At 31.9% G+C, this 52,146-nt stretch overlaps 3 protein-coding genes and 2 long non-coding RNA genes across 8 annotated transcripts; 4 read left to right on the top strand and 1 right to left on the bottom strand.

The window, feature by feature from the left end:
* Nucleotides 1-2,814: 2,814 nt before the first annotated feature.
* On the top strand, nucleotides 2,815-8,114 carry LOC114377122 (vacuolar fusion protein MON1 homolog). Its single transcript, XM_028335522.1, has 14 exons — nucleotides 2,815-3,362; nucleotides 4,173-4,252; nucleotides 4,362-4,433; nucleotides 4,569-4,608; nucleotides 4,687-4,788; nucleotides 4,975-5,096; nucleotides 5,322-5,454; nucleotides 5,527-5,618; nucleotides 5,873-5,954; nucleotides 6,044-6,108; nucleotides 6,292-6,579; nucleotides 6,666-6,757; nucleotides 7,132-7,196; nucleotides 7,492-8,114. The coding sequence occupies exons 1-14, from the start codon at nucleotides 3,045-3,047 to the stop codon at nucleotides 7,585-7,587; spliced, it is 1,647 nt and encodes a 548-aa protein (XP_028191323.1). The 5' UTR covers nucleotides 2,815-3,044; the 3' UTR covers nucleotides 7,588-8,114.
* Nucleotides 8,115-20,477: 12,363 nt separating this feature from the next.
* LOC114372867 (double-stranded RNA-binding protein 2-like) lies at nucleotides 20,478-23,404 on the top strand. Its single transcript, XM_028330417.1, has 3 exons — nucleotides 20,478-20,962; nucleotides 21,446-21,665; nucleotides 22,339-23,404. The coding sequence occupies exons 1-3, from the start codon at nucleotides 20,717-20,719 to the stop codon at nucleotides 23,052-23,054; spliced, it is 1,182 nt and encodes a 393-aa protein (XP_028186218.1). The 5' UTR covers nucleotides 20,478-20,716; the 3' UTR covers nucleotides 23,055-23,404.
* Nucleotides 23,405-26,602: 3,198 nt separating this feature from the next.
* On the top strand, nucleotides 26,603-29,642 carry LOC114375530. Its single transcript, XR_003658780.1, has 5 exons — nucleotides 26,603-27,424; nucleotides 27,503-28,589; nucleotides 28,673-28,765; nucleotides 28,927-29,070; nucleotides 29,267-29,642. It is a non-coding gene; the product is annotated as an uncharacterized LOC114375530 (long non-coding RNA).
* A 36-nt stretch (nucleotides 29,643-29,678) lies between these two features.
* Nucleotides 29,679-31,403, bottom strand: LOC114375531. Of its 2 annotated transcripts, XR_003658782.1 has the most exons (4): nucleotides 30,768-31,403; nucleotides 30,145-30,497; nucleotides 29,935-30,055; nucleotides 29,679-29,855 (listed from the first exon to the last, which is right to left on the bottom strand). It is a non-coding gene; the product is annotated as an uncharacterized LOC114375531 (long non-coding RNA). The 2 variants fall into 2 exon arrangements; XR_003658781.1 differs by having other exon boundaries at nucleotides 30,145-31,403.
* Nucleotides 31,404-33,673: 2,270 nt separating this feature from the next.
* On the top strand, nucleotides 33,674-42,557 carry LOC114374821 (serine/threonine-protein phosphatase 6 regulatory subunit 3-B-like). 3 transcript variants are annotated; one of them, XM_028332519.1, is made up of 19 exons: nucleotides 33,674-33,866; nucleotides 34,734-34,837; nucleotides 35,045-35,131; nucleotides 35,226-35,301; nucleotides 35,391-35,465; nucleotides 35,559-35,612; nucleotides 35,842-35,901; nucleotides 35,991-36,107; nucleotides 36,524-36,618; nucleotides 36,696-36,904; nucleotides 37,736-37,833; nucleotides 38,598-38,701; nucleotides 38,844-39,009; nucleotides 39,234-39,356; nucleotides 39,575-39,657; nucleotides 40,023-40,164; nucleotides 40,274-40,303; nucleotides 40,434-40,504; nucleotides 41,377-42,557. In XM_028332519.1, the coding sequence occupies exons 1-19, from the start codon at nucleotides 33,828-33,830 to the stop codon at nucleotides 42,194-42,196; spliced, it is 2,553 nt and encodes an 850-aa protein (XP_028188320.1). In that variant the 5' UTR covers nucleotides 33,674-33,827; the 3' UTR covers nucleotides 42,197-42,557. The 3 variants fall into 3 exon arrangements, with proteins under 3 accessions (XP_028188320.1, XP_028188319.1, XP_028188321.1); XM_028332518.1 differs by having other exon boundaries at nucleotides 33,675-33,866; nucleotides 41,374-42,557; XM_028332520.1 differs by lacking the exon at nucleotides 33,674-33,866 and adding an exon at nucleotides 33,883-34,618 and having other exon boundaries at nucleotides 41,374-42,557.
* Nucleotides 42,558-52,146: the final 9,589 nt, after the last annotated feature.

Genomic DNA, 52,146 nt, shown 5'->3' with positions numbered 1-52,146 from the left:
GTAGCCAATTGCTGTAAAAAAAAATAGACAATTTTTACTAGCAGAGATTGACTTTAGTTAAAAGAAATAGTATCTTATAATACAGTGAATTAAGATTGGAAGTCTTGTCCGAAGGAGTTACGCAATGACTTGAATTAGGATTTTTAAGGATTTTTTTTTTTACATAAAAAAGTTCTTTTGATTTTAAAATATTTTATAGGAATATAATAATTTTTAACATTTTTTTAAAGACTTTTGTAATTAAAATTTTGTAATCTATATTTTAATGAATTTATAAAAATATAAATTTATAAGATTTAAAATAATTTTATAGATTTATAAAATTTTAAAGGATTCCATGAATCATCAAATATTATAACAATATGTATGATAGAAAGTGAATCCTGACAATAATCATATTCAGGGCCGATTCAAAATTAATTTGATTTAGTGTTGAAATACTCTACTGTTGAAGGTTGAAGTTGAATGACCTGAATATATTTTTTGTTTGGTGGAGTTTGGTGCTTAACGTGTCTGAATAATATGGGTGGGGTCAATGGTTATGATAAAGGGTGGTTTATTATGGGAATATTATGTTTGTGGAAGATTAGTGTGGTTACAGAATTGTCACGAGCAGGTGGTGGACATTGTAGTGCAGTTACAAGCAGAATCAGATTTAAAATTTCACGATAAGGTATGTTTTATTCATAAGTTGCAAGTGGAAGCTTGGGCTCTGTTAAAGCAATGGAGATTTCGCAGAAGCATTGCAGTCCCTTTCCACAACAGCTCGGAAGTGCCTTCGAGGAAGACATAAATAATGTCATGAAAAAAAAAAAAAAGTCAGAATAGAAGAATAGAGAAGTCTCATCAGTTTTGGTGAAATTATTTAATGGGTGTGATATTTATATATACAAACAGAAAGTCATACCAAATTCATTAAAATCCAATCAATAAAATAGTCAATTGAATTGAATATCATATATTTTTTAATTGTAGAAAATTTCAATTAAATACCATTAGATTTCATTGCACTAAAAAAACTTGGATAGTCTTGATTAAATATTATAAGATTTTTTTTAATATTTTAAAATCTTGATGAAATATTACAAGACTTTTTTATATTAAAAAATTTCTATTAGAATATAATTAAATACATCTCCCAGGAAAGTGTATTTGATTAAAATTTTAAAAGATTTTATAGAAATGCAATAACTTTAAAGATTTTTATGATTAGAATTTTATAGTTTAATTTTTAATGGATTTACAATGAGTTTATAAGATTTAAAAAGACTTTATAAATTTATAAGATTTTAAAGGATTTTATGATTAAAAAAAAACATTCAAATTTTAACAAATAAATGATAAGTTTTGAATTTTTACAAACAAGTTACGGGCATGTTTGAATGAAGAAGTTATGAAGACATTTATAAACTGTTGAAGAAAAAAATTCAGTACGCGCAAACTGTCACAATAAAAAGAGAAAAGAAGGAGAAACTTATGACTTTAAAATGATAGAGTTGTCACAAATTTATTCGCTCTATGTTAGTTTTGTTTAGAAGCTTGATGTTTTGTGTCCAAGCTAGAAGGCATCAAGCTCTATGTTAATCTCTTCACTTCTCAAGCAATGGGACCTTGTTTTTCAAACAGGTACCTTTTTTCTTTCTTTTGGTGGCAAATAAGGATGGGGGTGCACATTTATTTGAGAGATTACTAATAAGAGATGAATTTGAGAAATATGGGCAAGGAAAAAGAGGGACAAAGAAAAAGAGGAAGAAATTAATAGAAAAAAAGTCTGAAAATCTTAAGAATTCGGATGAAATTGTTTGATGGATGTAATGTTTATATTTTTTTACTAAAAAATCTTATGAAATTCAATAAAAATCTATTTTAGAAAAAGTTTATTGAAATTTGTGGACTTTTAAATAATAAGAAATTTTTATAAGTTATAAAAAATCTTAATTAAATACTTCTTTGAAAAGTCCTAATAGTCTTGATTAAATATCAAATAACTTATTTTTATTATTTAAAAATATTAATTAAATAGCACAAGATTTTTTATATAAAAAAATCTTTTAATACACCCTCTTAGTCTCAAACATAATTATCTTCAAATGATAAGTCTTTTGAAAAACCTATAAAAAAAAAGAAAAAAGTGAACAATATTTATCAATGTATATTATTGTAATTTTAATTCATCTTTAACATAATTAATATAATTTTATTATTGTTTAATCAGTACTTTAAAAATATTAGTTAACCAAGATTTTTTTTTGGTGGATATTATTATTTATTTACCCTTATAAGAGATATCAATGTATAATGTATAGCTAGATATATCAATGATCGCCACATAATTATTTAATAAATTGTTATCTTGTTATACACAATGGTAACATTGATTTATAAGAATAAAAGATAATGTCAAAAGGAATTTACAATAATTCATACACTTTGTTTTACTAATTAGAGACAAATCTATCAACTTATTAAAGGGGGATTGAATTTTTTTTCCTTCCTTCATAATTATTTAAATGTCTAATTTTTAATAAGTAATAACTTTTAAAAAAGTATTTACTATTTTTATACATGGAATTAAAACTAATTTTTATTTTAAATGATAATAGTCCTAACCGTTATCATAAAAATAATAAACACACAATTAATTTTATACAATTTTAACAACTAGGATCGGCTTAGTGGTGGAAATTTGAGGTAGTATGCATGAGATGATGGGTTGAAACCCATAAGAGATTAAATGCTAAACCTCAGTTTGCTAAGGTCATTTGGGATCCTTAACTAACAATGTCAATGGTATCAGAGGGAAGCCAAGATTGGAGGTGCATGAAGCAGTTACCCAGATGTAGGAGTGGCTAATTGCAGGCTTGGGCCTTGGGGAACATGTTAGGCCGCCGGCCCACAGATGGCAGTGCGTGGCGGGATGCACCCTGGACGCATGTACTCAGACTCGACTCCGCCAAAGCAAGCAAAGCACCAGCGTCCAGCGACTCAAATCTCTCTCTCTCTCTCTTCATTATCTTCACAATCGAAGAATTGCAGTGAGTGAGATGAGTTCAGCGGATCATGACTCCGACCCTCCCATCCGACTCGACTTGCCTCCGCTCTCACCGAGCCTCTTCGATTCCGAACCATCATCGGAGCTCCAACAACAATCCAACGGATCCGCCGCCCGACCCTCCTCCTACCCCTCCAGCCCCACTAGTAGCGGTTACGCCGCCGAAAGGGGCAGTAGCAGCACCGCCTCAAGCATCTCCCAGGTCGATGACGTCCTCCACCACGAAATTCAAGAGATCACCATCCACGATTCCCAACCTCAACCTCCCTCTCACTCCTCCTGGCTTCCCGGAAAACGACACGCCGATGAGGTATTGATATATATATATATATATATATATATATATATATATATATATATATATATATATATATATATATATATATATATATATACGCTTCTCGCAATATTCCTCGCTATTTCGTGTTAGTGCCGTTCCCTCACTGTTATGAACGAAACAACTGATAATTGATCTAATGATTAGATTTGATCTCGTGATAATGCAAATACGGCTTGCCTAATGAGTAATTAGGAAACCTACATTTGGACATTTGTTCGTGCTCTGCTTCCCTTGCTATCATCCACTATTATGATGAAGTAGACGCAAACCTGGAACAAAGAGACTGATGAATTTGAAACTGCTTTCTTTGCGTTTTCAGTTGCTCCTTAGATTTCATCGGTGAAGATTAAATGCTCCTGTATAGGGTTTATTCCGTAGACTGTTCCGTTATTAACTTTACACTCATTCAACTTTTTGTGCCAAGTCTATGATGATCAAGATTGAGTTTATTACATAAGTAGAACCTGTGCTGAGATAAGCTGCGGTGTAGAATCATAAGTGTGCAGTTTCGCTAGTCACAATTAAATGCATGAAAATGATAAGAATTTGCATGGAAAAATGGGAAACAAAAGTGAACAAATATTGTTTTGTTTTCAAGCATTAACTTTTGAAATCCAACAAACTGTTGTTATAGATATTATGAGATATTTGGAAATTCCAGTTAAGTACTTTATTTTTTCTGATACAGACGTTTATTTTTTAAATTCAAGCAATAAGAGGGCATTACACTGAATATATGCTGTAATATCATATTCTGTTTGATTAATGAATAAAGTGCAGGATGATGCTTCCATTTCATGGAGGAAAAGGAAGAAGCATTTTTTTGTTCTGAGTAATTCTGGCAAACCAATATATTCTAGGTTAGTTTTTATCAACTGCTCACACAAACTCCCCTTGATTGCTGTTCATATCTCTTTCTCGGATTGCTGCCTAAAACAACATGACTCATTCCTCTATTTCTTGTTTCAGGTATGGAGACGAACACAAGCTTGCTGGTTTTTCAGCAACTTTGCAAGCAATCATTTCCTTTGTGGAGAATGGGTATTGTAGCTGTCTTCCTTCTGGTTAATTATAGCCTGATAGTTTCTAACTACAGCAATATTCCTAATTGCATTTGATTCTTTATCTGACTATAATTTGAGTAAATTTTAAAATGGTTATCTTTTATGTTTTCAGGGGTGACCATGTCAAATTAGTGAGGGCTGGAAAGCATCAGGTCTGATCGCACACCTTTCCCTTGTAAAAGGTTTTTTTTTTTCATGAAGACATTGTTTCATTTAAAGTTATGCTACAGGTGGTTTTTCTTGTAAAAGGACCAATTTACTTGGTCTGCATCAGCTGCACAGAAGAGCCTTATGAGTCACTAAGGGGGCAGTTGGAGCTTATTTATGGCCAGGTATAATTGGGTTGGATGCTTGTATGTCCCAATAAAAAAAATGGATTTGCTGTTTGCTTGCTCGCTATTCCTGTTTCTTCAACTTGTGTTTCTCAACTTGCTATTGTGTCTTTTTTTTGTCATTCAGATGAACTAGTTATGTTGCAGCAGTGTTATGATACATCCCTGTTGTTGGTATGTATGCAGATGATTGTTATACTAACAAAGTCAGTAAACAGATGTTTTGAGAAGAATCCAAAGTTTGATATGACACCCTTGCTTGGTGGAACAGACATTGTCTTCTCTTCACTAATCCACTCTTTTAGTTGGTTTGTTTCTCTGCTCTGAGCACATTTTGTCTTTTAGTTTCAAAGTAGAAATACTAAAACGTTTTCTGTAAGATAAAGGGTGCTTTTTACTGTAATCTTCTGTGCATTTCTTTGGTGGGTTGGGGTTGGGGACCGATGGTCGGTTGTATGTTTAATGTCCCTTATTTCCCAATATCTTATGTTATATTTGGGTGATAAATGTTGTTATTTTTCTGATTGTATCAGGAATCCAGCTACATTTCTTCATGCCTATACTTGTCTACCTCTTGCATATGCAACCAGGCAAGCTGCCGGTGCTATCTTGCAGGACGTTGCTGATTCTGGTGTTCTGTTTGCTATTCTGATGTGCAGACACAAGGTTTAACACTGAATTTGTCTAGTTACATGCTAATATAAAATGATAAAATAATTCATTAAAGATTGAAGGCAGGTTATCAGTCTAGTTGGTGCTCAGAAAGCCTCTCTTCATCCAGATGATATGCTGCTCCTGGCCAACTTTGTTATGTCATCAGAATCCTTTAGGCAAGCAGAACTGACACTATTTTATCTTTCAGATAGCTTCTCAGAGATGGTTTAATAGTACAACTTACTTTTCATTCAGTCTAGACTTCTAGTTGATGTTTGATGGTATAGTTTTCTATATATTCAGTCTGCTTGACACAAGCAGTAAAACTTTTTAAATGCAGTGCATTGGCAAATCATTTGGACTTTGGATTTCTTTGCTTTATGGTACATTTTTGCATTTTCTTACTCCTTCTTGGGATTTGACTATGCAGGACTTCAGAAGCATTTTCTCCCGTGTGCTTGCCAAGATACAATGGTTTGGCATTTTTGTATGCTTATATCCACTTTTTTGATGTGAGTCGGAGTTGATTGCACTGAAATTTGCTACATGATTTACATTTTATAAACGAGAGAGGTCACAGAGCTTTACATATGTGTGGCAGGATGACACATACTTGATGTTGCTGACCACTAGTTCTGATGCATTTTACCATCTTAAGGATTGCAGGTAAATGATGGTTTAATAATCTGACTGCTGTTATTGTTGGGTTCATGATGTTTTATTTGGGAGAAAAGAAGAAAATTAAAAAGGGGAGAGAACATAATGATTCATAGCAAAGAGATCCTCAGTCTCTACGTAGCAATATCTTTCTTGGCTGCTTGGTTCAGAATCTTGTTTGCCAATTCACAGGATTCGTATTGAAACGGTACTTTTGAAGTCAAATGTCCTTAGTGAAGTTCAGAGATCCTTGCTAGATGGTGGGATGCATGTTGAGGATGTACCGCCCTTACCTAGTTCTGGATCATCTCCTCATTTGAGCCAGCATAGGCTTCCATCAGATTCTCCTGAAAGGGAACCTAATTGTCACATTGGTGGTGTTGCTGGGTTGTGGCATTTCATATATCGCAGCATTTATCTGGATCAATATATATCTTCAGAGTTCTCATCACCGATTAACACTCCTAAGCAGCAGAAAAGGTAGTGATTTTGTGGATTATGTTGCTGTAACTTTTTTTATGCATTTTTGTTATTGTCAGCAATATAACCTGTCTCCGTTGTTACAGACTGTATAGAGCTTACCAGAAACTTTTTGCATCCATGCATGATAAAGGAATTGGGCCACACAAAACCCAGTTTAGAAGGGATGAAAACTACGGTAACAAATATTGTGATTCTTGTTTTGTAGTTATAATACATCCAAGAGATTGATTTGTGATATTCTGAGTATGTAGTTATGACCTGAATTGCCTGATGCATTTATTTATGTTGAATCTATGAATTACGGTTTTCTTCTTATGGGGAAAAAGTGGAGGTGGTAATAGTCCTTTTTTGCAGTTTTAGTCCTGGATCTGGATGTTTCAGAAGGAATGATTCTATCAATAAGCAAACCCCTTATTTTCTGTGAGATGCATTTAGAGATTCATACCAATAATAGACAAGCCAATCTATACATGTGGGATATAGTTGCACTATTATATTTTGGATGCTTTGATGAACTCTGATCAGACTTGTAATAATTTTATTTGGCAGTTCTGCTCTGTTGGGTAACACAGGATTTTGAGCTTTATGCTGCATTTGATCCCCTTGCAGACAAGGTATTTTTTTTGCTTGCCTTCATTATTTCTCAAATCTCAATTATTTTATCTTGCACAAAAACGTTAAATGTCCTATAGGCTATGACTACTATATTTTCTATCACTAGCCAACTGTATATTCATAATTAACATTCAATGAAAATCTGAATAAAAATTTGTTAAGTTTGAAATCTAGCACTGGGTATCTTGTTGTTAGCCTTTCTTCATTAAGATTACCGCAGTTGGTAAAAAAAATTCTTTAGTCCATTTGTTTGGGGAATGATAGTAAAAGAGTTGCATTTATTTTTGTATGCAGGCCTTGGCAATAAAGACGTGCAATCGGGTGTGTCAGTGGGTAAAAGATGTGGAAAATGAAATATTTTTGCTGGGAGCTAGCCCCTTTTCATGGTGATTTTCAATCAATTACTGTAAACATGCGAGAGTGTTTATTTAATAAATTTTCTATAGAATTTAATCTTTCCTGTTTTTTTTCCTCGTTATGTTCTATTAAGAAAGTATCTGATGGAAAATCTTTGTATTAGTGTTTACAGCAGAACTGCAGTTTGCTTGTAACTATTCAAATACTATTAGTGCTGTAGTTTATAGGTCATGTTTGGATAAATTTATCCATACGTAACTTATAGGAGAAGAAAATAAGAAAGCCAAATAATACTTCTTGGATAAGTTAAAATAAACTTGATACACTTGATTTTTTAGAAGTTTTTTTTCATTTAACTTCTATAAAAGTTAGAGTGCATAAGTTGTTAATTTCAATATATTTTACTTTCTTATTTTCTTCTCTTATAAATATTTATGAAGTTTATCCAAACAAGGCCATAGACTGGTTGGTTGGTGTGGTGGCTCCAGTGGGCTATTTTTGAGGGATGATGTTTCATCTAAAGCTCATTATGTTAAAAAAATTATATCTGATTCCATTGATAGATGAGAGAGCTTGGAGGGACGATACATACATTCATCTTTGCTTGGTTTTGTGTCTAAATATCGATTGAAGATTTGAGTGTAAATGCGGTTGAGGCCCCATGCTTAGCTTCTCATTCACAGAGGTGTAGGCATTAGGTTTGGTTCTAGTTCTGGTTTGGGCCGAATTTGAGCTGCAATCTGGGAAGTGGGGATGGAATGTGAATTTGAAGTAAGTGACAGAGTCTAGCATAACATTTACTCTCCATGAAATAATAATGTTTACTCCAATTCATAGAGGCCACGAAATTGGGAATGGTTATAGGGGTATTTGCGGGCTGATTTGGGTCGAGTTTGGTCAGATTTAGGATCTAACTCAGTCAAATTTGATGGGTTTGGTTTGGTTTTTATCACATTTTTTTAACCCAACCCAATTCATTCATGAACAGTTTGGTACGGTTCAGATCAACGGGTTACTCATTTAAATTTAATTTGTTTTCTTAAAATTACTATTTTATATCATGATTCATTCAAATATTCAATACAATTAATATAATGCTATCAAATATCTGAAAGTAGTAAAAGTGATTATTTAATATTATCAACATAGTATTTTAAAATAGATTAATACAAATTAAAATAAAATATTCTTTAATGAGATTTACTATAATAATATAAATCACAATTATTTCTTACAAACTCATTTCTTATCATAAGTTTTGTTACAACTTGATTTGTTAAAACAGATGAACTAAATATGATTTATTAATATTATAAACATGACAAAAAAAATTATGAAAAAAGGTGATGTATATGAAAGTAATATATTAAGAAGTTTCAACACTAGTAGTCTCAATGCGAGTCCCAATATCAACCATATTTAAAGCCAAATCAAAAACAACTGTAAAAAATTTGATTGATTTTGATCTATTCTGTTCGGTATTGATCGGATTTATAAATCTAAACTCGTGACTCAAATCCATACATGAATGATTTTGATCGGTTCAATTCGATTTTGACTTAAACACATGAATGATCGAACCCAAACTATTTGAATCGATCTGGATCAATTTAAATTCACAAGTGATTCATATCGTCAACAACCCTAAATGGATAAACCATTCACCTAAAGGATGTCGTGTTTAACTTTTTTTTTTCTGTTATGTTATGGCATGTGGGCTTGCTCCTTTAAGAGGACCTTTTCCAAGGATAGGAAAACAAAACATTTACTAGGTCATATCACATGGTAGACAAATAAAGGCTGAAGTTTCCTTCAATCCATATAGTATTTTAATTTCTCCATTCTTTTTTTTCCTGCATTTTTATTTTGATATATAAGGAAAGGTATTTAACATCGTCAGTACTTTATTATTTTACTTGCAGAAAGTGATGAGAGTGTTTACACATTAAAAATGTGATTTTGAGACTTGAGTTGGAACCGAGATGCAGCTTAATACTTTGTACCTAAAATTATTTAAAAGTATTTGAAAGACTTTTATAAAGTGAATTTGCATGTGAATGTAAGTAAAGATGTATTTAACTTTAAATGTTAATGAGTTAAGGTTATGATATATTCAAATAATTTACATTCAAAATATTTTTAACTTCCTAATATAATATTCACTATTATTTCTCCAAATTATAATAAATGTGTACAATATTTAAGAATCAGTTAAAGATAAAAATATGCTTGAGAATATAATAACTAATAGTATCTTCAACTTTTTTAAATGGAAAAATATATAGGAACAATACTTTTTATATGAAAGTGGGAAGATAAAAAAAAGAGGCTATAAACTATCTTATTTGGATACCTGAGAATATCGTTATTTTTCAGTTTCTATATTCCCTTTTTACCCGTCTCAGATTTTTTTATCTGTTTATTTAATTTTTTTTAAAAAAATACTTTTTAATTACCCTATTGTCTTTATCTAATTCTTAAATACTTTACAGATTTTTCATAAATGAGAAAGAAATAAAGAATTTATAGGAAAATAATAACCATTTTAGTTTTAATATAAATAGAGGAATTTGTTTTAGCTACGTTAAACAGAGATATTCAATGTTATATCCAGAGCGGATATACATAAAATGAAACAAAACAAATTAATTTCATAAGTAAATTTGTTTTATTTATAAGTTGGGCTTTTATTATGTGTCCATTGGTATCGGGGTGATAATAGGTCACATTAGGTTTTTGGTTAAATAAATTAGATTAAGAATTTTATAAAAAAACTAGCAGAGAAATATAGGTCTTGTCGTCTTGTGTATTCACATTTCTACTGTGTTATATTATTTTTATATTTATCATTTTTTTAATTGATATGTATATTAATTTTAGTTCAATATATTTTTTAATACATATTCATTTATACGATTTTTTATATTTCTTATATTATTTTTTGTGCATTACACATAGTCTATCCTATTTTAGTAGTACTAAAAAATATCAAGTTTAATAGTCAGTGAAATAAATAGTTACCTTAATTTTTTTATAAAAAAAAATTCTATAAAATAACATGAAGAAGAAGAGCATAAGGTAAAAAAAAAAAACCTATAAAGTGTAAGAGTTTTTTTTTTTCGTGCTTGCTTGACAATTTCTTTGTTCTATTTTGAGAATTTTCTTTTCAATTTTCTAAAACTCTTAAACTATCGACATTAACCACTTACGTTCCTTTAATGCTTGTCTCATTCTTTCTGTAAAGTAACTCATAAGTGAACATGATAATCAGTTTTTATCTTGTTAACTATTCGTGGATTCAATCTTCATAAATAAAGCGCTTGGGAACATTTAGGTGGGAGGATAATGTCAGAATCATAATCATCCACATATGATATCTCTTCATAGTTGTCAAAACCGGTATTGCAAACTGTCACCTACCATGTAGTAATGTAGTAAGCCATACATTATTCTTCTATACCCAAGCCAAATATTTCAAAAAATATATAAAATTGCAAACTTCTCAAGACCTTGGCATTGAGACCACCCTAGTTAGAAAATCAAATAAGAGTCTTACTCATGTTTCTATGTCATATATAACAACTATGCAAGAGCTCTTCTTGTGAAACTTCTAGTACCCTTTTTCTATAAGAAAATATGTAATCAAATGGCCTACAATATGGATACGTAGAGAAAGAGAGAGAAAGAAACAAATTGCATATATCAGTAAATAGCAGTCACCTGTAGTGGAGAGTATGCATTTCTTTCTATATGCATACTAGGTAACCTGGTATGGGAATTTTAACATTTCTAGCTTAGCTGCTAGGAGTCCCCTATAATAGAATTCAAAGTTTTCCAGACATCGTCCTAAAAAACTTTAGCATTTAAAGGAATAAACATAATGATTGAGCTTTACTTGCAACTTAAAAGAAAATTCCTTTGCCAATTAAAATGGCCAATTTGATTACCATTTACCATCTCTTCCAACCATTTCATCTAATAAAAATAAACTTCTTCTTATTCTTATAATTACAATCTTGATGTGAGATAACCATATATTAAAATACTCAAAATTATCCTTCAATAGTAAACAAAAACAAACCTTCATGTTGCTTGTGGTATACACTTAAAGAACTATTGGGATTCTATTATGAACTTTGTCTAATGCATCATTGCTTAATGGATAATAACACGAGGCAGTGTTTCATTAACCTTTATTGTAGGTTCAAGACTGTAAAACCAAATAATAGCATGTTTTATAGCAAATGGGATGAAGAATAAAGGACTACAACAAATTAAAAGTCATTGCTTCATTAACAACCCTCCAGCTTAGGTTGGAAATAGTTGTCCAACATGACATACACACCACAAACTGTCCAGATGTTGGACTACGCATCCTAGGATAAGCAACATCAACTGCCTCAAACATTGATTAATTGAATCATATTCCTCGATCCTTATTCTTCGTGTATATCCAAGCATTTGATTGAGAAACATATAGGAAAAAGAATTTGTATCAAGAACTCAGTCAAAATGTAAATCACACTTTGGGGTATAATTCTACAAGCTCTTATTGGTTTTCACCTCATAGCTTCTGAAAAGCAATCTCCCCATTAGATGAGTCCATTTGATATAGCTGACTACTATTTAACACTCAACTTATTAAAATGCAGTTGCTCAAGCAAAAACCCAAAAATTAAGGAAATAAATATTCATTATAGTATACTATGATGAAATTAAAAGTGAATTGAAATATAAGGCTTGTTGGAAAAAAAACAGGAAATGGGAAAGAAAATGGTATATGCGAAAGTTTAAATATTGGCTTATCTTAAGAATCGATTAATCAACTGATAAGTTATTGCAATCAATTAACCGGTGCTCTATGTCCAATATTAGAATAAAGACTTGGGCACATCAAAAAATGTTTTAGCAGGAGCAAAAAAATAACTTCCAAGGATCATAAAGCATGAACATTTTCGTATCTTTTCTGAAACACACACACACAAAAAAAAAAACATTTTATATGCAAACTATTAAGCAACAAATTGTAATACCCAGAAATTGATAACAAAATTGAGCCAAAAAATAATCTGAAATTGAATAGATAACAGGAGGACCATTTAGCAAGAGAAAAAAAAGAATAGAATGAGAGATTGAAAAGAGGGGTTAAAAGAATTTAGAAACAAGGAGCATACAATATAACCTGGAGTTCAGTTTTGGCCTAGGCTCATCAACAAACAATGAAACCCCTTTCCTTTTCTCAAGTGTAGGCTCAACTTTCCTTCCCAAATTCTCAAAGAAACCAAATTTAAAATCTATATTTAGCCCTTCACATGCTTCAGTGAGTGAGGATAAAAAAATAAATAAATCACAAAGATAGAAAAAGAGAAATAAAAAACAATCATTCGATTCAATTACAGAAAAAGAAAAATCAAAATCAAAGAATTATCTCTACAAACACATTCATACTGAGATTTCATTCTCCGACCAAGATATGAGGATTCCATGTATTTAACCCGAACAAGATTTGAATGAATCGACAGAGTAAACATGCATCATCTTCCACGAACCTGTTCCCAAGAATCCAAAATAGATTAAATTTTTATGAAAGTAAAAGATGATAAACAAACAAAGAAAAACATACGCAACATCATGCATGTACGAAAGAGAAATCATTAGAATGCAAATGCCAAATAGAAGAAAGAAACTAAGAAAAGGTGTGAATTCTAGAATCATCATCATTTTTGCACCATATAACTGCGACCCATCATGAATGAGAATGATTGGATGTTGAGAACAAAAAAATAGTGACAATATGAATGAGAGATAAAAGTATAGCATAATTGAAAAGATAAAATGGTGGAGAGATAGGAATATATGGGGAGTTGAATGGAAAAAATGTTTCCAACACTCTCTGTTGGGAAGAATACAAAAAAGAAGAGTGAGTGTTAGTTTTGTATGTATCAATTTATTTAACATTCCCTAGCATGATTTCAAAAGAGAGAAGATGATTTCAAAACAAACGTGTACTTTCCTTGAATTTGTATAATTTTTAAAAATATTTAAGGGTATAATTGTCTTAAAAATATAGTAACCAAAAAGTGGTTAACAAAAGGGATATCTTTTTTTTTTTTTTATCTATTATTATAGATGTATTTGGTCAAAAAAGCTATATTTAGGTCATTAAAAAATCTTTAGATATAACAATATCATATGTAAATAATAATAATAATAATAGTAATAATAATAAACTATCAGAACATAAACAAATAAGAATATATTTTTAAAATGGACAAATAAAAAGAGTCTAATGTAGTATTTATGTTCTCTTTCATTTATAAGCTTCAAAGGAAAAAAATTCTCATCTTTTTAAGAATTAAAATAACAATAATAATTGTTTTTTAATTATGTAGTTACCATTATTTAATTTTAAAATATTTAATACATTTATGGTAAATGAAAGAATTTCATAATAAGAAAACTAATATAAATATATTAAGAGAAAAAAAGACTATACATTGATAGTATAAAATATAGTCATTCAATCGTAATTTATTATATATGATAAGTTTGATTTTTAAAATAATTATTTCAAAATAATTAAAATGATGATTTATAATTTAATAACAATGTAAAATTATTTTATACCGATAGTGTATAGACATTAAACTTATATATTAATTGTATTCAATGTACCAAAATATTAATAGAAATGCTGACAAATATATATCAAACCATGATTTTTGTCCAAACAAATTTTGCATTTTGTTAATTACAATAATATTTATGTTACAAAATTGATATAGCATTGATACTCTTTTTACTAATCAATATATTATCTTTTGCAATCTGGTTAGGTTAAATGTGTTTGTATTTATGATTGGATATTAGATTTCCAAAAATATTATTTTTAGGAATAATATTTTTAAAAATCTTTTATATTTATGTTTAGTATTTTTATATAGTTGAAAATACATGTCCAGTAATACTTGATGATGATAAATAAGATAAAATAGAATGATGAATGAATGTTTAGGAATAAGATTTCTCTAACAATAATATTTTTTACAATAAAATATAAGTTTGGTTTCCTATTTTGTTAATTTGTAATTTTGATTCTTATCTATGTAAAATTTTATTGGGTCAAGTTACAAATTGCAAGTAAAATTAGTCTCTCACCAAGTAAGTTAAAACCTATGCTCTCTGATTCAGGAAAAAAAATTATTATTTTGATTTTCTTATTTTAAGATATAGACATTCGGTCCTCCAGTTTTTGAAAAGAAAAAAAAAGTATTTTTGGTCCAATCCTAATTTTTTATTTACATTTATTTCTTTATTTCTTAAATAAATATGTTAAGACTAAGGTTCAATTATATCAAAATAAAATATATAAAATTTAAATTAAAAAAATTACATATTTTTTAAAAAATTAGGGACTAAATATTTCTATTTTAAAACTTAAGTTTAATTATTCATTTAGTTCCTATAATTTCCCAACTTATCCCTTTTAGTCTTAGTCTTTGTAGTTAATAGGTAGATTTTTTAGGTCTTGGAGTTTACATTTAAATTCCTAAAAAGTTTGTCGTCATTAGTTAAAGAATTTTAACCGCAAAATCCTTTTGAAAATTAAAATGTAAACTTCACTTATTAAAACTATATGGACCAAATGAGTAATTAAATCCAAAACTTAGAATGGGAAACAAAAATTGCAAATTGGGTAACATGGGAGACCATTTTTTATTTTAGCTTATTTTAAAACTTGAATAAATTGTTTGAAGATTTTAATGGTCACTATTGATATAATAGTTAGATTGTTGGTTATCATAAAAGTTATTTGTTGTATCAATAGAATGCTAAGAAACTCTCACATATCCTTTTGTCTCTGGTGCTAAAAAAATGAAAATAGAACAAAAAATAATAAAGAATGATCTAATTTTGCTATTTGTAATGACCTAAAAGTACCTTTGGTAATAGCACACCACAATGTGTTTTTTTTTTTATTTTTAAAATCGGCGTTGGTAGCAATAGGATGTTAGCCTCGGATGAACAAGCATGTTTGTTCGCTATCACACACAACAAGAACAAATAATTTCTTCATGGGCTAGATTTGACTATTCAAATTATCTAAGCAGTGTTATAACCATTAAGTTTAAATGGAGGTTGAGAATGGAAATGCAAATTTTGGATTAAAATAAAATTATGGATTTTCAAAAATTAAGGACTAAATGTTTCTACTTTAAAATAAAAAAAGAAAATTATCTATTTGACAAAATATGAGACAAAAAGTTATATTTTAACTTATTTTAAAACTTAAATAAATTATTTTAAGATTTTTATACTACCATCAAATTATAAATAATTGTTGATATAACATTTAAAATAATTATCATAAAAATCAATAAATTAATCATGTTGAACTGCAATTAGAGAATAATATAAAATTATTTTACAATTCATAACCTATTTTTTTATTTAAAACATACACCTCTGTAATAACATTTTATTTCTTTCAAAAATAAATAAGAAAAATAATATAATTAATCTGCAAAGACATTTAAATTGTGATTGGTATGTTATATTTATTTCTTGTTTAGATCGCATTAGTGCATTACAAACTTGGATTGAAGTCCGTTCCACCGGGGTGAAAAATAAAATAAAACTGAAGTACACGGTCCACGCAATAAAATATGCAATGTGTTAGACGCACTTCACCTACTTTTTATGCTTTGTTTACCCATTTTAATTACCGAGACAAAATAACCATTACTCATAGAATGATAGAGTTTGGATTATTAATTAGTACACACAAAATTAGACAAGTGTAAGTGTAAGAATAATATTATTTTTATTTCATATTTATAATTTTTTTAATTTTCTCTATAGTCTATTGCTCTATCATATATTTTTTGTCACTTCTCCTTATATTTCTCTTTTTGTTATAAAAATGCTGTAAAAGAATGAGAATAATGTTTCTCTTCTTCTATTGATGCTACTATATTACATATTTTTTTTTTAAAAAACTTTTATCGCTCAAACTGACACATTTCAGCACACTAAAATAAAGACTTATAAATAATAGTATTTAAAACACTTAATGAGTCGACACTTGTCGATATATATATCCTTAATTATGCAAAAATGATAGGAAGTTCATGTGTTTGTTCATTCCATTAATCATATGTTTGTCATGGTCTCGATCGAGTAAAGTTGCATGTTTTGCGAATCAACAAATACATAAAACAAAATGAGAGAAAAAAAAAAAGAACTTGTAGTTAGACATTGTTGTTAAGAAATGGATAATTGACTATAATTATTTACATTGAATGAGATTGGCTAGGACCTTTATTTTTTTTTTAAAAAAAAAAAGATTGACTAAGACCTTTTGCTTAAAAAAACACTCAAATGTTAGTGTTTTAACATTAATTGAAAACTCTCGTCCCAATATCCCATCCTCCTCAAACCATGGATAAAAAAGATAAATGTTATCTGTAAAACAAATTAGCAAATTATACAAATAAAAAAGAATGAAGTAAGAAATATAATAAATGATATATATATATATAAAAGTAGTGTTGTATAAATTGTTATAAAACTAAATAATACATCAATTATCACTGGCGTGTTTAAATCCTCGAAACACAGTTTTCACACCAGGAGTTGCAAGTTAGTTATAAACATGAGATTCTAACAGAATTACGTAACTCTTGCAGAGAATTCATGAGTTGAAGGATTCTTTTCTTCTCATCTTGAGACTTGAAGTTCAGGGCTAGGGGAACTAAGATTTGAAGCACCAAATTTACGATGGATTAATCAGTTATGCCTGTTGTTTTGTTTTCTCCATATTTATAAGGTAGACTTATAATTCTGTGCTAGTGGACGAGAAATCCTAACTTAAATTCTTTATAAACTGAATTTTCATTCTTAACTAAGTTATAATCTTGTATTTAATTATTTGTTTCTAACCATAATGTCTTTATAAATTAGCAACTCAATTATTTTTTCACCTTTTCTTACAGTTGAAAAATTGGAATAATAGTAATTAAAACTGAAGCAAAATATATAGCATAACTAATGATGTTATAGGGATCGAGATTAAAAAAATTACGAGACACTTGAATTCTCAAATCTACACTTGCTCTACTTATTTTTTTAAAAGAATTTAAAGTTTCTAATCAGGAAAAATGGTTAAACTATCTAGAAATTAAATTTCAACCATTATTGTAAATTTAATCTTCATTTGCGTTTTAGAACTTGAATGAGAATATCATTTTAGTTGCTTGAATCGAGGGTCTCAAATATTCATAAAAAAACGAGGGTCTCAAAGCATCATTACCATGATGCCACTTACATAATAAGTTATGGCCCATTGTAGTTTAGATCTAGTTTTACTTGATTATCCTTTCACTATCACTTTAATTTTAACTTTTATACTCAAAGCCCTCATATTCAAGGCTTAACTAAAATAGCCATAATTTTGAAATTTTTTTATCTAATTTCCAATTTCGAGACAATATTTTTTAGGGGTCTTCTAAGGTTGAATTTAGTTGGATTTAATTAAATTGGCTAATTTTTTTTTGAAGTAAATTGAGTTTGTGCAAAAAAAAAAATCCCATCTCAACCCAACCATAAACCGATTGTTAATCAGGTCTCAATGTTTACAAATTATTTTTTATTTTGTAAAAGTTAAATCTTTTTAGAATAATAATTTATTTTTACCTAAAGATTTATCAGCATGTAATGAATAAATATATTAAAAAAACAAATTATGATAATATTTGACTAATATAATTAATTATTTTAATGTTAATATGATATTTTGTTGTATATAATGTGTTTTGTATTCAATAATTAATTTTTATATAATAATAAATCTAATTATATGATATGAATTGTGTCGGATTGAGTGAAGTTTTTAAATAATAAAATTCATTATCCAATCTGTATGTAATAAAACCTTAATTAAATTGCATAAAATTTGATTTGAATACTTAAAAAATTCAGTTTAATATAATTAAATCGTGTTAAGTCACGAATTAACCGTCACCCATAAATATCCTAATATTTTTACCAACTTTGTATTACTTGTTATGAGTAAAGTACTTTGTTGAGTAATACATAAAACAATTTTAGTACAGTGTATTACATTTATTTTCTTGAAAGATTACATATTATTTTCCCATATAATTTTAAACACTTATTTTTATATAATCAGGAGGTGGAGGTGTAATTTTTAAAAATACACTTTTTTCTTGCAAGAGATTCAATATGTTACAGTACAATCAAATTAATGCGAACAAATCTCTTGAATGTGATAAGCAATTAGGATCCTATTAGGATTGTTTTTTTCATAAATATTTATAGAGAAGAAATTGAAAATGTAAAATAAATTAAATCTTTCTCATAAGTTATAATCAATTTATCCTCTTAAACTTTTATAGAGACTTTTTCATTTATCTTCTCTAAAAATTAAAATGTATAAGTTGATCTTAATTTATAAAAGATTTTTTTTTATTTTACATTTTATTCTCTTATCCTATATAAATACTTATTTAAAAATTTATCCAAAGAGAACGAGTGTCTTCAAAGTTATTTATCTTTTATATAAAAATTTAATATCATTATGAATTTGAAAGATTAAGTGAAAATTTAAATATTATCATTATCAATTTTGAAATATTGTTTAGAATTTTCATTTTATTTTTAAAATTGTAAAATTAATAATAGTAGCTCATAACTAGTTGATGTTTAGCTTTTCAGGGTAATATTAATTATTTTTTTCATTTATATCTCTTATAAAATTAATGATGAACAATAAAATTTATAAATAAATTAATGATAATATAAGATTAATTTTGTAAAATTATTTCTTTTTTTCATCTATTTATTATTTTTTCTTTGTATATATAAAATAATATAGGACTAGTATTATTTTGGAACAGAAGGAATAATAATTTATATATTTAAACATATCGAAACATAATACAGATAGTAATAATACATTTAAAAATACATATTTTTAATTAGAAGAAAAACAATGCAATTTAAATACATATAAAAAAGAGACTGTAATTTACTGAACAATTTAACCAACATATTTATTGTCTCTTAATTAAGTACAAAAGTTTATTTAGTTTTGTAAGATGACTGTTGGGCGCAAAAAAGAATATCTAATTTCCTTTTTCGTTTTTTCTGGGTTGATTATACGCCTTTAGACGTTTATAACCTGCTTTCAAATTCTTAAAACAATCCGAAGCACATGTAAATTGATACAAACATTATTTAACTCTCGAATAATAAAAAAACATCGAATGCGGTCCAAAACTTCACACTATTAATTTGTTTTTAAAATGCAATACTTTATGAGAGAAAAATATAATTTGACCAAAACGGAAGTTCTCAAAGTCTGGTTTGTCGTCTAAACAATACTATACTTAACGCCTTAACGCGATGCGAGGAGAAAGTTTTTAGGTGACCAATGCCACCACTATAAAATTAAAGGTCTCCTCGACCAACTCATAAGATAGTAGTATTATTTTGGATTACTGTAAAATATTTATTAATAATTATTTTTTATTAAAAATTTATAATATAGTAATAATTTTTTTTATTAAAATCTAACTGTCTATTAATTTATTTTTAATAAAATTAATTTTATTTTATTTTAGTTTAGGTCACATATATTTTTTATTAAAAATAATTTTATTTAAATCAGTTAAGATAATTATTATGATCACATATATTTTATTTTATTTTGGTTAAGTTAAAATATATTTATTAATGATCACATATATTTTATTTTGATTAAGTTAAAATAATTTTAATTTTATTTTTTTAATCAGCATTTAAAAGATATTACAAGTAACGGTTATTGAAGATGACAAAAGATACACTGTACTAAGACGTTGTAAATTAATAAGTAATGAAGTTGAATAGAAAGAAGAAAGAGTGGGAAGCAAATACTACTAGTACTGGTCATAAAGTATAGGAAAAGATCACATCCATGCAGTAGTGGACTGCAACCTAGCGTTTGAGTTGACTCAGAACAAGGAAGCAATAAATAACTTCCCAATTTTATTATTATTATTATTTCCCAGAAATCACTCTCTTCTTCTGCACTTGGACAAACCCTAAAAGCCCATTCAGCTGTGGTTACTGTTTTCTCTAGAAAGAGAAGCTGCTGGAAATGTACAAGAACCAGCTTCAAGAGCTGGCCCAGCGGAGCTGCTTCAACCTGCCTTCCTACACGTGTATTCGGGAAGGTCCCGATCACGCGCCAAGGTTCAAGGCCACCGTCAACTTTAACGGCGAGATCTTCGAGACCCCTCACTACTGCTCCACTCTCCGTCAGGCCGAACACTCCGCCGCCGAAGCCGCTCTCAATTCCCTCTCCCACCGTGGCCCCTCCCATTCCCTCGCCGCTAAGATCCTCGTGAGTCATTGCCGCTTCTACTTCTAGGGTTTCTTTTTTTCTTCCCCCCCAAATTCATGTTTGGCGCACTCTTTGCTAACATGCGCCTTCTCATGAACTTATTAATCTCTTTTACTGCTTGACTGATGCTAATGTCTTACTTTTTTATTTTGATTTTTTTTTATATTTATGCGCAAATGTTGCTGGTAGTTATAGAACTTTGATCTTACCTATCAACCTAAGATTATAAGCTAAAATTTGCAGTTAACATATATAAATAATCATCCGGAAGTCGAACTTGTTTCTAAAATTAGAAGTGAACTTTATAGCTTGTGAAAAGTTCACTTGCTGTAAACTTTTGTAGTGCTTTTTTTAATATCTATTTGTCGATATGAAAGAAAAATGTGTAATGTTTGAACCACACCGCATTGCATGGTATTATGTCTTGATTGTACCTTTAGTAGCTTTTTGTGCACATGCTTATCGTGCTCTCAATTTTTTTAGGATGAGACTGGAGTGTACAAGAACCTTCTACAGGAAATTGCGCAAAGGGTAGGAGCTCCATTGCCTCATTACACAACGTACAGGTCAGGCTTAGGACATTTACCTGTTTTTACCGGGATAGTAGAACTGGCTGGAATCACGTTCACTGGTGAACCTGCCAAGAATAAGAAACAAGCTGAGAAAAATGCAGCTATGGCAGCTTGGTCCGCTTTAAAACAATGTAAGTGGCTGCCAAACTTTGGGCTGGAAAGTTAATTGTTTTTCCTTAGGAATGTATGACTTCATGTCAATTTGTTCTATCAGCATAGCATTATATGTGTCGTAGATCACAAAATGGGACAATGGAAATACCCAACCCAAGCTTGTTTCCCTTATTTTTGTCACTCTTATAACGCACATGGTAAATGAACCTGGCTGATAAATTTATCTTATGGTTAAGTGGTGGTGTTAGGCTTTGCTATTCTTAGCCGGTTCCAAGCCCGGATAAAAGGAAAGGGTTGTGTTAGGCTTTTGACAGCCAACGTAAAACTTTGTCGAATCTGTATGACATGGATCAATTAGTTGATCCATGTAGCCGACCCCACCTAGTGGGATAAGGCGTTGTTGTTGTTGTTGTTAAGTGGTGGTGTTCTAACCACTAACAATCGACACCAAAAATTCATGTGCTACTGTAATTTATTTGTGACATGGGAAGATACTAACAAGCCTTTTTAGATGCCTTTTACTCGTCTATTTTAGTTCCAAGATAATTTGCTTTAGAAGATATTATGTGCCAGATAATTTACGCCTGTCTTTTTACAATTAAACCACTTTTCATCTCCTGTGTATTGGAGTCTGATTTAGGATTCCTGTGTAAATGGCTGAATATGAATGGACAATAATTTTCTTACCAGTGGCAAAAGAGACTGCAAGCTCCTCAACTGAACCAGAGAACAATGACGAAGTGGAACAGATTACAATAGCGCGGGCTTTACTGAACTACCGTTTGAAGGAAAAGATGACTATGTCTAATCCAAATGCTCCCCTTCCATTTCATGAAAGGTTTCAGATTCAAAATCCAAGGCCAATCAGTTCTCAACCGCCCCCAGCCACTTCATCAAAGATCCTTCCCCTAATTTGCCAGAAGACAGCACCTCGAAGTAAGCCTTCATTGGCAACAACAACAACAAATGAAAGTCCTGGAAGCAGGCATCCACAGGCAGCAGTGGCAGTGACCAGTGACAATTCCAACCTGCCACAACAATCTTGTTCTCTAGAATGCCGAGCGACCCGTCCCCTGAAGTTTCCTGCAGCAGGAGCAGCACCTTATGTTCCCATTCGACAAATGAGACCATCTTGCCAACGGATTGCACCTCCGGTGACTATAAGGACAGTTGTACCTGCATTCGCTGCACCACCTGCCTCGGTGCCCCATCCTGTTATACGGGCTCCTCCAGTACGAGTTGCTCCTCCAGTCACTATTCGACAAGCTGTTCCATTATATGCTGCTCCCAAACAACAAGAAGATCTACCAACTGCTAATGCCTCGGGCCAGCAAGACAAACTGCCCGTTAAAATTCAGGAGATGGACAAGGCTGAGAACATTACACCAGAATCAAACTATGCGTAGTTTGGAGCATCTGAGAAATTGAAATTTACTGGAGTTGGTCTAATCCATGGGAACGCTGTCATGTTTTTGTACTTGATCCTATAATCAGTGATGATCCCTTCCTTTTTCCTGTTAAATGTGACAGTTGGCGCAGGTTGATTAGCATCAGCAGTTCAATATCTGTGAAATTCAAGAGCAGTTTGTCTTTAGATTTACTCATGTTTTTACTTTATTCAAAATCTTCTCATACCTTGTCAGCAAGTCTGCGAGCTTGATCATTGCTCGCATTTTCAATGTTTCAGTACTGCTTCACTCTGGAGTGCGAAATTGTTGTTTTTCAACATGGTTGGTAATAGTTATTTCAGAATTCAGAAGACAAAGATTACACATATCTCACAAACCGGGTAATAGTAAGTGGTTTTTTAAAAAATAAAAAATAAATTGAATTATTTACATATTTTTTTCACTATTTGTTTGATCATCTTAAATTTGAAAATATCTCTGGCAAAGAACAAGAAAACACTGTCCCGCGCTATTTCTGTTATAAGCCTTAATTTTGGAACGGACTACACATGACTTAAGTGTTCCATGATTGTTTGTTATCTACATATCTTGACCTGTTATTGTTAATTTAAAAGATTTCTTTAAGTGAAGAAATTATTTCTTATTGTTTCTTTTTCATTTTTCATTGGAGTAAATTTATGTGATAAGAAGAGTTTTTTAAAAATAAGATTTGTATCTTCTACAAGAAATTATAAAAAAATGTTTCTTAACAATAAAAAATAATATTTATTTAACACATAATAATATCATAATTAAATTATAATTAAGTAAAAATTAAAAAAATATAAAAAATGAATTTTTTTGAAGTTTTTTACCATGAGAGTAAAATTATATATGAAATTTTTATAATGATATAACATTACAAGGACTAAAAAAATACTATGAGAATTATAAAAAATAACTTAAGAAATCCTCATTCAAGATACTCTTAGAGTTATGTGTAGAAATATAGAATTAAATCCTTGTGCAGATTGACTACAATTAAATGGAACAGTATTTGGTGAAGTAACTCATTGGTCAGTATAATACGTAAACTATATACCTGATCACACTTGAACTATTTTATACATAATTACATACCCACATTTATTTTTTTAATTTATTTTATTATTTTTTCTCTATTTGGCCGTGATTTTAGTTGAGATTTTATGTTCTTCCTTTTTACCCAGTTATCCTTGTCAAGTTCTATTCAACTAATTAAAACATGCACTCTTAAAAGTAGTTCCAAGTGTGAGGCTGCATTAAATCAAAAGAAACAACTTCTCCACATGTGAGGTCATTTTCATGCTATTGTAGAATTACAAACCTAAAGACTTTCTTGTTTAAGATGAGATGAAAAACTATTCAAATACCTTTTTTACTATGCAGATCACCGGGATACAACAATTCTCAGATTCTATATTTAAAGAAGCAGAGCCTCAGACTGATAATCTGGAACCTATACTGTGTCAGAGACTTAAATGGACTGCATAAAGACTTACTGTGGGCTTGTTTAAATTGGACGAAATTTTAAGCTGAATCACTTTTCTTCCCAAGTTAATAATTATATCGAGACAAATCATCTTTTATATAACCATAACGATAAGAAAGTGCAATATTTCTCATGATTTGAGTCCAAAGATACCCAGAACATAGGCAGCGCTTGTTTCACAAAATTTTGATGGAGTGCTGTTAATATCAACATGAGAATATATATTTTTATGTTTGTTAGAAGATAATAAACAAATATTTTTATGCTTTTTTTTTAATTTTATTCTCATTAAAGGAGATAGGAATGTGGATTCCTGTGTGATAAAAATCCTATTTATTGGGTCTTCAAACTTATCACGCTTCATGTTTAGTTGTCTCCAAAAGTCTTTTTTTTTACCAACGTTTCACTCCAAATAGAGTTGGAAGTATTTATCCAATGGAAATATTAAGTAAAAGTACTTTTAAATAGTTTTATTCAAACAAATTTCATTTTACTAACATACTTTTGAACACAAAATATAAAAACATAAATCGCATTATAGTAAACTCATTTTCTTTTATCAAAATTGATTTATCAACATACTTTCAATTTAAGATTATGTTTACAAACTTTAATCCAAATATACACTGAGTTTTACAACTTATTTTCTTAAAAAAATTAAGAGTCTAGAAGATGTCACATTCAATCAACCCTTTTTCTATAGACAAATTTACTTTTATTATTTCTGATATTTTTAGTTAAATTATAAATATTTAATTCTAATTGGAGCAAAACAAATTAAAATTTTATATAATTAAAAAGTTGAAAATTTTTATTGTTTTTTTACACTCGAATTATGTTTTATTATTTCACTAGCTTATCTCTTCTCTTTTCAGTTTCGTGCAAAAGGCCTAAACTTAAATATAAACGGTGGATGGCCTACTAAGTCCAAGCCAATAAAAAAAAAAGTAACAGCATGGCATGAAAATGGGCTTGGCCCGTATGTGTGGTAGCCTAGTAGGTGGCTTGGTCCCAAATTTGATTCAGTAGGGATGACAAGAAGAAAAAATTCAAAAAAAGAAGAAGAAATAAAATAACATAAGAAAAACGTTGGTAATTGAAAAAAAGGTGCTGGGTGCCTTGGTGAGGTATCATAGACTTATAGTACTTGAATTTGTGCTTGAAAAAAATATTTATATTCGGCCTCATATTCGTTCAAATAGCAATTTTAATATTCATATCGGTACTGTATTCGTTGGTACTTATATATACCTGTTACCCCACTTTATTTAAATTTAAAATAAAATAAATAAAACGACTTACGCGGGTGGCATTTTGGAATTTAATTTTTTTTAGCTTTATTGAAATAAAAACTCTTCTTACCTTTTCTCCCCTTTTTTCTCTTATGCTCTTTTTGAATGAAATTGTAATTTCAAAGCTTTTTCATTCACAATGGAGATTTTACTTTTAGGAAACCAAACTCAATATTATTCGGAATAATAATTTATTAATTTTTTCGGCTAAGTTTGAGTTTAAATGAAAATAGACATCTTCCTCAAATAATTTTGAACTTGATTTAGGAATAGACCAACATTTAAATTCAAAAATGAAAAATCATTTTGATTTGGAAATAAATAAAAATAAAAGTATAAAAAAGATTTCTATTGTTTTGAATTTGATTTATTATGATTAGATTGCAAAACGTTAAAAAGATTTTCCTTATTCTGAATTTTATTTCTTAAGATTAGGTAAAAAAGATTTTCCTTTCTAATTTAATCTGATTTCTTACTATTAGATAAAAAAATATCTTGATTTTCCATTTGAATAATATCAGACATTTAATCTTAAAAGATATATAAAAAAAATCTTTCCTTTTTCTTGAATTAGGTTTCTCCCTACCGAGAAAAAATATCTATCATTGTTTGATCTTAAGATTAGGAAAAAAACAAAAAAAAAGAAAAGTTAAGAAAAATTTTCTTCCATTATTTTGATTTGGGTTGGACGGCACTTATAAAATCCACTGTATTCGTGGCATGTAACGAGGATCAACACCTTATCTAACGAGGTTGTCTGTTACATTCTTTCTTTTCTTCCAACCGTAGATGCTGTTGCAACCTGCGTTCTCTCCAAAAGCGTGCATGATCTCCATCAACCTCTCCAAAGAATCCGCTTTAGATGATACATTAAATAATGTTATCATATTGCAACCTGTAATCCTACAACTTTCTACCAATTGGATACCATTATCACTGCTGTGCAACACAGACTTGAACATCTTGATCTCTCTCTCTACCTTATATAAACTTACCCTCTGTCGTACTTAGCTGCAAAACTCTCGTGGTGTTTAAATTGATGCACTCACGTTTGAAAGCTTTTTCCCCTGTTAATATTCCTTTGCTTAAATTCCTGTGTTTGTGTCATGTTACTTTCACAGAATATAGACTTCTCGCTGAGCTTCTTTCTGGGTGTCTTAATCTTGAGGACCTGGAAGTCACTAATATATACATTCTTAGCCATGTAATTGAAGCAAAGTTTAAAAGTTGTCCAAATTAGTCAGAGTTTCTATGGATAAAAATATAATTCCATTGGAAGTTGTTTACAATATTCAGTTCCTGAGCATAGAACTGGTACTGACTACTTGATTTGTTTGTTCTTTCTTTCTATTTTGAATGAAGATGAAAATTTATGATATTTTGTTGTTGGGATGTACCTCTTACATACGGATTTCAACGAAGTCGAATTCATTGAAGAATTGATTCCCGAATTTTACAATTTAACCAGCAATGAATTCGGTTATTTGGAACATACTAATGACTGGCTGGAGGTGTTGAAAGTGATCAAGCATTGTACAAAACTTCAAAATCTTGTCATTAATCAGGTTTGCTCGAGCTTAATGCCTTCAAGAATGATTCATTTTTTATGTTGACTAATTTTACGTCATATATATTGTTAACAGGTTGAATCCCGTCCTGACGCTGATAGGAGAGAGTGGCAATATCCATTATATGTTCCTAAATGCATCCCTTCACACCTTAAAACATGCCGTATTAATAATTATGGTGGCCATGAAACTGAGTTTGAATTTGCAAGATGTATCATGTAAAATGCAAGACTATTACAGGACATGACAATCTGCATTTATTTCAAGACAAATGAACGGGAAAAGCATTAAATGATAAAATGTTATCCTTGTGCACAAGGTTTTCTTCAATTTGTAAACTTACGGTTAATTGTTTAGATGATAATGATATTTGGGTAGTTAGTTGCGTTATGTGATTCGTGTGAAGAGGCTGCCGTGGAATTTTAGGGGCAACCATACGATTTTCATTGATGGATTGCTTTGGGATGTTCATAACTGGTTTTTCAACCATGCTTCTGGGTATGCTGTGTTCATGTTCAGGACCAGGAGTGGCTTGGATAGCAGATTGTGGTTGCAGGAGAAGATTGCTCAGAAAGATAAAGATAGAGTTGAATTGTCCTTGTTGATCTATGCCTGTAAGAACAGGAGAATAAAGTTAAGAATCTTGCGAATGAATAGAAACCATATTATTCTACCTTGTCCTCTACAATTTTGTTTGTAGTTGTTCACTATAACGTTGTTCCTTACAATCTTGCGAATAAAGTTTTTTTCAAACTTCTTTCTGTTCATTTGCCAGTGCTTTATAAAAAATGCTATGTTACTAGTACTCCACCCGTAAATGCATAATTTAGCACTTTCATAATAAATGCATTGTCTCATAATTTAGCACCTTCTTAATATGGTAAATGAAGGAAATTTCTTTGTTTGAATTTGGTTAAAGGGACATGTTGGAATTTTTTTTTATAGAATACCATGTAGTACAAAAGCAGCTAAATTTATTAATTACATATTGACTGATTTTTTTTTTTGTATAGGATAACATGTTATCGATATAAAATATGACATAATAAATGTTTTGTCTCATAATTTAGCACCAAAACAATACGATAACATGTGGAGGAATTCCTGTATGGTTGAAGTACATTCCTGCATAAGCTTCAGAATGGATAATGGGTCTTTCAAGGTTGGACTTACAATTCCATTGACATGGTCTCTTCTATTGACTCAAGTCTGGAATAATCTGACATTGTCGGTTTTCATTCTTAGGCGGCGATGCAAGGTTTCACGCATAAAATTTTCCAGATGATGAAGAACGAGAAGTTGTTTCAATCTCATGGTGGTCCAATCAATCTCTCTTAGGTATGCAATTCCTTTCATTGTATGGCATAATTGAAGAAATACTAAAAAAAAGGAACAAGAAGATGATCTGGAATTCACGGGCTTTCATACCAATGGAATCACTACTAGAAGAGAAAGTCTCGATCTTTATTTGTTTTTCCTCTACCTCTCGTGTTTTATAGATTGAGAATGAGTACGGACCAGAGAGTAGAGGAGCTGCTGGCCGTGCATACGTAAACTGGGCTTCAACTGCAAGTATGGCTGTTGGGTTGGGTACAGGAATGCCATGGGTGATGTGCAAGGAAAATGATGCCCCACATCTTGAGGTGTGTCCTCTCATTCTCTTGTCTCATTTCATTCATTATATTTTTATTGAGGGTTGAATATGATCTGTCCAAATTCTCCATTAATTACCGCGATGATTTCTATTTGATTCTCATCATGTACATGGTCCATCATAAACACAATTGGTCATGTGGATTCTTTTGTATCTAAGTCAGAATATATGTTCACCTGCATTAGGTGAGGAGGAGGGACCTGTTATGCTTATATGTTTGGTCGTCAAAGTGGTGACAATATTATTGTGACTTAAGAGATTTTCTACTCTATGAGAAGCAAGAAGGAGAGGAAAGGATGGATGACGATCAAAATTGACTTTGAGAAAGCTTATGAGGATTTAGTCCGTGATACCTTGCATGATGTGGGCATTCCAGAGAATATTTGGGTCCATGAAAGTTTTATGGAATGCCAAGGCTTTGGAAGATTTTACTCCCTCTAGAGGTATTGGCTAGGGAAATCCGTTCTCCTTATTTCTTTGTCATGTTTTTCAAATAATTAATCTAACTGTGTGCCGGTGGAAACCTATTTCTTTGAGTAAACATAACTCTCCCATTTCTTATTTGGCGTTTGCAAATACTCTTCTAATTAATTAAATGTTTCAGTGGCTGAACCCGAAAAAGCTGCTTTTGGAGGAACAATTGTGCATTTAGCCAGTGAAACACAATTTTTCAGACTGCACTGAAACATTCAGTTGTCATTTTTGTGTTGTGCATCATAATCAAAGGAGATATAAGTTTCCATTATAGACAAAATGACATACCTGCATGTAAAACTGAGATGCAAAATTTTCATTAACAATACATACATAAAATTAATAAAATGAGAAGGTCAACGAGAAAATTGTTTTATACCTCACATTTAAGAATATCATTCCATGGATTGCCAAAAAACTACTGTTGATAGGCCACCTACTCCTGAACATACAGTCCGACCCCAATTTTTAGCTAGTTCTATTACTTTGTAAACCACATTCTGCAACATAAGAAAAAAAAAAGACAAAACTCCTCGTTAATTGACAAGCATGCATACATTAGGAAAGAAGTGTAAATCTAAATACATACCTCCCCTCTATTCACAGTGTATGGGGGTTGAAACTTAGTCCTGTTTACTCATCAACTTTCTGTCTTTTAGGATGAGGAGAACTCTTAAAGTTCTTTATTTCAAGTTTTAACATTTCCAATTCACTTATAGCATCTCCCTCTGGATTGCTCCCTTTTCACATAATATACAACTTCAGGTCGAAATTGTTTTTCCTTCACCTTTGCAATTAAGGAGTAAGTATTTTTTGGGCCTCCGAAAATGTCTCTTACAACTTGAAAGTCTGCAGTTTCCTTTGGGCCGGGTGGAAACAATGGAGCCCAGGGACACTTATCACAGCATGGATAGCGGCTGTTATTACAGGCCCCACACTTTCCTAAGCACAAAGATATATTAAAAAATATAACTAAATAGAGTCTGATCAAATAGCATGTTTTCAATTGAAGCTACTATGGAGGGAAAGTGAACATCTTTCAAACTTGACGAATTCTATGGTGGAAAATAAACTTCTTTCCCAACCACCATCGCAGTCACCCCCAAAACCCTTTAACAATAATAATGGAATCACCATCTTTTTAACCGTAACAGCAATCCCTCCATCACAAACAACAACATAAAACTAGATCCACCATGAACAAAAACTCACCTCGTTTACATTTGCAACCCCACAACCAAACAATTAAAGAAGAAAAATGTAGAAGAGGAAAAAATCGTATAACGAAATCCCTCTTCTCGTTCTTCTTCTTCTTCTTTTTTTACTCCTTTTGGTCCCATCTAATCTCTCACTCACGCACAAATCCATTTTCTTGCGGCAGAGGTGCGACGGAGGTGGTGAGGGAGGAGGCGCATAACCCCAATCACATAAATAAACCAACAATCAACCTAAAAAACAAATCAACACCAAAACAGTGATTGAGTTCTCATCGTTAAACTCTTCCTTGGTTTCATTATTTTTTATTTCTGGGAACGATTGATCGGTTTTAACTGTTGAGCGTCGCAACGCGTGCAAGGGTTAGGGAAAGGTTTCTGGTTCGAGACAGAGGGAAAGGGGTTAACTTTGTGGGGTTTGGTTTTGGGGAGGAAAGTGTGGCTGTGGTGGCTAAGGCAGAGATGGAGTGAGGTGCGGTGTGGCCGTGGTAGTGAGGTGGTCTGCGGCGGAAAAGAAGGGAGAAGAAGAAGAAGTGAGAGAGAGAAAACAAATGTTATGTCTGAAAAGACAGGGAAAAAAAAAAAAGAACATATTGATCATTGATATAAAACTACTCAGATCCGACGGTTGAAATTCAACTTTCGTATTGTGAGAAAGATCTTTCCTTTCCCACACTAGAATTCTTCTTGTTTATATCCATAGAATCTAGTCTAAGGCTAGCTGAAATATAAATTCCTTTTGTGCATCTTGGCCATTTTCATTATTAAACACATTAATATTACTGATTGAATATTTTTAAATTTTTTTTACATATAAGAATAGAAGATAAGGATATGACTTTTCAACAACTCACATATCATATTCAAATCCAATCAATTGAGTTTTTTTTAGTTTTTTTTATAGGAATCAAATATATTATGAAAGAATTTACAATACCTTATTCAATCAACTAAGATTATATTTAATCATAAAATTAGTTGAAAAATTAATGGAAAGTTAAAAATTAAATGATAGCTGAAAGCTTTTAAATTATCTTATTAAATTATAAATATTAAATAAAATTAATCGTTGAAGTAATTGAAAAATATAAAATGACATGTTATTTTAAGGATAAAAAAAGAAAATATAAAAAAATTAGAAGTTAGCATTGTAAAAAATATTTTAAAAAATTTACTTATCAAATCATAAAACTTACTTTTTAATTAGTAAAAAAAATTAAAAGTTTAGTGAAATAACTTGTCGAATATCGAATATAGTGTAAGTTACTTTCTGGACTAACAAACTAATTGAGTTTGGTAATATTTATTTTGTTTAATACATTAATTCATTAATTATTTGCCTACATATTTAACTAATTAATTCTCAACCAAACAATATTATACACATTGACTTCATTAATTAAAATAATTAAACAAAAAGGTCGCAGATTTTGAGCATATAGTCGCCCTTAAAATGAAAGGGTGAAAGATATACGATAACTTTCGATATTTAAGTTTAAGGGTAGATATGTTTTCAATTTCTCCACAATAATTTAAGACAGTGTATTTTAACGGGATGTATTTAGTTAGGATTTTAAAACATATTTTTATTAAAAAATTTAAGATATTTAATTAAGATTTTTAAATAATAGAAATAAATTATGTGATATTTAATTAAGATTATTATAATTTTTTAAAAATTTAATAAAGTTTATTGGTATTCAATTAAATTTTTTAAAAACTTTAAAAAAGTTTTCTATTATTTAAAAGTATAAATTTTGATGAATTTTTTCTTACGATAAAATTTTAAAAGATTTTTTATGAGAAAAATCACATTAAACAATCTCATTTAAACTTTTAAGATTTTATTGGATTTTTTTTTAATAAACATTGATATTTTTTCTTTATTCTTTCGATCAATGATTAATATGTCCTCAACATATAATATGAGAGATTTCTCAATTCTTTGAATTTGAAGAATATTTTAATGCTTATAAGTATAAATGAATGTAGATATACATGAACATGAAAAATATATAATTTTAATGATCATGAGAAGTTGATTCATACATAAATGAATAAATATATAAATAAGGTTTAAAATTTAGACATAATTTTTGTTTGATGAAATCGTTATTACTTACAAGTATTCATATTAAGTATTCATATTAATAACACATTATGATATGTAATTTTTATACAATTAACATAATTGGTAATTGAACGAGAATAAATTTATTATACCTATAAATATGTCAAAGGGATTGATTTGTTACATAATATGTTTAAATTTTTTTATATAATATAAATTTTATTTAAACCGGTGAATAAAATTTATGAATATGTATTAATAATTTTAAATATTTTTTAAAAATTTATGAAATTTTTTAAAATCTTAAAAATTTATGATGTCTTTTTAAATCTTATGAATTCATATTATGTAAATTGATTGATATATGAATTATAAAATTTTAATTATAAAAGTCTTTTAAAAAATCATTATATTCTTATAAATTTTTTTAAAATATGCATAGTTCTTTTTATGACAAAATAATTTTTAAAATTGTAATCTAATGTAGCTCCTAATTTGAATGGTAGTCTTAATATCCACGATTGAATGCACGGAGACATAACGCTGATCCCATATTTTACAGTTGAAATTCAAATGTATGAGTTGACGGAGAAGCCAGAATGTGACAGTGACGAGATATATATGGCCATGGCATGTAACATCATGAGATGTACATCCATGTATGTAGTATATTCATTCATATTTCATATACCTAGGCATGTCAAATACTATGTAACAAAAAAGAAAAAGCCATGTCCAATACTATATTGTATAAGTTTAAAAATTAAAATAATAATAAAAAATTAGTAAGCATTATGAAGCGTGGGATAGGTGGTGTGTGTGGGTGGCAATTCCGTAGTTCTATGGTTTGTACTTTAGCGCTAGCGATTATTTTGGGGCATTCTCTCTCTCTCTCTCTTTGCTTTCTCGTATCGATCTTCACGGCGTGGTTGCTTTTCGATCTCTCCTCCACAACATTAGGGTTTAGACCTAGATCCGGCCACCTTCATGTTTTGGAAGCTCGCATCCCTTTCTGCTTCCTCCCCCGTGAGTTTTCACTTCCATCGCGCCAATTCTGCTGCATTTAAACCAAGCTTCAATTCTTCTCTCTCTCCCTCCATAATTCAAGCATCACTTAGTTTCATTCGAATGCCATTTATTTACCGTTGCTTTCCCTTTTTAATTACCAATTGATTAATTAATTCATTTCTAACTAACCATGTTACTGATTAATTCCGTTTCCTGGATCGACCTTCTCTGTTCCGAGTTTCCGCTCTTATATACAGTAACTCATAAGCGAACCTGTTGCTTATTTTTATTTTTTCAATCTGCTGTTTGTTTTTATTGAATCTACTTTAGCGGTTCACTTTGTTAGGAGGATCTCAATTAGAGACAGTTGATGTGTTTTAGCAAGTTAGTTAATATATTTTTCCCCTATAATTACCTCTTTGTATTGCCTTTTCAGCTACGGGTATTTTGAATTTGAAGGTTAGGAATTAGGATGTTAATACGTGCTTGCTAATCATTGAAAAACAGTTGAGTTGAGCTTTAGTTAAAGCAAACTCAATTTAGTGGGAATTTGTGAAGAAGAGAGCACAGGATTCATCTGGAAAATTTTCCTTACTTTTCTCGATAGATTTGAATTCAAAGTTACTATCAGTTTGTGACAAGTTGCTTTACTTTCAAGACTACAGTGTTTCTTTTTACAATTCTATATAAGGATGCATGCTTACAGTGGAATTTTATGATTGAATGCCCTGTAATTGATGGCTGGAAGTTTTAAGAGGACAACTGAATTGGTAACCAAAGTCTCAAGTAGCTTAAAGCTTGCGTAGCTTATTTTCTTGCTTCCTCTCCGTGGTCCTTTGTAATAGTTGGTATGAAGTGCTTTTATATGTTGATGGTGTTATGCAGGTGGAGGCAATATTAGACAAGGAGAATTTCACTTTGGAAGAGCTTCTGGACGAAGAGGAAGTGATCCAAGAATGCAAGGCCTTAAACAGTCGTCTTATCAACTTGTGTGTGTCTGTTTAATTTGAAGCAATTCAGTTTTCATTCTCCTAACAAATCTCAGAGTTTTATGTGTTTTTTATTTTTGTATTGTCCAATTTCTATTTTTGGTGATAATTTTGAGTAAATTAAATACAAGCACAGGCTGGATATGCAATTATATAACTATTCAACAAAAAGATAATTGACAATTTGCTACTTTTTTCCCCTTTTAGTTTGAGAGATCAAGTCCAGGTTGAGCAATTGTTACGGTACATTATTGAAGAACCACCAGAAGATGCTGAAAATAAACGGGCCTTCAAGTATGCAGCTGTTACTTAAAATTTGCTCCAAATGAACTTTTTTTATTATTTTTCAACTTTCTTGTAACCATCTGATTGTTTGTCTGTAATTAAGGTTTCCATTCATTGCCTGCGAGATTTTTACATGTGAAATTGATGTCATTTTGAAGACCTTGGTTGATGATGAAGAGGTTTATACTGCATCCTGTTTGTGAACCTTTTTTTTAGCTTCAAGTTGTACACCTTTATTGATTTCCCCTTTACATTCTTTTAATTTCAGCTGATGAACTTATTATTCTCTTTTTTGGAGCCTAATCGCTCACATAGTACCTTGTTGGCTGGCTACTTTAGCAAGGTATATATAAAATTGGAAATTTAGTTTGCATGACCTTTTTGTCAATGTGGCCTATCTGACTTGCTTGATGCTGGTTTCTATGCCATTTTACAGGTTGTTGTTTGCCTAATGATTCGAAAGACAGTGCCACTTATGAATTATGTTCAAGTAAGTAAAACAATTGGCTTTTCTAGTAGAGTAGTAGATTGCTTATTCAATCTGATATTTACAATATATTGGAGAACAAAGCTTGATTTACTTTTAATCCCTTATTCCCTTTTATTCATGGAACCAAACCTTTATATTAAACAGTTTTTAGTCTTTACAATGATTGGTGTGCATGTTGCATAGTCTCTTTGTGAAATCCTTCATTCATGATTCAGCATAATTTCTGCAGGCCCATCAAAATGTTTTTCGCCAACTGGTTGATTTGATTGGAATTACATCCATTATGGAGGTAAACTTTTACCATTTCAGTAGTTATTATGACAATTCTGAGATCTTGCTGATGTATCAAAATGGATTCTGAGATAAGTTCTTTGACAGGTTTTGGTTCGATTGGTAGGCGCTGATGACCACATGTATCACAATTTTATAGATGTGATGCAATGGTTGGCTGAGAGCAACCTGCTTGAGATGATTGTTGATAAATTGAGTCCATCTGTAAGTGAAGCATCTATTCGGGTTTATGTTCCTTTAGCCAGCATTTTCCTGTTTGCTAAGTGATGCTTATGCACTTAGCTTCATGCCTTCCAGACAGACATGTTAAATGAGATTGAATGTAGCTACATTCTTTGAGTTGGAAATTTTCTATTCTACAAGCTTGACATTGGCCATGCTAATGATTGCTAGTGGTGTTGTGTTTGTCCCCCAAAATTTGTTTTCTGGGACATAAAAGATGTAATTGATTAAAAAGCTCCATTTAGTTGCAAATTATCACCTTGCATTTTGTTGCAAATTATCTGACAACTTTTTGTTGCTTATTATCTGACACTTTTATGTTTAAATTTATAGGCTCTTTATCACCTTGCATTTTGTTGCAAATCATCTGACAACTTTTTCTCCCCTATTTAAACCAGAGTCCTCCTGAAGTTCATGCCAACGTGGCTGAAACATTGTGCACAATAACTCGAAATCCCTCATCTTCTCTAGCAATTAAACTTTCAAGCCCAAGGTCTGTATTCTATGTTTTTGTGTTCTTCTCTAATATGTAACTCTGAAATAATTGTTATGTATATTTTATATATGCAGTTTTGTTGCCAAAATTTTGGATTATGCACTGGAAGATTCACAATCGAAGTCTAGCCTTGTGAACTCAATTTCAGTGTGTGTTTCTTTATTGGATCCCAAAAGATCTGCTATATCATCTCCCCTTTTTCATTCATTTCGAAGTCAACACATGTATGAGCCACCAATTCCTGTAAACCCAGACACTATTGGTGCTATGCTACCTAAACTAAGTAAGTCCAAATTCATGTGTTTTTAGCTCAATGTTATTCTTGTCATCATCATGGTTTTCGATTGAGTTATATTGTTATTCTGAATGTTGTGAAATACAATACAATTATTTGAAAAGATTAAATGTTTTTTATTTTTGAAGTTAGTTGTATGACTATTTTGATTTAATTATAATAAAATTTGTAAAAAAAATACCAAGTAGGTGATTCCAAGTCCCATGTTTACAGTAGGTGTACAGAGGTGAAAAGAGCCCTTGAGAAAGGGTAAAATGTATAGTATACTGTGGTTTTATATCATTGCCTTAATGCTTTGGATTTTAGAGGTTTGAGACATTACCATTTAACTTTTCTCTGTCCTGGTAAATAAAGTTCAATTGTGAGTTATGTTTTTGTTAATAATATTAGGGTAATCCGGAGTTTGCCTATTTAAAAGGGATGACTACTAGAAATAAAATTGCTGGAGGTCTACCAATAAATAAAACTGGTTGTAATGTGGTTGTGCTTTAATTTCATTTTTATGGACATGTAAATATTAGACTTTATTTATGTTATTGCTTCCACTATATTTTTTCCTGCATCTCTTTCTCTTCCCAATTCTTTGTAGTCATCAATAAATATCAAAGTACTATTGGTTAAGATGGTGTGCACTTCAGTTCTTTCAAGGTTTTTTAGGTTGTGATGGTTGGTAGTTATGTGTCATATGATTATGAATGCTTCACAATTGAAGGTTTAAAGAATGTTGTGACTATGTTTTGTTTGGTAGATACAAATCTGTCAAATTTTGTTGAAGTATCCATATCACATCATCCTTAAGATTTTTTTTCTTGTCTGCAGGTGAATTGCTTATGCTTTTGAATGTATCATCTGATGAAAAAGTATTACCTACAACATATGGAGAATTGAGACCTCCACTCGGGAAGCATCGTTTAAAGGTTAGTTGTTATGGCCATCCTCCCCACCAATTCTAAGGGAGTTGCTATGGTACCCATACCTAGGGTGAATTGTTAAACATTTTGTTGGCTGCTGATATTATCATAAATGTTTGCAAATTTGTTATATATAATCAGCAAGTAATGAATGATTGACAATGTAACTTGAAAAAAAAAAGTTGGATACTTTAGGGTGTTTGACAATGAATGTTTGCATTTTCATTTTCTGTTTTTATTTCTTGTTTTCATTTTCTGAAAATTGTTTTCATTTTCAAAAGATTTAGAATTTTGAAAACATGTTTGGTTTGACTTCTGGTTTTCTGCTTTTAAGAAATAAAAACACTGAAAATGCATTTTCAAAAGGAAATGTATTTTTAGATTTGCTTAAAATTACATTCCTTGCCACCGTGTTTTCATTTGACCCAAAATGAGGTTGAAAACGAGATTTTATTGTTTTCAGTTTTTGGTTCGTTTGAGAAAATATTTTCACTGAAAATGTTTTCAAAAATCCAACCAAACGCATTTCCATCACCATTTTCTATTTCTAGCGAAAATGAAAACAGAAAACAGCCAAACCAAACACCCCCTTAGTTATCTCCTAAACTAGGTTGCAGTCTGGCTAGTAGAGGTTGAATTCTTGTTCCAAAAATATCTTTGTGGTCTATTTTGAAACTATTTTATGCAATTGTTCTATTCTTATGCAAGGTATTGCTAATGCGAACTTTGATTATCTTTTATTTTTCTGACCTGTCTGCAATTTATTTCAGATTGTTGAGTTCATTGCTGTCCTTCTGAAAACTGGAAATGAAGTGGCAGAAAATGAAATGGTCAATTCAGGAACCATTCAACGAGTCATTGACCTCTTCTTTGAGTAAGCAACTATTAATTTTCTTTTATGTAGATGTTCAGCAAAACCTTAACATTTTTTTTTTATCTGTGTGGATATAGCATTATTGCTTATCTTTAATGCTAACTTTTTTTAAAACTAGTCTGAGTATGCTCTGCTAATACAGGTATCCATATAATAACTCCTTACACCATCATGTAGAAAGTATCATATTATCTTGTTTGGAGAGCAAAACTGATGCCATTGTTGAACATCTTCTTCGAGAGTGTGATTTAATTGGAAGATTTCTCCAAGCAGACAAACGTTCTATTCTCTCTTCTGACATAAATCTGGTAAATGGATGCTTTAAACTGATATATTGGATGTTTTGTCTTGGTCACAACTGTATATCGGTATGATCAAGTCATCATGTTTTTCTTCAATGTTTTATTGAATTAGAAGGGGAAAAAACATACATAAACTTAGTGATAGGACCTATATGAAGTGAATATTAGATAATCTCTACACTGCTATCGAGTCTATTAGAATTGCTTTATTAAATTGTTTTATCTTGCAGCCAACAGTAACTGCTGCTGGAAAACAGGCACCACGGGCAGGAAACATTGGGCATATTACTCGAATTGTTAACAAACTTGTTCACCTGGCACATAATCGAAACCTCATACTGACATGTCTTCAGGTTTGCTGTGTATATCATAATATTTCTAGCATCAGAAGAGGTTCATGGTTTTTACAGTAATTTTTACCGTTTATATAAATTTATGAAGATCTGTGAATTATGCCTTAAATTGTTATCTTGAGATAATGAAGCTGAACTTACATGTTGAAGTTGCGTTGACTGTTGAGATAAGAAACTTTTCTCTGAATACTTCAACCTTGTGTGTTTAACATCTGCAGGAAAATAGTGAGTGGAATGAATGGCAAGCTTTAGTTCTTCAGGAGCGTAATGTAGTTGAGAATGTTCACCGTTGGGCTTGTGGGTAAGCTGTTAACTGAATCTAAATACTTGCAAGAGTTTTATTGGGAGGATAGATTCTTCCCAACATAAAGTCTGTTAGTGGGGTTGATTTGGTTGTGGTAATATGATTGCAAGGTGACAAGACCACGTTACGTGGCAGTCTTCTGACCACAAGTGATGTTATCTTGATTAATAAGGGCTTGGAGCATACTCATTAGTATACCTAAATGGCTTCTCTTCAATAGTCAAAAATCAAAATAGTAAATCATAACACTACAATTACACCCAATTGTGTCTTTTATGTTTCTGTTATATGTTTACTTTGTTATGTTGGGGGCTCTTTCCCATTTTGATTTATCTGTTTATTTTTCCTTTTCTTGTGTACAGACGTCCGACTGCTTTACAAGATAGGATGAGGGATAGTGATGATGATGACCTTCATGACAGGGACTATGATGTTGCAGCTCTAGCAAATAATTTGAGCCAGGCTTTTAGATATAAAATTTATGGGAATGAGGATAATGAGGAGGTTTGTAGTTGTTGGCTCCTCTTCCTCTCTGTGCATGCATACTTGCTCATTTCTGTTTGTGTATTTTTAAGTCCTTTCCCTTTATATGTTTTGATTGTCTTGGTTGCAGGAACGTGGCAACCTTGATCGAGATGATGAGGTAGTAGTTTTGTTTACTCTTGGTAACTGTTGTAATTTAATGTGATTTATGTCTTGTCCATCAACCAAAATATCTAGTAATATTTTACTTTCTTAACTATTAGCAACTTTGTCTGTTGTATGATCTGCAGGATGTCTACTTTGATGATGACTCTGCTCAAGTAGTCATATCATCCCTCAGACTCAGTGACGATCAAGGGAGGTGAGTCTATTTATTGTTACATGGCTGGTAATTTTGTTTGGATGAATCTGTCATGTGGGTTAATCAAACAGCATGACTTATTTTTAAATCAAAGTTTTGTGTGTTAGAGTGTATGCAGAGATAATGAGATAATCTGTGTATTTGACAAATAAAATAAGTGATATAACTACTAGTATTCTATGATTGACATATATCTTTCCAGGTTATCCTGTACTCCTGTATGTTTCATCTTCCACCACGTGGTATCCATTCTTTCCTTGACTCTTTTAGGTACTTCTCAAGATGACAATGGAGTACTGCAGGTTTTGTAGGATCTAGTTGCAGATTAGGAAGAGAAATATCCTTCAAAAGCAACTACAGAAGAATAAGATATGCACTAGATATTTAAGAAACAGCATACTCTATCAGCCTTCTTTACTTTGTGAATTGCTTATAAGGGGATTTCTTCATTTTCACTAGATCCTCATCCTTCCCCTCCCCCCGGACTGTTGGGACTGCTGTTATTGATTTAAAAATAGAATGAGTTTTCATTTCTTTAACGCCGAAGATATTTTGGTTTTGATTTCAGTTTTCTGCCTCATGGTGTTGCACTGTCACTATGCCTCCTTATTCAAATCTTCCATTATATACACAAATAGTGTGATAGAAGTAGAGTTAGCACAGGGACCTAAGTGATTAACGTCCCCATTGGATATCTATGTTTTTGCTTTCTTGTTGAATATAGAAAAGTAGAAAATATTCAAAAAGCTTCATTTGTCCTCCTATTTCTGTTGTCTGGATGATATTGGAATTTTATGGAAGTCCATCAGGGTTTCTGTATTTAATTAATCACTATAATGTCAAATAAGATTTTTTTTTGTCTTTTGCAGTAGTCTGTTTACAAACTCCAACTGGTTTGCATTCCAAGATGACAGAATTGGTGGTGCAACTGGGGGAACATCATCGGAGATGATGGATGAGATAAACTTGAATGGTGCTGCAAATGGTGGCAACAGTAGTGATGATGAGGTAGTGGTTGGAGAGGATGAAGAATTGGATGAAAGCAAAAATAATCTGAATGGTACATCTAGCTCAAGCACAAACTTAAATGGGATAACTGGTAGTGATTCCATGAATGGAGACACCTTGAACTTTGAAAGCAAAAAGGCAAGCGCTTCACATGATATGGGATTCTTCAGGTTTGAGGCATCGGACAATGAAGAGTTGTTTGGGGACAGGCCTTTGCCTGACTGGGTGGGATGGGGTGAACCTTCAGACATGCAAGATGCAGGGTCAAGCAAGAATCCATTTATAGATCATGATGATTCTTCTGGTAGCGACCTTTCTACTACCAAACCTCAAATAGGTAGCCCTAATCCTAGTCCTCCTTCGAATGGGGAATCTGTTCCTTCAAACAGGTCGCCAACTAAAGATTCGATTGATGGGGGTGTTGATTTGAATCAAAGAGCAGTAGCAGTACCATCACTCTTTGAAGAAGATGTTGAATTTGTAGGTGTAGAATTAGAAGGTACTGAGAAGGCTATGGAACAGGCTCTGAAAGAAGGGATAGTTGGGGAGGCAGGACCATTGAAAAGAAACATGGTCTCTAAAGTGCCAGAAAAGGAAAGTACTGACGAGGGTGGTCCTGGAATAAAGGAATTCAATGATGCAAATTACTGGAGGGTTGACCAGGAGGTTGCTGTTCTAGAGTGACGGATGGTAACTCTTGCTTGTTTGTATCAAAAGTTAGACCAACACCAGTGGACCCTATTCTTGGTTCGCAGGAGCGAATGCAGCACATTAATGTACAGTATATTTTTGTTTCAATTATGCCTTCTTTCTGTTGTTCACGCTTATTAGACATTTGCGTATTAGAGATTAAGCTTGTTTTTAATTCTAAGTTTTGCCCCTTCCTGTAAGTGATTTATGGGTTTTCCCACATTTATGGAATTTAGTCTGCTTTTAATTTTGATGATACCTTGCTATCAGGGATTTTTAAATTCGTTACGAGGACGCTCTGCTTAATCTGTGTATCGTAACTGAACTGTGGTGTAGTGAATTCTTTGTCAGTGTCTTAATTGTCTGTAAATTTTATATTTTCGACTTAGTGAATTTTGCTGACTCTGCAAACACCTTGGTTTCACCAGCATGTTTTTGTTATATATAATTTTTTTTAGCATGGTTCATCAATTGCCAGCTACTGTTACTATGCAGCATCACAAGGTTTTGAATAAATTGGACAACTGCTTTGAGTATTTTTGTCCATTCTCTCTAGTATTGTAATTTCTGACGAGTTTGATGTAAAGGCTCAGGAATGAAAAAATGGAAATTGTCAAATAAGAAGTAATTTTTTAAATTTCAAGGTAATAATGTTTTAAGTTTTTGTTACCAAATGTTTCTTATTGATTAGTAAAACTCGTAGTATACATTAAAAAATCCAGTTCTATGACCTTGGGTTTCATACACTTTATTGTCTTTTTTCTTACACTTTATTGTCTGAACATTAAATAATTGATATATTTAATATTGTCTATAGTCACTTTATTAATTGTGAAAATGGAACAATAAAAATGATCTCACTTTATTAATTGTGAAAACAAACATTTCTCATATTATTTGTCGAACTAATCTAGTTTTATATAAACAATCAAATTCCACCTCAAGTACATACAACACACATGCTTAGCTTTCGATATATACACATTTTATTATTATTTAAAAGTTGTTAATATTTTATTATTTTTCTCAAACAATTTTTCATTTCCCAATAAGAGTTGTATTAATAAAAGACCCGTATTTTAAAAAAAACTAAAAACCAAAAATACAATATAAATGTTGTACTAATTCATATGGAATTATGGATGGTTAAACACAAAATAACACGTTATATAAAATAAAAACATTATAATATTTTTTTTTTTTTTGCAAATAGTATAATTTGGTGTCCGAATAGAATAGAAGGGAATGACATGCGCCAGAAGCCAGAAGGTTCAAAATTTTGGGCCAGCGATAAGAGTCAGCCAATGAGAGAGAAGGGCTAGAAGGTTCTGAATGAAGCAAGCAAGTGAAATAAATAGTTAATTAAGGTGAAGAAGACTCGAACAGGTACGGCTTTGAAAAGGTACGGTTGTGTTGTGTTTCGAATAGATGATAGAAGTGGTGCTTAACGAGGATGACACCATCGGTGACTTGAAGAAGCTGGTGGCGGCACAAACAGGATTCACATTCCGAAATGGTACACCATTTACAAGGATCACAGCACCCTCAGACTACAACTGAATTGAATCAATCAACTCCTTTGTAGTTTGTATCTATCATGTCCAATAATCTTATCTTATATATAATATATAATATAATAATAGTACTATAGTCCTATCTATGTGCTTCAATTAAGTGTTGTGTACTTGTTTTTAACTTCTTCCAATTCCAATGCCTGCTTTCCCACAAATTCGGACCGTTTTTTATCATATTCTCTGTTATCACTAAAAGAAATGCTAGTAATTAGAGAGGATATGAGTACGGAAAAGGATAATATTCGCTCTGCTAGGGTTTCTAGAGAATTGACGGAAGAGGAAAAGGACTTGGTAGACCGAAGCACAAAAAAGATTAAAGGAGTGGCGCATGGTTTCTCGGGTGACTCACTTTTGGGGGGTCACGAAGATGCTTATAAAAGAGCTGTTTGGAACATCATGACGAAGATTTTCAGAGGGCGTTTTTGGGTCAAGAAGATGTATGGGTGAAGCTGTTGGGGAGGAAGATTAGGTTTAAAGTTTTGGAGAATAGGTTGAAGCAGATGTGGGTAAGGAAGGGGATTATTCATATGATAGATGTGGGAAATGATTTTTTCTTAGTCTTGTTTTCCCATCCGGAGGATAAAGCTAAAGCTCAAACGGAAGGTCCATGGCTCATTTATGATCATTATCTGGTGGTAAGAGAGTGGAGCCCTAATTTCCACCCTTCTTCGAAAGCCATAGAGAAGGTGGCAGTTTGGGTAAGGTTCTTTGGTTTACCCATAGAATTTTATGATGATAAAGTTTTTGCATGCTATAGGAGATCAGATAGGAAAGGCAGTTAGAGTGGATAGGAATACATTGACTCAAGAGAGGGGCAAATATGCAAGATTATGTGCGGAGGTTGACCTTACAAAACCATTATAGGCCCTGTTTGAATTGAATCAAAGATATTATAAAATTGAGTATGAGGGCCTTCATTTTCTTTGTCTTATGTTTGGAAAATTTGGGCACTATGCTGGGGGGTGTCCTGATAAAGGCAAACAGAATAATGGACAGGGGAAAAATAGGAATAATGAAGGGAAGCAACATACAAATGGCAACACAAGTGGCCATAGTGACCCACTCTCAGGGGCCTTGGACTGTTGTGAAAAAACCAAGGCACCAGAGGAAAGGTAAGGAGAGGGAGTTTCAATTCACAGGGAATCATGTGGAAAAAGGAGGTCAGGGAGGCTCCCATGCAGCATCGCGATCGAGGTTTGTTTCTTTGCATGAGGATGAGGGGGACCATGCGGTTGTGATGGAAGGAGATCATGAGGTGGAAGTTAGGGGGAAGGAATACGAGAAGTAGGTTTTGGATAAGGATGGAAATGGAGGTAATAATGGTGGTAAGAAAATTCAAAAGAATGGGAACAACAACAAAGCTATTGATCATAAAGGAAAAAAAATATTAATATGAGTGGTCCCAACAGAGTTACTGTTTAGGGAGCTGGGGTGTTGCATTTAAATACTATTAAAACGACAAAGGTTGGTGGGGAACAGGGGAGTACTGTTTAAGAGGGAGAAAATATAAAGGGAGATAAATTTGAAATTATGAATATACATCAACAACTCAATCTTGTTGATGGTGGTTCTCATGGTGAAGCTATGGGTCACCCAAGTCCAGATCTGCATCGAAATACTAATTCCAGACATGGAGGGGTGGAGTTCTTCATCCAACTCGGCCTCCAGATACTCATGGTGTCATAGATGCTAAAGAAAGCCCTCTGAATCTCCTTCTATTCGAGCTGAAAAGGAGCAATCGGGGGTGGAGGAAATGGAGGTAGTCATGGAGACAGCCCCTGGTTTGGGGGTTGAGAGGCTTCAACAATAATTTGGTGTTTTGATGATGACATCAAACAATAAAATTTTTGTGCGGAATTGTAAGGGAGCTGCTAATGTGACTTTTTAAAGATATTGCAAGCAGTATTTGAATGCTAATAATCCTGATATCATGATCATTCTAGATACGCATTTGGAGTCTAGTAAGCTTCTAAAGACGGTTTATTTTCTAGGGTTTGATGGTTCTGAAGCGGTGGAGAGACAAGGTTTTGCTGGAGGCATTATTTTAACATGGAAGAAGGACAAAGTCAGAGTTCAAGTTCAGAGTAGAAATTTTTAGTTTTTGCACGTCAAAATTAAGCTTAATGATGATGGTCATCATTGGTGGCTCACCTCAGTTTATGCTAAGTCCAAATGAGGCTTAGAGAGCTGATTTATGGAGGGCTTTGCTGAATATAGCTAAAAATATGCAAGAGAGTTGGCTTCTGACAGGTGATTTTAATGACATTGTGTCCCAGCAGGAGAAAAAGAGAGGAGCCCCTGTATCCTTGCGTAGATGTCAGATTTTCAAGGATCGCATCAACAATTGTAATCTGATGGATTTAGGAGCTTTGGGGCCTCAATTTACTAGAAAAGGACCTTTATTCAATGGGTATCAAAGAATTTTTGAAAGGTTAGACAGAGCTTTTAGTAATAATTCCGGGAGACTTCAGTTTCCCAATGTTATTGTAAAGGTTTTGTCTCGAGTAGATTTCTTGGATCATCATCCTCTCACAATTTCTTTGCATGCTGACTATAATGGGCCAGGGATCAAACCTTTCAGATTTGAATGTGCCTGGTTGACACACCCATCCTTCATGGATGTCGCTTCTAATGTGTGGGAAAATAATGGGCCTTTCCATGCTAATTCAGAGAAACTCAAGTCTACTCTGCAGCAATGAAGGAAAGATGTTTTTGGGGAGGTTCATATAAGAAAAAGGAAGCTTCTGGCTAGAATAGGAGGGATTCAGAAGGAGATGTATGGAGGAAGATCTAATACTTTCTTGCGAAGGCTTGAGAATCGCTTCAGCAAGAACTAGTTCTTGTTCTTCACCAAGAAGAGTTAACTTGGTTCCAGAAATCCAGATCTCAATGGCTTCTTGAAGGAGATCGGAACACAAGGAACTACCATGTTAAAACAGTGAATCAGCGAAGAAGAAACAAAATTAGCATGCTCCATGATAGTGAAGGTCATTGGGTGAATGAGGAGGATCGTTTTAAGGAGCTAGTGAATATTTTTTATCAAAACTTATTTGTTGAAGACATGCCTTAAGGTTGGTGCAGGGATACCCCTTATTCCTTTCCCTTTATTGAGCTTGAAGATTTGACTATGCTTGCGGCCCCTTTGCAACATGAGGAAATTAAAAAGGCTTTGTTTGACATGAAACCGTGGAAAACCCCTGGTCTTGATGGCTTTCCAGTGGGTTTTTTCCAAAATGCTTGGTCTATTGTTGTGAGGATCTTTGCAATTTAATTCAAGAGTGGTGGGATAGACCGAAGGAGATTATGGAAGTTAATGCCACAAACATTTGTCTGATTCCCAAGGTGGAACAACTAGAATTTTTTAGTCAGTTTTGTCCTATATCTATGTGTAATGTGGTTTACAATGTTTTGACAAAAACTTTGGTGAACCACCTTAAAGCTTTAATTCCTGAGTTGATTAATCCTCAGCAGACTGGCTTCATCCCTTCAAGGAGCATTCATGACAATATTGTAGTGGCTCAAGAAATGATGCATTCCATGAGGCGTATGCAAGGCAAAGTGGGGTACATCATTATCAAGGTGGACCTCTCAAAGGCCTATGACAAAATATGTTGGTCTTTTGTGGCAAAGATTCTTAAAGAAGTTGAACTTCCTCAGAATATGATGGATGTTATTATGAGCTGTATTTCATCTGTGAAGACTAATGTTCTTTGGAATGGGCAAAGATCCGACATGTTTTCTTTTCATAGAGGTTTAAGGCAGGGCGATCCTCTTTTGCCTTACCTTTTTGTTCTTTTCATGGATAAGCTGTCTCACATCTTCCAAATGGGCATTAGAAACCTATGAAGATGGGTAAACAAGGACCCCAAATGTCTCATTTAATGTTTGCAGATGATCTGCTGTTGTGTGCTCAAGTGAATCTGGATCAGATGCATAATGTTATGGACATCATTTTACAAGAATTTTGTCACATGTCAGGCCAATCTGTTAGTGAAGAGAAAACGAGAATTTATTTCTCTAAAAATGTCAATCATCACATGAGAAGACAACTGAGTACTATGAGTGCTTTCTCTAAAGTTAATTCTTTAGGAACCTATTTGGGAATTCCTTTAACAGGTAAGGCTCCTAAACGTAGGGATATCTAGTTTCTTCTTGACAAGTTGGCTAATAGATTGGCAGGGTGGAAATCCAAACAACTTTCTATGGCAGAAGGATTACTCTTGCCAAGTCAGTTGTTCAGTCTTTACCAGTCTACTCTATGATGACTAATGTTGTTCCAGTTGGAGTTTTGAAAGATATAGAAAGACTTGAGAGAGCTTTTATTTAGGGAGATCAACAAGATAAAAGGAGGGTTCATGCTGTTGGGTGGAGTACAATGTCTAAGGTGTGTAGAGGAATGGCCATGTGCAACATGAAAGCTATGAATAAAGCTTGTCTTATGAAGCTTGGTTGGCAGTTGAGAACTAAAGGTTCTGGTCTTTGGTGCCAGGTTATGAATGGAAAGTATATCAGGAATGTGTTTATGGATTCTTTGATTGTAAAAAATTATGATTTTGACCTTTGGAAGGCTTTGGCTAATCTTTGGTCAGATTTGGAGGAAGGTGAATTCTGGGTTATTGGTCAAAGGGATACTGTGAATGTTTGGAGGACTAAATGGGTGGATAGAGATATAAAATTGATGAGCATGGCTCATAATGTTCCTGATCAATTCTGAGTTGAAAGTCAATTAGCTGCTTAAAGAGGATGGTAGGTGGGATTCTGATTTTATTAGAATGCTTATGCCTGAAGTTATTGCTCAGAGAATTTTTGCTATTATGCCTCCCTCAGCTCAAGCTGATTCTGATAAACGGTTGTGGCCAGTTGATAGGATGAGGGATTTCAGTCTCTAGTGCTTATAGTAAGATCAATTATATTCCTAATTCGCATTCTGATGATATATGGAAGCAAATATGGAAAATTAAATCTCCTGAGAGAATAAAGTTTTTATATGGTTAGTTGCTCATAATAGACTAACTACCAACATACGTATAGCTAGATGGGGTGGACGGACTCCTTTCTGTCATCATTGTCAAGGTATGGAAGAATTTGTCCTTCGTGCTCTTAAGACTGCCCTTTGGCATCCTAGATTTGGCTCCACTTGATTAATTATTCTCAGAGGTTTAATTTCTTCATGGCTGATACGAAAGGTTGGATTTCCATGAACTTGACTATGTCTATTGATGGCTCCGGGGGAAGTAATTGGATGGGGTTGTGGGCTCATGTTTGTTACTACCTTTGGTTTTGGAGAAATCAGCAGGTTCACAATGATTCTTTCATTAGACCAGTGAGACCTTGGCAATTTATCTGTCATCAGTGGAAGCTATTTAAAGAAGCTGAGACTTCATTTTGGAAGGTTATTGCTGTTCCTAAGATTCAAATTATGGTTACTTGGTTGCCTCCTTAGGGATGGACTAAATTGAATACTGATGAGTCGGTGCAAGGTCCTCAGATTGTGGCTGCTTGTGGGGGATTGATTAGAGATGAGAAAGGATGTTGGATATCTGGTTTTTAAAAAAAGGTGGGAATTGCTTATGCTTTTGTTGCAGAGTTATGGGGAGTCTATGAAGGGCTATGCCTTGCTAGGAAGATTGGGTTAGTTGCTATGGAAGTTAACATTGATTCTCAAGCTGTTATGGATAGCTTATCTGGGAGTAAAACATGTTGTGTTGTGGGTTGTAGATTGATCAATTCTATCAGAAGTATGATCAATACTAATTGGCAGGTGGTGTTCAAGCATTCTTACTAAGAGACTAACAACTGTGTTGATGCTCTTGCTAGAAATGCTATTAGTATGAATGAGGATTTTTTGGTGTTTCAGCAACCTCCTTCTTTTGTTAAGGAGTTGCTTTTAGCTTATTCTGCTGGAGTTGTAACTCCTAGAATAATTCCTCTGTAGCTTCTTCTTTTTGGGCTTAGGCCCCATCTTTTATAAAAGAAATACTAGTAATTATTATAAATTAAATAATAAGAGAAAATTTAACTAATCAAAACTATAGGGTTCATGCTTGCATGATTTAGTATCTTTTTAGTCTCTAATTTTATTTTATTTTACTAATTTTAGTTTTTTAACTTTGTTTTCCTTAATTTTAGTTCCTAAACCTTTAAGAGAGTAAAAGTAAGAATAAAGAAAAAGTTAAAAAAAAATGTTTAGGAACTAAAAACTAAAAAATCTAGAGCTAAAGAAATAATACATCTTAAATATTATAAGTGATGTGATGAAAAAGAAAGAGCAAAAATGAGGTGAAAATGAAATAAAGAAAAAAGTGAAGGTATCACGGTTATTGGCTCCAAATGAAGTCTTCTACCATTAATTATGTCTTTGTTTGACAGTTGAGAACAGTAAATTAATAAAAAAAAATGTTTTACACTATACCATCCAGCACAAGTATCTTGATACCTGTATGATTCATCAGCTTTACAGTCTCATTCTCAGCTTTACTGTGATGAATATTACCTTTTTTTTTTTTTTTTGCTGGAGTAGGGTAAAGCAATTCTAGTATCAATCAAGTCCATAAAGACAAAACTGCTGTCCATATTTAGCTTTCATGGAGGAAATTTGAATAAAATTTATGGGAATTAATTGTGTTTTTCAGCTTTGTAAAATCGTCGATTTTTGGTTTTATTCTTGACTTTTAAAATCCTCACTAATTTTTTTCTTCAGTCTAATTTTGTTAAGTTATTATATAGTTACTTGATGATCTATTTACGCTTAAATTTATGTGTTGCATGATTGAGATGTCTGTTAGAAAGATCTATAGTTTTTTTTTTTAAGGGAGAAAGATCTATAGTTACGCAATAGAATTAGACAGATACAAAAGTTTAAGTATTTAAAAAATGCAGGAATCAAAAGTAAAGATTTTAAAATTCAGAAGCAAAAATTAAAAATTTATAATTTTACATGGACGAAAAATACCACTAAGATAATTCAAGGAGATAATTCCAACTATATATTTTATATAGTGGTGCACTATAGATTTATGCAAAGAATATATGATATTCAATGATTTAGGAAGAATGAAATTTTCACGTTTATGTGCACAAAATTACTTTTAATTTTAAACAAAAAAAAGTGCAAAGCAAAAAGAGCACAAAGATGAAGTCCTTGTCACTGCTTATTTAATGGACCGGAGCCCCAAAAAATATAAAATCTAGGTCTAAGTGCTAACATTTCTGCACTTCAGGCCCAGTGTATCCTTAGCAATTATTGTAAATCCGCTATGAAGGCTGATGCTAGGTGCACCCAGCATTATTGCTGTTGCACCCAACAATTAAGGGAAAAAGATTTAAATATTCTTGAGCCGGATCAACTTGATAAGCAGAAGTCTTATGGATCAACTTGATTTGTAAGCCTTTTACGGATCAACTTGATCCGTACGATTTACAGATCATTTTCACGTACACCCAACACAAATACAAAAAAAGTGTAGGGACAGTTTTGACATTTTTAAAAAATGCTGGATGCACCTAGCATCAGCCCAATCCCTCACTAAGATGAAGTGCTTTAAAGCTTTATGTCCAATTCCAAAATCCCTCGTCAGTTTTGAAAATGTGAGTATTGTTATTATGCCAGGCTTTGACGGTTTGGTTCATGCTGCTCATAACATCACATTTGACTAACACAACTTTCACAATTTTGTGTTGCCAGATGGGATCATTGCATGCATGATGGATGCATTTGTTACTGTTACGCATTTGACCTACACTGTGTTTTGCAATTTTAACTCCTTCTTACGCATATACTTTACGTTTTTTCTTCTTGCAATCCTGTATTGGCAAGAATTAGTTTTCTATATATTTAATGCGTATCACTAAATCTTTTTTAACTGGTTGATTAGACGGCTAACGTGGGACTTGCAATTCGTATTATTATGTTGTCTAAATTCTGATACCATTTCCACATTGAGGTGCTTCATTTTCTGATTTAACACATGGAATCAATTAAACATTTGTATTGAAGAAAATAATGACAGTAACGACCGTACGTGGTGGTAAATAATAAATGACATTATGTATACCATCAAAAGTAGAATTCAGATTGGCCTGTATGCAAACAAAATATGGTGGGATTGTGCTGGACTGTATTAAGAGAATTTTTTGGTTACACGTGAGGAATTATTAATAGAATTAGTGTATAAAGGAGGTAGACACACACACACTTATATAAATTATGTTTGGATAAAATTTTGAACAAGTATTTAGAGAAGAAAATAAAATAAAATAAATTGAACTTAGTTTATTAGTTATAAATTTATAATTAACTTATGTACAAGCATGAGTTCAAATTAATAAGCTTTTAGAGAGAAGTTAAATGGAAGCATCTTTATAAATTAT

This window comes from Glycine soja, chromosome 11, assembly GCF_004193775.1.
Source record: "Glycine soja cultivar W05 chromosome 11, ASM419377v2, whole genome shotgun sequence".
Classification (NCBI taxonomy): Eukaryota; Viridiplantae; Streptophyta; class Magnoliopsida; order Fabales; family Fabaceae; genus Glycine; species Glycine soja.
Note: the sequence above shows the minus strand (reverse complement) of the source record. Positions and strands in the feature narration are given on the sequence as shown.

Excerpts from the sequence above, each read along its gene's own strand:
- LOC114377122 (XM_028335522.1), top strand. The coding sequence starts at position 3,045 with ATGAGTTCAGCGGATCATGACTCCGACCCTCCCATCCGACTCGACTTG. Across the intron at positions 3,363-4,172 it reads GAAAACGACACGCCGATGAG|GATGATGCTTCCATTTCATG; the intron begins GTATTGATATAT and ends AATAAAGTGCAG. Across the intron at positions 5,097-5,321 it reads CTAATCCACTCTTTTAGTTG|GAATCCAGCTACATTTCTTC; the intron begins GTTTGTTTCTCT and ends TGATTGTATCAG.
- LOC114372867 (XM_028330417.1), top strand. The coding sequence starts at position 20,717 with ATGTACAAGAACCAGCTTCAAGAGCTGGCCCAGCGGAGCTGCTTCAAC. Across the intron at positions 20,963-21,445 it reads CCCTCGCCGCTAAGATCCTC|GATGAGACTGGAGTGTACAA; the intron begins GTGAGTCATTGC and ends CAATTTTTTTAG. Across the intron at positions 21,666-22,338 it reads TTGGTCCGCTTTAAAACAAT|TGGCAAAAGAGACTGCAAGC; the intron begins GTAAGTGGCTGC and ends TTTTCTTACCAG.
- LOC114374821 (XM_028332518.1), top strand. The coding sequence starts at position 33,828 with ATGTTTTGGAAGCTCGCATCCCTTTCTGCTTCCTCCCCC. Across the intron at positions 35,902-35,990 it reads GAATTACATCCATTATGGAG|GTTTTGGTTCGATTGGTAGG; the intron begins GTAAACTTTTAC and ends GTTCTTTGACAG. Across the intron at positions 37,834-38,597 it reads TCGGGAAGCATCGTTTAAAG|ATTGTTGAGTTCATTGCTGT; the intron begins GTTAGTTGTTAT and ends AATTTATTTCAG.